Raw genomic sequence first — 72,089 nt, forward strand, 5'->3', positions numbered from 1 at the left:
CGATTGGGAATTTACGAGATCTAATCAAAGACTCGAATTGGAAGGGGATTTGTTTCATTTTTTAACGAGCTTGAGACATGAAAAGAACCATGCTCATGACACCTTGTTTCATTGTTTAATGAGATTTTCGTAGGAAAGGAACCATGCTTACAACACCTTATTTCATTGTTTAATGAGCTTATGATAGGAAAAGAACCATGCTCATGACACCTTGTTTCATTTTTTAACGAGCTTGACAAAAGGAAGGAATTATGCTCATGGCACCTTGTTTCATTTTTTAACGAGATTGATAGAAGAAAAGAACCATGCTCATAGGGACTTATTTCATTTTTTAACGAGGTTGACATAGTAAAATAACTATCCTCATAGGGACCTATTTCATTTTTTAATGAGGTTGACATTATAAAAGAACTATCCTCATGGGGACCTATTTCATTTTTTAACAAGGTTGACATAGTAAAAGAACTATCCTCATCACCTTGATTATGACCTATAAGAGGTCATAGCTTCCAAGAGGTTCTCATCAGATGGGAGAACAACACTATGGAAGGGATACATGTCAAGGGATATAATGGAAATATCAGGTTCCAATTCCCCCAGTACATGACGCACTATATCACTGACTAGATAATCAATAAACGCAGGCACAGAACAGGTGGCCACATAACTAACCTGTGGCGGGGGTGATGCCACTTGCATACAAGGACCATTTAGGGAATATGGTTGAGTTGGATTCAAATAAGGACCAATGAATGAAATTTGATCAATGGCCACAATTCTTCCTTCATGTGGGAAACATATGACACAAAATAGAGAAGAGAGAAGAGCTCCCATGACATAAACATAGTCATGGTCGAGGAGTAAATTAAAATCCAAAGGGCCTTTGTTATGAAACCAGCTCACAAAAAGATAGAAAAGAGAGATCCACGCCTTAGAATTCAGCCTCTTCGAGGGGGGCAACCTCCTTTACATTGCATAAATGAACAATTCTTGGATGATACAAATGAAAATACCTCCTTTCTATATATAGGAGTCTAAGTGGTCCCAATACAATCAAAGCCTACATAACAATAATATTGTAGGGCACAACAGTAACAATGGTGGGCTTCTATGTGGCATAATAGTAACAATATGGGCACTACATGGGTACATCAATATAATAAGTGGGTTATACTAATAACAATAAGGGGTTACACTAGTAGTATAGGGGCCTAACAGCCTTGGACAACCATCACATAGAGATAGAAAATTTTTCCTCCCAAAGTAATAGGCAATTTAGGAAGGATCCCTAATGGTTAACTAGTTCTTGTGTTAAAAGATAACAAATTCTAGGTAACTAGCACAAGATGCGGAGAACATAAAGTTTGCCAAGTAGTTGAAGACAAAATACTAACATATGCACCTTCATCTATGATTTTTCCTGGTACAGGTATATTACAAGCCTGTACCATTATCTAAAAATGCATGTGAGTAGGAAGGTGATATCCTGCCAATCGACTCCAGTCAAAGAAAGTGACTAAACTACTTGGAGAGGGTGCCATTAGAATGGAAGAACTGCCCTATTGTGTTATAGGAACGGGAGGATCACCTCCCTGTACCATGGGAATAATAGGATATCCCCCCTTTACCATGGGAACAGGAGGATTTCCCCCTAATTCTTTAGAATCTAAAGAAACCATAAGAACTTGAGCAGTTGAACTTCAATCTCTACATGATAAACAAGATCGATTGAAGGTGGAATTGAGTCGACCATTTTTTCAACCAATGGTTGGTCAGGAATGAACTCATGGGATTCACTTTCAGAGAGAGTGGGATTGACTAGGGATGGATTATGATTAATTACTTAATCAATTAGTGGAGGATCAGGGGAAAACTTCTGATAACTAGTTGGAAGACGAGGTTGAGAAGTGGTAAGGTTATTCAACACTTTAGAGGCTTCATCCATATGAGGATAAAGGTGAATAGGATGATTCCCTTCACATAACCTATAGGGAAATTTAACCTTTCCATTTTTCCAATGGACCTTATTATTACTAGTTGAAGTTTTATCACTAGCATGATCTCCAAAGGCTGATGAAAAAGGTTGATGTGAACATGTGGACCACACTTCTAAGAACTTGGGAATACCAGGACAATCTCTAAGAAGGTGGTCACCCTTACATAGCATGCAAGGGAATTTCACGTTCCAAGGTTGATTGGAAGGTTTCTCAACATCAACTACATCGGTAGCAATCGCTGTTGGGTTGCCCCCTTGCTTATTTTTATTCTTCCTAATCTTCATATTCTTCTTCTTCTTATCCACTTGGTTACTGACTTGTAAGTTTTCACCAGACGAAGAGGAAGAAGAGGAAGAAGGTTGAATAGGTGAAGAAGGCAAAGAGTCAACTTTAGGATCAATCGAAGGTTGATATTTTTCAGGTGGAAGAGAGCCTGGTTGGGAGAAATTTGGACATTCAAAACCATAGGGGTCGAAAATAACCAAACTAGAAAACCAATGGTAAATCCAAGGAGGGACAAAATTTCCCTATAAGGAGCACCAATATTTCCAAAAGAAGGAAAAGGACTAGGATTCCCATAAGTGGAGTTTCCTTGATTGATAGATTTAGGAACTGTTGCCATTAGTCTCAACCTAAGATTTAATAAGGAGTATTTCCACAAGAAAGATGTTTTTCCGCAGTCAATTAATTGATTTTAGAAATTAACAAAACAAAATAAAAAAGGGGTAAAACTAGGCAAAAGGGTTTACCAAGTATCCGTGAACTGCAGAATACCTCCTGGCGAACTAAGAAGTATAGGAAGGAAATCTCCTGAATGTTGTGTTCAGTGTATCACGTTTACAAGGCAGCTAACTTGGTTACCTATGGATGGATAGAAACCTACATGGGGATCCAAATATATACGTGATGGTATGTGGGAGTGTAGTCTGTATTAGTGTTGTCTAATGCATAATCGTTCGATGAGAGTGTTCCCATATACTTGCCATGCATGGAGTGCCTCTGATATACTCGAAAGTACTGGAGAACGGTCTTATACACTTTCATACGTGGAACGAGATTTCACTCCTGGGATACAATGCTAGAAAATAATGAAAACTCTTATGTTTAACGATGCCAAAACACATCTCTAGCCTATACCTCTAAATGTTTGTGTTAACTTCCAAATTCTCCTTAGGTTAATTGAGGTAAATTTTAAGTTTATCTTCAATTAAGTTTCAGTTTTAAGGCTCAAAACAATGTCACTTGAACTCCTATGATGCAACTATCATGAGAAAATGATTCTTTCCGTTTCGATGAAACCTAATCTAGTAAGGGATGATATTCAAACAATGATGCAACAATCAAGAGTGCAACAAGTAAAGATTTCCTAACTAGATCTTTCACTTTCACTTTCCAAATGCAATGCCAAAAAGCAAAAATGCTTTTCACTTTTCCCAAGATGAACTTATATGAATTATGCTTCTATTATTCTTTAAATGAATTAATGCAACTAATGAACCATTTAGTTTTCAATTATTTGAAAAATGTGATCTATTTCCAATAATTAATTCCAAAAAATAACTTTTCATGCAATTGATCGAATGTAATTTTAACGAAAAGTAAATTTTTCACAATGAAAACTAATTCAATGCAAAATTGATTCCTTTAATCAATGCAAAAGAGCAATCACTGTTTAATTAATATAACAATCAATAATTCTCAAGCACACAAGTAGTAAACAAATATCTCAATCGACTCAAAACTTGAAAAAACTCAATCAAATTCCTATTTTTCACCACTTCAAGCAAGAGACAATCTTTTGCATTCCACAAAGAAATCAAAAGCATACAGACAAAGATAGATTCAGATAAAGCATAGAAGAGACCTCAAAGACTAGGACACACTAGAGTTTTCAGTGAAGACCCTAAAATTCTCAAATTAAAAAACCAATTCTACTTTTCATACCAAAACCCGTGTTGGCATCACTACTTTTCATAGTAAAACTCGTGTTGGTCTTCATCACAGGTAAAAAGTGGAAGACAAGGTTTTCAACATGATTGTACATGGAAAAACACGCACTATCAACGTGACTGTCACTGATAAAACACACACTGAGCAAGGAAATTTTAGGAAAAACAAGAAAGACTCAGGAAGAAACTCTAGACCTGGTACCCTAAGACACCAAAAATTTAGAGTACAAACTGAAAATCAATCCAAATACAGGGTCTTTCGATGGTTGGCCAAACTTAACGAGAAGGAAAAAAATAGAGTATGAAAAAGTTGTAGACTTCCCTAGAGGAGTCGCCAATTTGTCAACCAGGCAATCCCTTCTACGGATAGAAGCAATCCCTCTAACCCAATGTGTGGGTCTAGTAACAAACATGATAAAAAAATAAAACTTACCTAACCTAGATCAGAATGACAAATGAGAAAGGGAGATGGCCTACCTCTCTCCTATGCGCTTGACCTTTGATAATGATCCCGATCCCTTAGCTCCCGGGCTCGCTCCTCACTATTCCTTTTGTCTGAATACTTGCAAGAAAGATGAAAAGACAACAACAAGAGAGATCATAACATATGCATTCCAATGTAAGTTATACAACAGATCAAGGAGTATTGTACTTGGCAAACTATCATAGACAAACTTATGGGAAGTAAAACATTCTTTGTATTAATGATTAAATAAAAGAGGTAAGCATACAATTAGTGCCTTGATGTTGAAGGCCTCCTTTAGGATAGTTCCAAGTCCAAGCCAAACTTAGCAAACTCTCCTTTCCTCTCTCACCAAAATGGTAGCATCTAAGCACAATTGAGCAGAAGAATGGCAACCAACAATGACCAACCCATTGAGGAAAGTGAATAACGAATTTATAGTGATTGAGAGGAGGTTAGAGATCCACCAAAGGGGGAATAAGGTCCTTATCCCAAACGTAATATCCCTAAAGATAGGATCAAAGGCTCTAAATGGGAGTACTCGACCATATCTTCATCCAACAATTACTAGCTCGTCGCTCTCGAGGCTTATAGTAAGAGAAGATTCTGCTCCATTTTTGGAGAAACCGCCTGAAAAGGATCAACACGGATTTTCCTATCAAAAGTCGCGCTACCATCGCTAGTCACTGGTTAGACAAAAGGTTACGAACAAAGATTTTCTTACTAAAAGTAGCGTTGTTCTTGAAAATTAGGTTTTTTCACAAGTTTTTCCAGAATTATGTCAACACATTAATCCTCCATATCTTCAGGGATGTGTTGAGCATATAATTCATGGTGAATGAGTTTACACAACTTTTTTCACTTTATGACATTTGTGACGGAAGTGGCGTAAAGGACGACACTTTGGGTACAAAGTTAGGAATGTGACAAAATAATGTGTAACACTAACCGGTTGTTAGCTATATGGTTCATTACGTCTTTGTTGCCATATATCACAGAAGACATCACCAAAGGAGGATTCGTGACTGAAGAGAAGGTAATTGCTCGTGCCCAGTATTTGGATCTCATCTATACCCAATCCGTCACACTCTATGATAAGATACAAAATGCTCCGCAACCTTCTGATAATGTTCCTCAAACTCGTGGTAAAGAATCACATGCTGCTGATGGCGTGATTGGTTTTTCCAACCAACAGTCGACGAGTATACCATCTATTTCAACTCTTGTTGCGACTACTCAAAGCCCTCCTTCCACTCATGCATCTTTTACTTCCGAGATCAACATCGTTCAATCATCCAAAGGAAAATCTTAGTAACCAGGAAGTAAGAATAAAGGAAAAGGTAAAAATAATAAAGATAACCTTCCATAAGATAAACAAAAAAAATAGTCTTCTGAAGAAAAGCGGAAACCTCATTACCCATGTTTGATTTATAACGAGGAGCATTGCACTTGTGATTTTCCACACCGGGTGAAGGTGAATCAATTCCTTAAATCACCCGCTACACCCGCTATGTTGAAAAACCCATTTTTGAATCAGGAGACCAATATGGTTTCCTGTGATCCCGCTTCCTCTAACTCAGTTTTAATGCTTTCCTCTGCTAAGCCCAAAAATGATTTTATGGTGGCTACCCAAAATAAATACTACGGTAATGTGAATCCTTCAAACGGTCATGCTACTGGTCAACCTACAAGTTCGACTGTATCTCCATCGGATCCTACTCCAAATGTCATACCCATTGAATTGATGATTAAGCCTCACAAAGGTGTTATCCATAAATCGAAATTCAACCCTCTCGCAAGAGCTACTCAAGATTATAACATAGTTGAGGATCTGGCTCAGGCTCCATCAACTATGTCGACTCTTGAGGTGTCGTGAAATTTCCCTGCCCAAGATAAGGCTTAGCTTTCAGCAATTGGATGCATTGATCCCTCAAATTCCAACCTAGTATTTTTTAACCATGATAACTATACACCTCAACTTCCGACTCAATTAGATTTCATGATCCAAGTTGTTGTTCATGGTAAGAATATCCATCTTTCCATTGTGGACGAGGGAGCATCAACCTATATTATGTCCATTTATCATTAGAACACTATTGTTTCTGCCTAATTAAGTCAATCAATTACCACTTTTAAGGATTTCTATGGAAGAGCCTATAAATCGTGTGGAATTTTGAATTCTATGTAGGTAGAATTTGGTGGAAAGGCCATATCAGTAGAAGTCAAAGTTATCTACAGATCGTTAGATTATAATCTTCTACTAGGTCGTTCGTGGGTATGCCATGGATGTGGTTATTTTGACATATTTTAGAATGATCTCTTTTCCTCACAAAGGCAATATAGTTATTGATCAACTCACTTTATTTTCCACTTATTCTTTAGTTACTAGGAGAATCCCTCTTGTGGGGGAAATCCCTAACCCATATCAGCATGTGAGAGTTGGATTATTTAAGGATTCCTCTCTCATGGGAACTTTTTTCTTCCTCCTCCTCCACTTCCTGACAAATCTACTTCAATTGCCTATATTAATATGATATCTTCTTGTACTACTCTAATTTATCCATGGGTACTTCCAGATGAATCTAATGTTGACAGTTTTGATGACCGTATGCCACTCAGCCTCATTGAGATCAACTATGAAGCCATCTATTCGGCTTGCGCGACTTATTTTGATCCTTCCTTTTCGATTAATTGGGTTGAACATTCCTTGGATTATGATAGATCCTCTATTCCTTTATATAATATGTTTTCTACTGATGAGATCATGATGCCAGATGATGCGCCATGGGACGACCATCATCATCATTTCTCCTTTCCAGATTCCTTCGAGGATAATATTAGTGAAATTTATCGACCCAATATCATTGAGTTGTCTACGAATTCCACATCCATCTACAATGTCGATTCCGAGAAGAACTTGTTGAATATTGAAGAGACTATCCCTCTTGACATTTCGATTAAACCTGACATTGTCAAAAATATACATATCAGTGTGTCTTGCTCTCCCGATGAGGTCAAGACTTATAAATCCCTATTCCAACATTTTATAGATGCTTTCTCCTAGTCTTATGAGGAAATTCCAGGTATCAATCTGAAAATTGTTGTGCATGAAATTAAGATGTGTCCTGATGCTAAACTAGTTCAACAGTTCCTCCGTTCGACCCATCCCAAGAAGGTTGTTGCTATTAAGGCCGAAGTTGAAAAACTTCTATGCACTGGTTTCATCTATCCCGTACCTTTAACTGATTGGGTGTTTAACATTGTTCCAGTCATGAAGAAATATGGAACAATATATGTGTGCATCGATTATCGGGACATCAATCATGCTTTTCTGAAGGACAATTATCCCACCCTGTTCATCGGCTAGATTTTTTATGATTGCATCAGTTGTGAGATATTTTCATTTATGGATGGATTCTTTGGTTGTAATCAAATCAACATTCTCATGTCGGAACAACATAACATCACGTTTATTTGTCCCTGGGGCACATTTGCATATCGAAAAATCCCTTTTAGACTAAATAATATTGGGTATACGTTTCAAAGGGAAATGAATTATGTCTTCCATGACATCAAACATATTGTGCAACCATATTTGGACGATTTTCCTACTCACTCAAAACATCAAATTGATCACCCGATGCATCTTAGGGCCATATTTTTACAATGTAGACATTATAACATTCGACTCAATCCACACAAGTGTGTATTTTGTGTAATTTTAGATTGACTTCTCAGTTTTTTTGTATCAAAACATGGAATTCATATTGACCCATTGAAATTCCAAGTGATCATTGATCTTTCTTCTCCTTCTTCCCTCCTTAAGCTTCAACAACTCCAAGGGAAGGGTAACTTTCTTCAGAGGTTCATTGCCAACTACATCAAACTAACCAAAGGATTTACTTTCTTTTTAAAGGCAAGGGTTCCCTTCCCTTGGGACGACGCTTCTTAAAATGTGTTTGATGCCTTAAAATATGTATTGATTCATGCATCTTTATTATATCCCCCAGATTACCAACGTGATTGTTTCCTATACCTCGGTGTTGTAGTTACTACCATTTCTATGATATTGATTTAGGAGGATGATGTGGGAATTGAACATCTTATTTACTACTTGAATCGAAATCTCAGTGATACTGAAGTCAAGCACACTCATGTCAAAAAGTTAGCTTTGGAAACTGTCCAAGTTGTCTAGATATTTCACCATTGCATACTGCTCCGCAAACTATGGTTGTTTCCAATTGAAACCCTATGACACACATATTATCATCACAATCGTTGGGGGGCAAGTACTCTAAGTGGATTTTCATCCTACAAGAGTTCAATTTGGAATTCATCAAATCCAAGTCGAAGAAATCCTTAGTTTTTTCTAAGCTAATTTGCAACCTTCCCACTGCTAAAAATGAAACAACATCTAGTGATCCTATTCTAGACGAGTCAATGTTTCTAATCTCGTCATCTAACCCATGTTATGGAGACATTATCTTATATCTCTAGACCTATACTTTCCAATCTGATACATCTCACTCCAACCAATGATAAGACTTTGTATTTCTCAAGACCTAATAATTTGTAATCGTGTAACTAAGTGGCTAAACTCCAACGAGATGACCTGTATACACGAGATCAAAAATATTATTTTGGATTATGTGATTTTCAATATTCCTATTTCCAACAAATAGTAAATTTTGACCTCTTAAATGACCACGAGCTAAAATTTTCCATACACAAAATCCCCATTCAAGAGAATGTTGAAAATCAAAGGCACCTATTTTTTGACAAAAGAAAAGTTGATATATTCTTAAAGGATTTAAATAGGGATTTAAACCCCTTCACTTATAAGGACAATATCAAAGACCACTATCATAAATTTACTACAACCATCTCTACTTCCATCAACAAGTTCTCTATTGTGGTGTCGAGTAAAAGGATTAATGGAAAAACCAACCCTTAATATGTTAATGATTGTAAAATTGCTAGAAAATCAATTAGGGATGCTTCTTATGAATCTTAAAAGCTCAATAAGACAAATACATACAAACATCTTATAAAAAGAAAGAAAAGGTACTATATAAATATAAAGTAAGAGAAATTGTTGTACCTATCTAAATCAATCCTTGGGAAGTTTTAGAGGAAAATTGTAATTTGTAAAACTAAAGAAAATAATATGTTTCCCTTGAATAACTGGAACTACTTCCTTAAAAATGTTTATAAATCCTATACGCCATGGACACCATTTTATTCTTGTAGAGGATAAAATCATTCCTCTAAAAAATGTTGATTTTGGGGTTAAATGGTTCACAACTAGGAAAGTTGATGATACTTAAGGCCACCGAGATGAAAATTTTAAAATAGGAGGGTCTATCCTCATCCCTCACATATACAAGCTCTTCAATTTGGTAATAAAGCTAAGGCTTCCTTAATCCTTAGATGTGAAGCCTCATTGTACTTATCTTTAAAAGTGAGGATAAAAACATGCCCTCCAATTATAGGACCATTAAGATTAACTCCATTTTACCTAAGTTGTATGGAATTATTTTGGAAAAGAAGATTAGACTATGACTAGAAACCATGATAAATAGTTAAAGGCCAAGTTGAGTTTAGGAGATATCATTCAACTACAAATTGCCTTGTTACTCTCAAGATCATTATAGAGGACTTGCATAATAATAAACCAATATAATTTGTTGTTTCATTAACTTTAGAAAATATTTCGACACCATTATCATGGCAAACCTTTGGAAGAGGTTGGAATAGATATAAGTTCCTCTTGAGTTGAGGGTTATTGGGACAAGGTTGTATGGAAATGTTGTCTCCAGTTTTAGGACCAATGAGGGTTGGATGGAAGAAATTAATTGTGATACTGAAGTAAAGCAAGGTTATCCCTTGTCCCATACTTCTTTTGACATATCCATTAATAAGTTAGAATAATGTTTGGAAAAATAGATTGTGTTTGCTCAATTATCACTGGTATAGTCATCACTCTCCTTCTTTATCTTGATGATATTGTTCTTTTGGTGGGTGGTATTTACATTCTTATCAAACAACTAAGAATACTATAATACTTCTATTCCAAGATGTGTATAACCGTTAATACAAACATTTTTTTTATGATAATTAAATATAGAAAGATCACATATGATACTTTCATATATGACAACAACAACTTGGAGGTTGTTTCTTCATACAAATATCTTGGAATCCATATCCATGAGAAGCTTAAATAGAATTATAAAATCGAGAAAAGGATAAATGGAATATGGAAAGCTTATTATGGACCTAAAAACAATTGTAAGTAGTATATCTTTGGATAGGATTTAAAAAAAATCCTCTTTGAGACTCTCATCACACCTATTATTTCATATGGATGTCATGCTTGGGGATATATTATCTCCAAATAGTTGTGGAGGAATATAGAATAGATCCAAAATTAGTTTATGACGTATAATCTCAAGAATGAAGGAAATACACCATATCCTATCCTTCACATTGAAGCAAGTCTCCCCCCACTAAAAGCATGACTATCACTAAGCATATTATGTATAAGAAGAAGTTAAAAAACATGTAAGATAAACAATTTGCTAAAATTGGTTCTAACTCCAGCCAAATACACCCTCAACTCAAGTGGGGATGGCATAAGGATGCCCAATCTTGGCTAGACCATTGGGGGATAAAGGAGCATATATTTTGTAGAATAATAAAAGTTTTAAAATATTATTACATAAAAATTTAAGGTGAAATTGTGGGGAGATAAAGATTTAGAGGGAAAATGAAAACTAAGATATTATAATGAGATGATTAACCCAAATCTTGAAACTCAAAAGTATCTCTAGAAAATAAACATTATTAAAATAATAACAAATTCTCACGGGCATTTGTTAATTTCCAACACACCGTGGGATGAAAGAATTTTTCATCATTGTGACACTAAGAGGGTTGAAGATGAAAAGTACTTTATCTTAGATTGTCAAACTTATACTCATATTAAATCTAGATTTCAAAATCTTTGTCACACTACCAACTTTCTTGACCTTTAACTCAACAAAACTATGAAGATCTTGGAACACTTCTCTTAATGCTTTTCAAGCGTCGAAATAAAATTCTAAAGAATCCATAGTAAACTCTTACCTTTTTATAGTCGGATAGATCAGATCAAGTCTTAATGGACACTAATCATCATCACCGTCATCATAATCATGTTGTTAGAAAGTAAAATTTACCTATGACTAATTATATACACATTTATGTGCTTTCACAAATGGAATCCAATTTTATATGTTACTGACTTAGATTTAAAGTTTTATGTTTAACTATTAACTTGTTTATAACCAAAAAGACCAATTACAAATTATGATCAATTAAATTAATAGTCGCTTCTTCTTTCTTTATTTTTTGGGGTGACCATGGTGGTATGTTATGTTTACTTCAAAAATCCCTTAGTTGAAAAAATCAAGCATAATTACTTTTTCCATAATCAATTAAATCACAACCAACGCTTTCGAAAAGTCTTTATGAGATAGGTAAGCACGACTCATCAATTTGACTTTAATGATTGGTCTAATAAAATTAATTAGGAACGATATAAAATTAATTAAAATCTATTTTTTTGCATTTTAATATACCAAGATTTATCATTGTGGCACTAAGAGGGTTGAAGATGAAATCACTTTCTCTTAGATTGTCCAGCATATACTCATATTAAATCTAAATTTCAAAATGTTTATCACACTACCAACCTTCTTGACCTTTAACTCAACAAAACTATGAAGATCTTGGCACACTTTTCTTAATGTTTTTCAAGCACAGAAATAAAATTCTAAAGTCATAATGGACATTAATGATTATCACTATTATCATAGTCATGTTGTTAGAAAGTCAAATTAACCTATCAATAAGTATATACACATTTATCTACTTTTACAAATGGAATTCATTTTTCTATGTTATTGACTTAGATTTAAAGTTTTAAGTTTAACTTTTAACTTTGTTTATAACCATAAATACTAATTACAAACTATGATCAATTAAATTAATTTCTTTTTGAGGTTACCATGGTGATAATTTATGTTTTCTTCAAAAATCCTTTCGTTGAATACATGTGTAGTTAAAAAAAATAAGCATAATTACTTTTTCCATAATTAATTAAATCATAGCTAACTTTTTCCAAAATTCTATGAGATAGAGAGACTCAATCATCAATTTTACATTGATGAGTGGTGTAATAAATTAATTAAAAGCTATTTTTTCATTTTAATATACCAAGCTCCATCTCTCATAAGGTTACGGGTGGTAGAACCACTAGTCCTTAATGTGGACATAGGTAAATAGGAAGGATTGAATCACAAACTTTATAATATTTGTCATAACATGATTTATCAAGTGAGCTTGTCTCTAACATGGACACATGTAAATAGGAGGGATTGAACCAAGGACCTTATAATATTTAACATAACATGCTTTACTAAGTGAGTTACCACTAGTCCCACTAGTGCATAATGTGGACATGAGTAAATAAGGGTGTTGAACGAAAAGCCTCATAATATTTACATAACATGCTTTACCAAGTGAGCTACACCCTTGAAGAATTGTAAAACATATTTAAGTTACCTCCATTTAGTGGGGTTGAACTAAGGACCCCATAAAATTTTACTCAAGGCTTTGCAAAACATGCTTTGCCAAGTAAGCTACACACCAAGGACTTAATTGTAAAAACACTTGACCTTCATGCAAGTTTTTTCAAATCTCTTTATGATACAAATAGATTTAACTCATCAATTTCACATTGGTATATGGAATTTCACTCATGAATAATTTAGTACTGTTTTCGTTAAACAAATGGGACTAGCCAAGATTTTGAAGAAGCCTTTAACATCAAAAAATGTATCAACAATACACCCCATCGCTATCTATTCAAATCCAATACAAATATAATTTAATAAAATTAATTAATATCTTCATCTCCTAAAAAAATATTAATTGTAAAGCACATTTAAATCTCCTCCATTAACAATTTTATGATAAAAAAATTATAAAAAAGAAAATCAATTACTAAAAATAACACATTAATCATGAACCACTATTTAAATTACCTATATATACCTACATTTTCTTAAGAAAATGAATCATATTAAAATATTATCTAATCAAGAAAACCAATCATATTAAAATATTATATTATTTCTATTAACTACCCATAATCAATTAAACCATGATTATTTTTTTCTAAATCTCTTTAGGATACATATAGATTTAACTTATCAATTTCACATTCATGTATAGAATTTCACATTGATGAAACTTCTTTTGGTTAGATAAACAAAACTAACAAATATTTTGAATAAATCATTAAGATCAAAATATGCATTAACAATACATCCCAAAACTCTCTATTCAAATCCCATCAAAATATAATTTAATAAAATTATTAATATCTTCATCTCAAAATATTAATTATAAAACACATCAAATTATCTTTATTAACAATTTTATAATTAAAAAACTATAAATGCACCATGATAAAAAAAAAAACCAATAAATAAAATATAACACTAATCGTTAAAACTAACAAATAACACATTTAAAAAAAACACAAAACTATTTAAATTATCTCTACTCACAACTCTTTATGGAAATGAAATATATTAAAATATTATTTGTTACTAGAAAATGACGCAAAGCATGAAAAGTGCATTATAAAGAAGTCAAATACACCAAACAAAATGAAAACAAAATCACAAGGTATGATAAATGCATTATAAGGAAGTCAAATACCCCCAACAAAATCACACCGAATTCATTCAATTTAGATATGCACAATTGCATATACATTTATCTATTTAAATATGGAATTTAATTTTTTATCTAGTTAATTTAAATCTAATTTGATATTTAATTTTTAATTTTATTTAATAATTAAAAATTAATTACAAGTTATAGTATTTTTTCGTGGTCAATTAAATATAATTAAAGTTTTTTAAATTATTTGTGATATAAATAAATTTTAGTAGAGTTTAGACTTCTGTGATCTATATCAAGTTTACAAAAAAAAATTTTGGCGAAGATCACATCATTAATATTATATTGACAAATGATGTTTCATGTAATCTTAACTGAATTTTTTTTGTAAAATAAATAAATTTTATTAATCAATATAATATTAATAAATTAATTTTATCATTTTAATATAATAATAAAAATTAAAATAAAATATGTTATAACTTCTTAACCAAACAAATAATTACACGCTTTCCCAAATAAAATAAAATTTTATAAACAAAAATAGTCCATTAAAAAGGATAATTCACATTTAAATTAAATCTAAAATACTATAAAAAAAAAAAGTCCATTAAAACAGATAGTTCACATTTAAATTAATTGTAAAGTACATTCAAATAAAAAATAAATAATACATTTAAATTACCTCCACTCTCACACCTAATAACTACCCAAAAAAAGGAATCACAGGAATTATTTGGTTGGAAATTAAAATACATTAATTGTAAAATAATTTCAAATTACCTCGACTCTCACACACGATATGCATAATTGAGAAAGTCCATTACCAAAAGCAAGAATCACATTGAATTATTAGGTTGAAAATTAAAACACTAGGTATTTACTTTTGAAAATGGAAAATAATTTTATATATTTAAATTGAAAGTTTTATATCTATGGTTTAACCTTATTTGATAATTAAAAGAATCAATAATAATAAATTTATAAATTAAATTATTGACTTAATTTTTATATTTAATTAATTAATTTAAAAATAAATATTTTAATAAAATCAATGAATTTTTTTATTTTATTTTATTTTAATATATTAAGTTTTATTTTTGATACGGATAAAATATATTAATCTTATTAAAATTTATCACTTAAATTTTTGTTTTACACATTAATATATATATATATATATATATATATATATATATATATTATTTAGATTTACTATAACATTATTATTATTAATCAAAATACATTTAAATTACTTCTTCTCAAAACTATTTAAATAAAAATATTAGTTACACTCTTTTTAAATTAAAGAAAGCTAAATATATCACAATAAGATAAATTCAATTACCCAAAAACATACATTAAATTAATTGTAAAGACATTTAACTTATCTCCATTTATGGCTTTTTTGGCAAAAGATTTATATTTAGATATTGTTGATTGCATTCTCTCCTAAAGCATGATAATTATATCATGATAAAATTTATTATTAAAAAACACAAATTAAATTATGTTGTTAGAATGCAAAATTTAAACAACTTGTAAGTCTATATAAAAGAACAAAATATATATATATATATATATATATATATATATATATATATATAATAATTATTTGAAATATATATATATATATATATAAAGAGATTATAATTATTTCTTTCCATAATAAAAATGAGTTACAATTATTTTTCCCAAATCAAATCTCTATATGGTGAAAGTAAATTTAATTGAATGAATGCTAGGATAAAATTAATTAAGAGCAATTTTCTCATTTTAATATAACAAGCTTCTGCTCACTTTTATCTAGAACAAGCTTCTACCTTTGGAGAAGTTATTAAGTGTAAGACACACTTAAGTTAATTCATTTATGTATTTTTCCTAAAAAGAATTATATTTGAATATTGTTGGTTGCACTTTCTCCTAAATGAAGTAAGACATGATAATTGCATTAAAATTGATTACCCAAAAAAAAAGATTAAATTTAAATATAGTCAATTGCATACACATGATCTATTTTTAGAAATGGAATTCATCTTTCTCTTAGTTGCACTATCTCCTAGAAGAGTAAGGCAGAATAATTACATCACTATAAAAAGAAGTTGATGATTAACCTAAAAGGAACTTATTAATTGTGGAACACCATTTAAGTTCCACTCAATACTTCCTAGGGGAAAAAATCATATTTGAAATATTGTTAGTTGCATTATCTTTGACATGAGCTAACGCATGATAGTGCATTGAAATGTCATTTACTAAAAAAACTTGTATTGAATTATGTTTTGGGGAAATAAAATTTAGATATAGTCAATTGCATACACATTATTGGAATTCTTTTTCTTTGGTTAACTACATTCTCTACTAAATGAAGTAAGACAAGAAAACTACAACATGATAAAAGGAAGTCTTACCCAAAAAGAGACTAAATTTAGATATAATCACTTGTATACACATTATCTATTTTTAGGAATGGAATTCATCTTTTTCCATTACCTACACTCTCTTGTAGATGAAACAAAGCATAATAACTTCATCATGACAAAATGAAGTCTATTACCAAAAAATGACTAAATTTAGATATAATTAATTGCATAGACATTATCTATTTTTAGAAATGGAATTCTTTTTTTTCTATTACGGGCACTAGATGAAGAAAGGCATGATAATTTCATCATGATAAAATGAAGTCAATTATCCAAAAAAAATTTAGACATAGTCAATTGCATACACATGATCTATTTTTAGAAATAGAATTCATCTTTTTCCCCTAGTTGCACTCTCTCCTAGAATAAGTAAGGCATGCTAACTACATCATAGTAAAAGGAAGTTGATTACCCTAAAAAGACTCATTAAGCATGAACATTATTTAAGTTCCACTAAACCACTTCTTAATTAAAAGAATCATATTAGAATATTGTTAGTAGCATTTTCTTTAACATGAGCTAAGGCACAATAGTGCATTATGAAGAAGTTAGTTACTAAAAAATTCATATAAAATTATGTTTTAGGAAAATAAAATTTAAATATTCTTAATTGTTTCTACGCTATCTAATTTTAAGAATTCACTTTTTTTTCTTTCACTACTCTCTCTTAGACAAAATAACACATGATAATTGATCAAGATAAAAAGAAATCAATTACCAAAAAAACAAATTAAATAACACATAACAATTAATCAAGATAAAAAGAAATTAATTAAAAAAAAATTAAATTTAAATATATTCAATTGCATACCATTATTTATTTTTAAGAATGGAATTTATCCTTTTTTGTTAGCTACACTCTTTCCTAGAATAAGTAAAGCATGATAATTTCATCACAATAAAAGGAAGTCGATTATCCAACTCATTAATTGTGAAACACCATTTAAGTCCACTCACGGCTTCTTAGGGTAAGGAATCGTATTGGAATATTGTTGGCGAAAGGTATGATAATACATCATAAAGAAATCCGTTACTAAAAAAATCATATTGAATTATAAATTTAAATATAGTTAATTGCATCAACATTATTTATTTTTAAGAATATAATTCATCTGTTGTTCTTAAATGAATGTATATGATAAAAAGATCTCGATGGCCTATTACAAAATATATATATATATATAATAAAGATCTCGATGACCTATTACTATATATATATTATAAAAATCTCGATGACCCATTAAAATATATATATATTATTTATTTTTAAGAATGAAATTTTTTTTATTTCTATTAAATGATAAAAGGGGAGTGCTATTAGAAGTTATATAGAGCTTATTCATTCACAATTATTCACATTATATTACATTATATCATATGTACAGATACGTGATTGACACAATATCAGAATAGCGAAGCAAAATGAGGATATATATATATATATATATAGATCTAGATGACCCATTAAAATATATATATATTATTTATTTTTAAGAATGAAATTCTTTTTTTTTTTTTTTCTATTAGATGATAAAGGGGAGTCTTATTAGAAGCTATATAGAGCCCATTCATTCACAATTATTCACATTATATTACATTATATCATATGTACAGATACGTGATTGACACAATGCCAGAATAGCGAAGCAAAATGACGAACAATATGCTATGGAGCAGCCAACATGCAGTTTGAGTCGATCCTGGGTGGAGAGGCGGTAAGCCGTCCATCCAACCACTCGGCCTACACAACCTTAGATATTCTCTCTTAAATGAAATAAGACATGATAATTGTGTCATGATAAAAGAAGTTGATTAGCCAAAAAAATGATTCATTAATTGTGAAACACCATTTGTGATACTTCAACATACTATTTTTTAGAGAAAAGAATCAGATTATAATATTGTTGGTTGCATTTTCTTTAACATGAGCTAAAGCTTTAACCCCAACAAAAAAAATATGGAAGAAAAAATAAAATTGGAATTTTTTTTAAATACAATCAATTATTGCATACACATTACCATTTTTAAAAATGGAATCTATTTTTCCTGTAATTAACTTAGATGTTAAGTTTAATATTTATTTTTAATTTTATTGGATGACTAAAGCTTTTAATTACAAACTATAATCAATTAAATTATATTATAGTTTTTTTTCCTTAAAATCAATTAAGTTATAGTTATGTTTTCCAAATTTTTTGTGGTATAAATTAATTTCATTTATTATTTGACTTTTTTTTAATGTGTGATTTAAAGATATTCACAAAAATTAGGTATCACTTCTAATTAATTCATTAACAAAACCTAACCCCAAAAAATAAAAGAAAATTGACCCATAACTTTCCATTAACAAAATATTTCAACTAGAAAAATTGAATTAACATTAAAACTATAAATGCAAATTCCCTTTCTTATTTTACCAAATTTATTTTCTTAAAAATTATAAATTTTAAAACACATAGTTATCTCACTCATAATATTTTACACCGGAATTATATTTAAATATTATTAGTCGTGCTTTTTCCAACCTGAAATGAAATTAAGGCATCATAACTCTGTCATAACAATACAAATATAATCGCATCGTGATAAGATGAAATTAATTAAAAAGAAAATTCGTTAATTGTAGAACATTATATTTAAATGTTATTAATTACACCCATTGTTATGATAATTGCATCATGATAAGAGAAAGTCAATAACCCAAAACAACTGCCAAAAATCTCATATTGTAAAACACATTAACTGTGATAATTGCATAACAAGCGATTCCATTATGTAATGTAATTTTATTTAATGTAATTTTTTTAAATTTAAGGTTTTAAATTTATTGTTTAATTCTGTTTAATAATTAAAGTTTTTAATTATAAATTATAATTAATTAAATTATTATTATATTTTAATTAGTTTAAATTTATTTTAATTTTGGATTTATTATATGTTGAGAGGGATTATTTTTTTTTTAATTTGATAAATTTAGAGTCAAGTTAAGAGGGATTTAGGTTAGTTTGATTACTAGCTTTTAAATAAGTTATATTAGAGAATAATACTATAGAAAAAAACATCTATTAAGAAAACCATAAGAAAAATCATGAATTAAGAATAACATCGAAAAAAAAATAGGTTGGAATTCGCAAATGTTAAATTTTTTATGTTTATATTTATGTTTATTTTGTTTTTTTTTAAATTTAATTTAATTTAATTTAGTTTCATTTTATTTTGACTAAATCAAAATATTAAACATTATAACATTGCTATCATAGTGAGTTGGCGAGCACCTCTCAAGACAATAAAATTAATTTTCTAATTTTAATATATCAAATATTATTTTTAAGAAATTATTAATTACAAAACACATTTAAATTATCCTCCTTTAATTTTTTTTAATTAAATATATTTGACTATTTTTAATTCCACTCTCTTTTGATCTAGTAAGGCATCATAAAGAAAAACTTAATTACAAACATAATTTCACATTTAAATTACCACCACTCATGGCTTTTTAGATGAATAAATCATATTTAAATATTGTGGGTCTTACTCTCACTTATTTAGGTAAGGAATGATAATTGCATAATAAGGACGTTTATTATTACAAAATTAAGTTTTTGAAAAGGCGTAGTTTAACTTATATAGACAAAATGACCTTTTTCACGATATTTTTTCTAGTTAATTTTAATCAAAATCCTAGAAATATTTTTTAAAAATTGAGCTTAAATTGTTCGATATGCATAATTTGAGTGCCTAATCTATTTATATATTCAAAATTGTATTTTAAAAAACAAAAAATTTTAAAATTATATTGCCAGAGTTTAGTAAATTCTAGTGAAAAAAGACTATTTTATATATAGATTAAACTATGCTTTTGGAATATATATATAATTTTTATTTTTTTTTATTTTTTATTTAGATTTAATATCTTATTTTAAATTTTAAAACTAATTTCACATAAATATTATAATTACAAATTATAATTATCCAAGAGATTTAGAACAGTCAGTGAAGGAGCGCACTCTTAAGGGGCTCCGCAAGCAAAGGTCATTGGTTCTAGTCTCATGCCATCCCCGAGTGGCTTAGACACCCCTGAGTCATGGCCTCTCAGCCACAAGATAAGAGTGAATTTTAGAATTCACCCACTTATCAACAAAAATTATAAATTATAATTAAATAATTTTTTTCCTCATATGAAATGACCATTGAAATATTGTGTGTACACAAATTGTATATATAATATCCATATTGTGTGTAACTTGTATATATAAAATCCACATGGCAAAGCTCATTGATGGTATAAGTGTGTAACATATAATATCCATATTGTGTGTAATTTGTATATATAAAATCCACATGGCAAACCTCATTGATTGTATAAGTGTGTAATAGGGAAAAAATGTAACATGAGCCATTGAGTTAGATGTTATTTTTTTCTAAATCTCTTTAAGATGTAATTAGAAATTTGATATTAGCTATTTTATCATTTTAGTATACCAAGTTTTATTTCGAAAGAGGTTATTAATTGTAAAACAAACTTAAGTGACTTTATTTTTTATTTTTTGGGGAAAAAAATCATATTTGAATATTTTTTAGATGAAAAAGAAAAAGTCAATTATCAAAAAAAAGTTTTATTAATTGTGAATGACCATTTCAATTTAATTTTTAGTGTGTGGTTTATTGATTTTTTTTGGGAAAAGAAAGTCATATTTGAATATTTTTTTAGCTGGAAAAGAATTCAATTACCAAAAAAAAAGTTTTATTAATTATGAATGACCATTTAAGTTATGATTATTATTATTTTTAATGTGTGGTTCACTGGTTTTTTTTGGGAAAAGAAAAGTCATATTTGAATATTTTTTAGATGAAAAAGAAGAAGTCAATTACCAAAAAAAGTTTTATTAATTATGAATGACCATTTAAGTTGTTATTATTATTATTAATTTTAATGTGTGGTCTCAGTAGCATTTGAAAATAATTGACCCCATGACCTTGTATTAACAAGATGCTTTAACTACAAGAACTCTACCAATTGAGCTAACCCTTGGAGCTAATAACCATTTAAATTATTTGAACTCATTCATCATTTAAATTAGTTTTGCTCATAACCTTTTAGAGAAAAAAATCATATTAGAATCATGTTAGTAGTATTCTTAGATAAGATAAAATAAGATATCATAACTACATCATGAATAAATCAATTAAAAAAATCATATTTGAATTATATTATTGGAAAATAAAATTGAGATATAAACACTTAAGTACATATTTCTCTATTCAAAAATTAAATTCAATTTTTCTTAAGTTATTAATTTACATTTAGTTTATTTTATTTAATGATTAAAACTTTTGATTATAAATCACGATTAATTAAATTATAATTATTTTTTTCCAAAAAATTCATGATATAAATAAATTAAATATTTTTATTTAATAAATTAATTTAATAATAATAATAATTTAATATAACTCATTAAAAAATATTTTCTCATTTTACCTGCAAACTTCTATATCAACAAATTAATAATTATAAAACAAATTAATAACTATAAACCTATTATCTCCTAAATCAACAAATTAATAATTATAAACCTATTATCTCCTATCACAATTTTTGACAAAGAAATCATATTTAAATATTAATCATACTCGCTTAAATAAACTCCAACTATTCTTCTAAATTTCTTAGCCGAAGGACTACTAATTAACATTTTAACTAAATCCCATGCAAATTAAATTTCTTAGCCAAATTACTCTTAATTAACATTTTAACTAAGTCCTATACAAATTATGTTCACATAAACATAGCATCGTTTAACAGATGTCATCATTTAAATTGACTGGTCTTTGAAGTGATAAACGTTGGGGTTGTTAGAGGTATTTGATAGAATATTACTCCTTTCAATCATATATTCCAAGGGCTTTGATTAGGTTCGGTTGACATTTCACTTCAAAATTGACTCAAAGGGAGAGTGAAGTAATTTGAAAGATTTAAAAGTTGAGTAAAATTAAAAGTTATTTATGCGCCTTTCTTCGTCTATTTAGACGTATTTATATATCTTATTTTCTTCTTTTCAATATTATCATAATGGACCTATCGTTATCAACTTTCCAAATCCTTTGACAGTGATTGGTTATGATTTAGTATAAGTTGAAATGATTACTGTGTGGATTATTTATATTCCAATTTTAAGAGTTATTATATAAATTATATAATATTTTATTATATCTATATATATATATATTTCATTTAAGAATCTTTATTATATCTATTTGTTTATATATTTTTTTAAAATTTTGTGAGTTTTATTTTTAAATTATCAAAATAGATAGTCAATTTCTAAAACAAATTTTATTGGCCAGAACAGGAAAGACACATGATACTAAAAGACTTTCTAAATCATAATGTAGTTAGCTATCATTACTGATCAAATGAATTGATTAGGGCGGGATACTCTAGTCCAAAGCTTGAAGGCGGAGGAGGTTTGAAGTCATAGTGAGGATGCTTCTCCATATGGGCTAATCTCACTTCTAAGTGATCCAGTTTCTCTTGTAATCACCATTGTTTCCTCTCCATGTTGTGCAAATGGTGAAGCATATGTTGCTAGTTGCATTGCAAATCATTCATGAAACCAATAATTGTGTTCCTATCATTATGTTGATCTATGTTGAGTTGCTCAAAAAGATGGTGATATGTCTCAACTAACTAGTAGGGTTGTAGTGTGAGGGAATTGATTCCTCGGAGCCAAGTGTATGGGTTGGATTGGGATCTACAACCTCACCCACTCCCAAATTACCCATAAAATGTCTGTCTCAATAACGCCTTTCTCCACTTCCTCTCACTTGTACTCTAAACAATACCTCAATTCACCCTGAAAATCAATCAACTAGCCTCTAATACATCTAAATGAAATACGAGCATAACCCAAACAAATATTTCTCGGACAAAAATAACGCCTAAACTTATTACCAACCAGATTTATAATTTAAAAATAAAAATATACTTAAATAATAAGTTAAATTTTGAATTACTTTAGTTAATATTCTCTTCTTAAAAATAAAATTATAATTAAATAATAAAGTGTACAAAATTGAATAAATATTATATTCTCACCACCTAATCTAATATTTATCATCTACATAAAAATTAGTTAAATTGGAAAAATTGAAAATATGAAAATTAAATCAAATGCTAAAAATAAAATAATAAAGTGTGGAAATTGAATAAACATTATATGGTTGTATAAATTCTCCACACCTAATCTAATATCTATCATCTAAATAAAAATTAGTTAAATTGAAAATATGAAAATTAAATTAAATTAAATGTTAGCTATGATAAACATTATATTTTATATTTGCTATATTGTTAGTTGGTAATTATATTTTATATTTATTAGATAATTAGATGATAAAGAGTTAGAAATTTGACAAAATCATTATCAGTTAAAAGTTTTGACCACATATATGATATTTATTATTTGAAATTAAGGCATCATTAAGTGACGAAGAATTGAAAACTAAAGACATAGTCTAATTTATAGTGGAAATGATTTTTTCGTTTTTAGTGGGAACAAGAATAGGGATAAAATTTGACCGGCAAATTTCTCGTCATGGAGTGATTTTCCCTTCAAATACAAGTAAGAAAATTGCAAAACCGTCAAGTTTTTTTGTTGAAACTGTGAATACTGGTGGGGAGGTGCCAAAACAGTCAAATTTGACGTGTGTGTTTGTTTTGAAATTCCAACCGGTGGGAATACAATTTCAATCAAGATTGTGATTAAAATATGTTTTTTAATGCATACATGTGTTCAACACCCTCAAAAGTCCTCAAGTACTAGAATTTTACATATTAAACTTAAACTCAAGCTTTTTTTGTTAAGATTAACCAAAATAAATCTAAAGATTAAACAACTTAAACTCAATTTTTTTTGGGTTAAAATTAACCAAAAAAATTCCTTGAAAAGAGTCATTTCATTTATTAATTAGACTTAGTGGCAAAATTAACAATTTGAATTAGTTTTTTGGATTAAAATTAACCAAAACAAATTCTATGAAAAGAGTCATTTCATCTATTAATTAGACTTAGTGGCAAAATTAACAACTTGAATTAGTTTTTGAAACTTTGAGACAAATGTAAGTAAGTGATAAGACCCACTTCATATATATACCCTCAAAATCTAGAGTATAATGAGAACTATAATATAAATAGCTAATTAATGATTAAAAAACAAACAAATCTAAATTTACGTAAAGTAATTCCACCTTACTTGATGTGAATCAGTTGAAAATTATGATATCTCTTAGAAAATTAAGTAGATAACAAATCATGTCAAAATATTAACTAATATATTTTTATTTTTAATATAGAAATTAAAACATCATTAAGTAATAAATAGTTGAAAATTGAACCAAATTAAGATTAAGAAAAAGTCTCAGGTTACTTCTAAAAATAAAGCATATTTATGTGTTGGAATAATTAAAAACAGGACAATATGAAGCTATGCGAACATGATATTTATTGCTTAAAAGCTAAACCATGCTTAAGTGATAAAGAATTGAAAATTGAATACATCTAAGATTAGGGAAAACCCTACCAATTTTGATGATTCATTAAATGCATGGAATTGTATTTAATATTCTATGCCATGATATCTATTTCTAAAAACTAAATCACAATAAAATGATAAGGGGTTCAAAATTGAATAGATACAATATTGAAGTTAATGTTTTGTTCAATATCTATTTTGTGAAAATTACAATAGAAAGGCATGATAAAGAGTTGAACGCTAAAAAGATGTGAAAGGGGTGAAAGTACAATTCCTTAACTTTATATCAACAACTTAAAAACAATAGCATAAAGAAGTGATATATAAAGTTGAAACAAGTTAATCATAATAGGTTGAAGTCTCAATGATCTTAACAATAGGTTGAAGTCTCAATGATCTTAACAATGTATTGATGTAGCATTTAGTGTTAGCATTCCATTGTCTTGATATTTGTTCTTGGTACACTAAAGCATAGCTAGGTGACAAAATGAAAAAATTGAATAGATCAATTTTATTTGAATTACAGACAAAGTTGTCCAAAAGGGTGAGATGAAATGGTGTATATTAGGATGCCATCATCAAATTCTATATTCAAATCTCTTAGATATGAAAAGTTGTATGCTAAGACATTGAAAATGAAGCATGCACTTCATTAATGTGATGTTAGAGTTTGCAATTCCCAAAATATCAAATGTAAGTGTTGAAAATGACCTAAAACATGAATTGGACTTAGATTTTATGGACTAGTATTCCACTTTGTGTAGTTTGTGATCAACTCATTACATTTACATATTTGAATTGACTATTCAAGTCACACATCCTGATGGCATTAATTGCTACGTAAATTGTATAAGTGCCAAATAATAAACTTACATATGTTGTTATTCTATTTTATATTGAAAAAATGTGAAATACTATGATTTTGATTAGTTTGCAACAAATGAAAATCACTTTGAATGACACAATGTAATATGATGCAACTTGGGTGATACTTCATCCATAATCATTATAAAAAATATTTGATGTTTCGCTTAACACTTCACTAATCATCAAGGAAACCAAACCTTGCTAAAATGACATGCTTGAGTGAAGACTTTACCCATCATCAAGATAATAAAGACATGTTTTGATTGAACACTCTAACAACTATTGGGATGAAAATGATGTGTTGTAGGGAACACTTTACCTATCATTAAGGAAACTACTTCACCCATCATCAAGATACCAATGACACATTTTAGGTGAACACTTAATCCATCATTATAAAAAGTACTTCACCTATCATTAAGGTGGACTTATATAAGATATTTTTCAAAGAATGTGTCTAAATGAACACTTTGTCCATGATCCACTAAACCAATTCTTACATTTTGGGTGAACCCATTGTTAATGAAATCAAACCTTGCCAAAATGACACATGTCATATAAACACTTCATGCATCATCATTATGGCTATAACACATTTAACATGAGCACTTCACCTATCATCAAACAAACCATTTCACCCATCACTAAGATGGTAATGACCTAGTGTAGTGAACAACTCACTCATCATCATGGAAAACACTTCAACCATCATTTTAAAGGTGATAACAACTTAGTTCGAGTGAACAATTCACCATCATTAAGAATCAAAGTTAACTAAATTCCCTAATAACATATTTTGGGTGAACACTTCACAATTAAAGAATCAAACCTTGCCCTTGAAAATTAAAATATGAGATGAAATGAATGTACTTAAGATGTACTCTTTTTTACTTATTAAAATATCAAATTATCAGAGTAAATCTCTAACCCCACGAACATAAGTAAAATGATTTTCTTAATAATAAATGATATGTTCACTTAAAAAAACTTAACAACTTATTCTTGAATATATTGGGTTCTTGGTAATAAGTAGTGTTCACGTTCAATATCACTAAATTTATATATGCTTTCTATATCCCTTTCACACGTGGCCAAAACACATAAAAGTGAGGTGAGGTGAGGTGAAAGACATGAAAGTGGAGTAAAACAATCTGATTAGGTGGATAAAGCATGCATCCTCAATGCATCCTCTTACCCCATGAGGGTGATGAAGTGTTCCCTACCTGAATCAATTGAAAATTCCTTGTGGAAAAGATCACAATGAGATAATGAAAGCCAACTTCCCTCTTATAAGCATGGTTCACGAATCCCAATACCCTACGCTTATGGGTTTTTATAAACCAACCGCCTCATGGTCATGGCTACCATAAACTTTGTGAATAAGGTAGTGATGTGTGGAATGTGTGAAACATCCTCACACTAGAGCGTATACATTTAAATAACCAAAATAAAGGTAAAAAAAAATTAAAATAAAGAAAGAACATGGAAGTACGGTCAGTGGTGGTGTGTGCAGTGCAAGTGTCGTGCAACAGGGATGTGACAGTCTCCAATAGTAGTATTTTATGTTACCAATGCCCATTATATCATGTTTATTTTAAATAATTGTTGGTCAAATATTGAAAAATAAAAATTGGAGTACCCAGATTTGATGGACAGATGGTGGCACAGGCGGTCAGAACTTTCTGCAATCTTTAGTACCATATAATAATACAGATATACATATTGTATATATTTTTTAAATATATATATAGTAAAGTAGTGTTGATCAGTTTACTCTTATAGCCACTTTGTATAGCTGTTTACTTGCTCCTATTTGGAATTTACTTCAACCTTCAGCCTTGCGCGGATGTGTTGGTCTGAGATGATGAGGATTTAGGGGCTTCAGACAGGGTGGGCGAGACCCCAGAATCACGCAGGCATAGTGTAACTTCGTTTGCAGCAGGTCTGTTGCCTCGAGAGGGAGATATTGGCTTCATGGGCATGGTGAATATCTGGTCAAAACATTAATATGCGTTTGGTACAGAAACTTGAGAGGTCAGGTTAGATCTCATTTTGGGTCATGTTGAAACAGTAATCAGTTTTTTCTTTGCACTGAAATTTCAATATCAGGCCTTCCTGGGTCTTTTTTCTTGGTGGGTTGTGATGGGTTTTGGCGCTCGCCAGAACCCATCTGAGTTTTGGCGTTGAAAGTGGTTATAATGTTACCAACGTTCAAAACAATCAAACTTATTAGATCATGAAACTCTTTGATGAGATCACTGTGGGTTTTAGAATAAGGCATCCCCGCAACTCCTGGCAAGAAATCTGGGCCTTATTTCATCATTTTCTTGGCATGGTCCATCATCGGGCTTGTTTGTGATATGGGTACCTTGGGGTTCCTTGGTTTTTTGAAGTTTAAGCCTGGCGTCTGTAAGTCCCAGACCCTCCACATAATGCTAATTTGATTTGCTTAGTATACCCAACTGTGTAAACATTTCTGAAGAAGCTTATGTTGTATGATTTGTAGTTTGAGAAATATACACATCTTGCATAGATTTCTGATAAGTCTCTCCATATATATGTAATTGTATGTAATGTGTATGTTTCAACGTTAGAGTGTGATATGATTTGTCTACTTCACACAACCTTGGAAGCATAATTTCAGTTCTTTGAGTTAGTTCATTGAACTGGGATATACAGTATGATTTCAATAGTTTATAGTGGGGATTTTTGGCAGCTGTGAACACTACATTCCAGACATTGGATTATGTATGCAAAGACTAGTACTCAATCAAACACTATTGAATGTATTAAAAGAGTTTGCTCAAAGTAGATATTGTGGTATTGAATGTATTAAGATTTTACTCGAAGTAGATATTGTGGTTTTTTCAGTTAGTCAATTTGGGCACCAATGGCCTCAGTCCTTCATTGTCCCAAAACACGGATTTAATATTTACACATGCAGCACTATCATATATATGTCCCTTTGTGTGTGTTGGTTCTCTCAAAGGAGTAAGAAATGTCGTTTTATATTAGAAGTCTTAAGAGCTTGTCCTCATAGAGATCCTTACGCAAATATTTAAGGTTCATTTTTCTTTGTTGGTTCTTAATAGAGAATGGTTTTATTCTGGATTGTTCACAACTGAAAGTTACTATAATTTTATTCTATATTGTTTACAACAATTGATTTATATTCATGATTACAGGCTATGGAAGTAGCTTCATTTATAGAGAAGCATAATGATACTGTAGATGGAGATGCCTTCAAAAGGATTTTGCGTTCCAACACTGCAACAGCTATGGAACTATCAACTGTCTCCTGTTACTCTAAGGTTGTGGGGAGTATCAATGACCAGGAAAATGTTGTTGCTGATATTGTTTCAAATGGTAAGCTAGAGAAATCATGCGTGAGAGATCTAAATGAGGTTTCAAGTTTCGGGAACTTTTCAATAAGGTACATGATCAATTTCTTCACATGCTTATATTCATAGACATTCTTTTCAGTTTTTATCACATAATTTTTATGATTTTACTATGACAGATGTACTTTGCAAATGAATTGCATGCAAACTAACATTTCAAACGAACTGATCACCTACTTGCAAAACTACGGCAACACATTGTCTTTCTTCTGCAATCCAAATGTTCTCACTCTAACTATATTGTCTATATAGCAATGGTTATCCTTATCAAAGTATAAGTGGTGTAGCTAGAATGGTTCTAAGATTCTTGGGGTTTAACAAGCCTAGTAACAATTTCAAAACCCATACCTGATACCTTGGAGCTACTATCCCTTGATATCCCAAATAGGTTATTGATCCCTTAATATGTTTACACTTAGCTTAACCATCTCGACCACAACAATATCAGTCAATTATGAAGTTATTTCTAATGGTATAGAACACCATTGTGCGATTCAAAAACTTGGCATAAAACCCGTTTCTCCATCTGTATATCTTAAAGAGTTAGATGTCATCGGAGTTAGATGAACCTTAGATTCTTACATGATTTTCCTGGAAAGAGTCACATAAAAGGGTGATCATAAATTTAATATAGATGAAGATATAGATGAGCTTGTTTCTGATAAGTTTTAACTTGATGACCTGCTAATTGGGCGTCAGTGATATGATTTTTTGCTATATAAATATAGTATCTAAAACTTCAAGGTGACCCTCTTGTATTGCAGAGATTATGTGTCTGCAGTTCGAGCTAAAGACATCACAAAGAATTGGCCTTTCGGCCACCGGTATCTGCAGAAATGCTTGGAAAATGGTAGACAACCATTTTTACCGCCATTCGAATCTCCAATTTCAGGAAAAGAAACTTCTCAGGAAAAGCTCAATGGCAAAGAAACTTTAGTCAACGGATGCGATACCCAGCAAACAAATGCTGGGTCAGAATGCTTGAACAAAGATAAAATTGAGGATCCAAATAATTCAGAAAATGGGTTAATTGCACATGAAGGGGTTGGCAAAAGGAGACAGAAGAATCGCCGAAAGAAGAAAAAGCTGGTTCCTAGGAAAGCAAGGCAACATCAATCTTTGTTGGGAACTGGCAAGGAATGTGTTGTACTCGAAGGCATAGAAGATCAACTGAAAGAAGAACCAAAGGAAGAGAAGGAATTTTCAAGAATCACAATGCAAAATGATGATAAACATCAAGAAACAGAAACAGAGCTAATAATTCCATGTGAGCATCAAGGCAAAGATTGTGTTCCTGATAGAGACACACTCTCCTTTATAGAATCACCAAATGCACAATGTGAAATCACTCAGGCCATGTTTGAACTAATGTACAAGGAAAAGGACAATAAATCAGAATTAGATGATATACAAATCAATGAAACAGGTGAGAAAAAAAGAAACAACATGGTTGCATGTGAAATTAAGTCTCGGGACGATAATAAGAAGGACCAAACTTTGGAGAAGAGCAAGGCAGATCCTGGGAAGAATGAAGAATTCGGGAATCCAGGATCTCTTCCAGAGGCCATGATACCAAAGGTTTGTCCTGTTTGTAGATCTTTCTCATCTACATCAAATATAGCCTTAAATGCCCATATAGATCACTGTCTTTCAGGTGAGTCAAATCCTAAAAAATCTGGAACAAAGTTTTCCAAGCCTAAAGTGAAGGTGAGAAAAAAACGATCAATCCTAGACATAATTGCTGCGGCACCTGTTTGCACGCTAGAGGACCTGGATTACAGTACTAGCAAAGAGCAGTCGACCGCTGATACACATCCATTGTCTTTGGATCAGCTCAATCTCAGAGACACCACCAAGCAGAAGCAACATCGATGCAAAGATCCCAACGTCCATGTATCTCGGAAGGGAAAGAAGCTGCGGATTCTGTCCAATTTGAAGGAAGACTGCCAACCAGATTCAAGGGAGGATCCCCAAAAGAAAAAACGCTCAAGTTTTGATGGAAAATATGAGGAAGTGAGTCCCAAGAAGATAAAAAGAGTGGCCTCCAATTCAAGTCCATGCCATAAAGGGGATGCAATCTCTTCCAAAAGATTGAAGATTAAGGTATATCATTTCAATACTAGCCTGTATAATTTGTTAGACAGCAAGTGACAACCTTCAGTAATAAGTGAGCTATTGTTACAGATTGAACAAAAATTTTGCTAGAGCCCCTTTCAAATAATTCCCTCTATTTTTTGTTCGGAATAATAATGTCAGTCCAACTATGCTATTTTGAAGAAACTGTTTGTTCTAAAGAAGTGAAAACGAATTTCATTGGTGAAAACCTTGCTAAATCTTGTATGAATGTAATATTCTGGTTGAAACGTATATTTTTTAACTTTCATTCTCAGATTTGCTCAGTTTTTTGAAATAGAAATGAATGCCTCTCTGTTCGTTATGGAAACTTGCATTTTCAAAAGCATTTTAGGTGCAGATGCTACACAAATGATTAAATTAGTCATAAGTTAACAAGAATAATGAAATCGTCTAAGGGTGATGATTATTCATTACTGCAATTAACATATCTCTGACAAGTAGAATGAAGTTAATATTACTCCTAAGCTGCCTGCTATCCTTTTTCATATCAAATCATAGATATTACTTTCCCTTGGTCAGAATCCTGCATGCTCAATTTATATAGAAACTTTGTTTCCTGCAATCATGTGGACTAAATTCATTTCCAATCATTTTGGTGGTATTTTATATTTTTGTTTATGGAACTCTAATTTAACTTATTTTTTTCAACAATTAGGTTCAAGCAACATCTGCAACTAAACGTTCTCTGAGTAAAGATACAGTCAAAGGCAAGTCTACAAGCACATTAGTAGAAGCTCTGCATGAGAATGGACCACTCAGATCTGGAAATGGAAGTTTACAGCCATGCTCCAGTGGGCGAGAAAGTACAAAAGCAGACACTTACCAGGAGAAACTAGTGAACTTCAAAGAAGATGGCGGGGATCAAGCATCTTCCGAAAACAACGATGGGGGGCCAACAGATGTACTGGAAACAGTGGCTAGGAATCAGCTAGAAGCAGAATTGCAAAGATCACCTGCAAAATTTACATCCCCTCCAGCTTCTGAGGCAGATGATATTCATATGGCAGTGTCAGGGAAAACTAATAATGCAAGATCAGAATTGGAGATATCAAAAAATAATTGCCCTCCTTTGGAGGTTAGTGATGGGTTTACTTGCAAAAGGAAGAGACATGTTTCTAAGTGTACGACGAAACATTCTCCCACATGTAATACCAATCCAGCTAGTTTCAAAGTGTGTCAAGAAGAGGAACATATATGTGATGAAGATAAAGTAGGACAGGACTGTGTGATGGTTAGTTCTGATGACAGTTTAGGGAATGCATTGGAACCTCAGATGCCAAAATCTAGTTCAGTGTCAAAGACACGGGAGCATGACCCTGGGCTGTCTTCGGATAGAATAGAATCATCAGTGAAGTGTCAGTTATCAGGCAGTGAGCTGAAAGAACAATCATCGTCAATCAACCTCTTGGAGAAGTCAGGCACATTAGTAAGGCCTAATACTTTATTTTCAGAAGCAGGAGGTCTTCAGTCCAAGGAAAGTACAACAAATAAGATGGGCAATTCAAATGCACAAGAGCAGCAAGCAAGGCCTTTCAGATGTGATATTAGTTCTGGCAAAATGGAGAATTTTGCTGCTGATATAATTCAAGATATGAAGAATGTCAAAGATGCCAGCACAGATGTTATTGCAAAGAAAGCAATGGCGTTGGATCTGGATGCACAATCAAAGACTGTATATGATGTTGAGCTGATAAACAACCATGATGACATCACGATTAAAGTAGATAGTGAAAATAAAGAGGTACAATATAAGTTACACTCTGTTGTATCTGCTTTCGATGAAGCTTCCAAAATAAATGCCAATTCAGGCAGGCAACTTCCAACACAGTCTTTGAAAGTTTCTGATGGTATGAATGTGCAGTTTGCAGGACCAGCAAGAGAAACACAAGCTCAGATCAGTTCCACTATGTCCTATTTTAACCAAATTTTGCAGTCATCACGAAATTGTGAGGTTGCCATGGATGGCAATCTTCAAAGTAGGAAATCTGGAAGCAGTCCGGCTCAGTTAGATTGTGATGTCCGTGAGTCATTAGGAGCTGTCAGTAGAACAACAATGCATACACTAGACATTTCAACTGACAGTCCAAGCAATGGAGTTGCGCATGTTCAATCATTACCTAGAGGAAATGACACGGGTTCTTCTTCTTTGAATGTCCCTGAGAACATTAAGATAACTGAGACTGGGCAGGAGAAGGTTGCAGCTCAAAGGAATTCAGGAACACAGTACTATGCCATGGCTGAAATATCAAAAGAGAAAGCACAATCCAGTTCTCTACAAAAGAAGACCTTGAGACAGAACTCTTCAACTCAAAATATGTCTGATTCCATAGGAAATTATTCTATGATTCTGAACCCTCCAAATAGGCAACTGAACTCAGTTGCCAGAGATCCCACTGCAACCAAAACAGTTCATCCAGAATCCAACATCCATGCATCAATGAATAACTATTTGTGTAGTAGACCTGTTGTGCAACCATCAAAATTACACCGGGGACTTGTAGTTTCACAAGGAAATATTCTTGTCAACTCTTTGGATAGTATGAGAGTCACTTCTGTATCAAACAATTCAGTTTCAGTTAACAGAATGGCAGCGGAGAGTGAACATTCACAGCTGAGGAACATGAAAGAAATTCCACAAGCTACTGCTCAAAAGTTTGTGAATTTCACAGGAGGTGTCTTTGGTCATTCAGCCTCTATGTCTTATTGCACCTCATCAATAGATCCTCCATTTACATCACAAAGAGATTCGCTTCAGGAAGCATCTATGCAATCAGAGATTTCCCAATTTGTCAATCATCCATGCCCATTTGGCAATAGCATGAGGTTTACATCAGTGACTGTACCCCAAGTTGTTTCGCCCGCTCTTTTTGCTGGGCAACTTGGTGAGGGAAAGACAGCAGAAGGGCTTTCATATGGTTGCATTACAGTTCAAGATCAGCCAAACCTTTGTAATTTCCGGAGCAATCCAAGTGCAGATAAACCAAACCCTTGTAATTTCCAGAGCAATCCGAGTGCAGTTCAGCAGCCAGCTCGTAACAGTTCTATCTGTCCACCACAGAAACAAAATGGCTCAAATCAGGCTTCTAACAACACTTTGTTTGGAATAGAAAATGGAAGCTATGGGGGAAACCTTGTTGTTGGTGTTCCACCTTGTGCATATACTGCTCAAAGTGATGCACAGGTTTTGTTAAGTTCCAATTCTAATGGTAGAGGCTGTACATCTGTGTCTCTTACAACCTCTCAACTATACCAGGGTGCATATAGGAGGCAGCATTCTGCTACCAATACATCTCATTCATCAGGGTTAATTACCACCCAAAAGCTCTCAGATACCTCAAACGTCAACACAATAGATTGTTGTGGTGAAACTGCTCTGTTTGGTAATCCTATCCTACGTTTAATGGGGAAAAATTTGATGGTGGCAAACAAAGATGGTGGGCAACCCAAGCAGCTAGACAAAGTTCCGACCAGCATGGAGGAATATCCAAATGCAAACTACCTCAGGCTTCTAGGATTCACATCTGAGGAAAACTTTTGGCAAGATGGGAACAGTTATCTTAATCAACCTCTAGAAAGTTCTATTACCTTTGATCAGAATAATCTCCACGCTTCCGAAGGTCTAAGAAGACGAGATTCAAGATCTTTAGGGGGTTACTGCTATCAACCTCCAACGGCTGCAGGGAATATTTCTGATGTTTGGCTAAGAAGATTATCAGTTTCACCTTGCCAATCATCAGCTGGTGCCAACTCGGTAAATATAGGTCCTGCTGGGAGTCAATTAGGTTTTACAAGCCCAACAATAAAATATACATTATCACACATTCCATCGACATCAATGGAAAAGGAAATGTCATACAGGCCTGTCGGTGCAAATTTTCAAGCAAAAAAGAAACCTCCGTCTTCTGCTGGTTCCCAATCTGTTCATGAAGTCATTATAATTGATGACTCTCCCGATGAGGGACCTGTAGCCCCCATACCGATTCTTGAACCTACATCTTTCAGTGGACGGTCTCCTCAATCTCAGGAGGGACATTCAACACCTAGGATTTCAAAAGCTAACTCTAAGTTCAGATCAGGAAATACAATGCTTCAAACTGCTCCTAGTTGCTTTTCAGCGCTAACAGAGTCCAGTGTGGCTTGTGGTTCTAATCTTCCAAATGCAGGGATGTACAGGCAGAATTGAATAAACTAGGAATAACCATTCCGGGATTTTACAAAATTCCATCACATTATAGCCAATTGTGCCAATCATGGGAGCGAGAAAGTATGTTATCAGCAAGGGTCACATTGCCTTTTCAGATATTGAAGAATATATGCTTTTGAGTTGATATTTGTAGGGTGAATTCCTCACTTGTAGGGGAATTACAATTTTGCAATCATGGAGAGTTTGAAGTTGAGGATGGTTCCAACTTAGTAATACTGAAGAATATAAGCTTTTGGGCTGATCATGGTAGCGGTGAATTCCTTATGGGTAGGGGAGTTTAGATTTTGCAGTCACAGAGAGTTCAAAATCGAGGGTAGTTCTGAAGACATGGCTTGAGAACCTTCGTGACATACCAGCACAAGGGTTGAGAGACCAGATGACTGTATTTTGGTTTCGCCTCACAGTTCATGTATTGTTGCAAAAGAAGGCAGACCACCCCAGGAGTAATTCAAGAAGTCTTCAAATAGCTGCTGTTCAAATTTCTCTAACTTTTTTAACATTTTTTTGGGTGCCAATATTGATTGATCAGTGTGGGTGCCTTTTCCACACTCCGGTTTTTAAGTCAAAGCAAGCATGTCTTGCAGGCAACTATAATCTCTTTTGTAGCTTCTGAGCCTGTGTTTAAGATATGGTTACGTATTTTCAGAATTCAGATACATGATTCTTTCACGTATTTTCAAAATTCAGATACATGATTGATTCTTTCATAACTGGGGAAAGGAAACATGTTTTCCTAGATAAAAATCAACATTATGAATTCACCATTCTATATCTAGCTATGAAAGCTTTGCATTGATGATAATTCAGTTAGTGGTTCACAATTTCATATGTTGCTATGAAAACTTGCGTTGATGATTGAATCAGTGATGCTATTTGCACGCCATACTTTCATTTCCCAGCTTCTCAAACCTCCTTATTTAGAACATGGGTTTCCTTCAACCAAATGAATTAGTCACTTCATTCAACGTTACAATAAGAGTTCTTCCCGGAAAATGGTGAAGCCACTTCATTCAACGTTCCAACAAATTGATGAACTCACTTAATTCAACGTTCCAATAAAACGGTGAACTCACTTCATTCAACGTTCCAATAAAATGGGAATGGGAATATTTTGTGAACTGTTGTCAAAAGTACATTATGAATATCCATGATCCATTTGAAGTGTTATTTTATTTGTAATGAGAATAGTTTTATTAATGTTATTTATAATATTTTAAATAATATATATATATATATATATATCTTCATTTTTATTGGTGGATGAAAATGTGAATTCTTATGAATGCAAGCAAGTATATTTATAATGTTTGAACTGTATTGTTTAGGTACGTTAATTGTTGGACTTGGTTGATGTTTGAACTGTATTGTTTAGGTACGTTAATTGTTGGACTTGTTTGTTTCAACCAGTAAAGATGTTAATGGTTGGACTTGTCTGTAAGTTATATAGTTTTAAGTAAAGATGTTAACCGTTTGAAGTAAAGATGTTAACCGTTTGGAGTTGTTTGTATATATATATATATATATATATATATATATATTCTTCTTTCTTGAATGATTTCTATTAGGATAAAAGAATTACATGAAATCCAAATAGTTTTCACATTGGTTATAAAAACAATATAGTTGGAATTGTTTGTAAGTGTAAATTGGTTGAAAAAAATTCAAATTTTTAAAGTTTTTTTTGAATGATTTCTATTATGATAAAAAATTACATGAAATACAAATAGTTTTCGATAGTTATAAAAACAATTTTGGGAAATAGAAGCTTCAACCAGCTGTACTCAATAATCCACTAATACATGTCTATTAATGTCTACTGAGATCTTGGTTATCAAATGCCAATTATATAAATGTTTTTGAGTATTTTTTTTTATTATTCAAAAGATATTTGATATATCTAAGAGCAAAGTATATTATATTTTCATTTATGTTATATTTTCATTTTCATAAATATTAATGTCTAATGAGATCTTGGCTATCAAATGTCATTGATATAAATGTTTTTGAGTATTTTTTTTAGTTATTCAAAAGATATTTGATGTATATAAGAGCAAAGTATATTATATTTTCATTTTCATAAGTTTAGTACTAGATAGTTTGATAGATCAATCTTGAACATATACAAAATTAAAAACATGTAAAATTATTCATATTTTAATTTATAAACTAGAAAATTGCAGATTGAATTGAGCAAAGTGAGCAAACTCATTTTTAGGTTAAGATTATTTATTGTTTTTATAGATGAAAAGTTAGTGAATACAAAAATATTATTAATAATATATATTGGAATAAAAAAGATCAGATATCTTTAAATATTTATTAATTTTCCTAATAAGTTTTCAATAAAAAAAACATTATTCTGAATGTATTTGAATCCATGAAAAAAAGCAGAATTCAAATATTTTAGGTTTGTGCAAAATTTGTTTTATTAAAAAAATTTAGATCCAAAAAAATCATACATTTAGATCCAAAAAAATCATAATATATATAGGTTTGAATAATAATATATATATCTTGATATATATAGATATAGATATATAGGTTTGAATAATAATATATATAGGTTTGAAAAATAATATATTTATAGGTTTGAATCATTTGTATTTATGCATATATTTTGAATTTATTTAAATAAGAAATAATTAAATTTAATATAAATAATTTCGTTGAAAACAAAAACGTGACATTAAAAAAATTAAAACCCAGATTTTCATCATTTTATACTTTTAAATGTTACACAGGTTTAATATAAAATAATTCTAAAATGTTTCACATGTTTACTATAATATAAAAGAATCTCTTAAAATAATATAAATTTAAAAATAAAAGATTAAAACTTTAACTTTTGCCTATTTATATAATAGTTATAAATAAAACAACATGACTAAAGTCAATATTTGCACAGATAAAAGAACCATCTGACAATGAAATACACACTTCAACATAAAAGGACACAGGCTAAGAGTACAAACTGAAGTGAAAGTTTACAATATTTGAGGCAATACTCTATTTGTTTTATACAGAGGCAGATACTACAAACTGGAGTAAAAGTTTTCAATATTCAAGGTAATACTCCCTTCTTTCCTCTAAGTCATCAAATATAATTGGGAGCATTGAATCCAAATTATCCAATAGTATAAACCACTTAACATAAGTGACCAAACGTTCCAACACAAAATCATGAAATATGACTGATTGCTTTGAATCCAATAGATACATTATTCTGATACTGTAAACCACTTAGAAGCTTCATGATAAACTTAAGAACGCCAACTCTCATTGTGGAGAAAATTACAGCTGTTAGTGTTCATGAAAAGACGTTGATTCTATTCTCTATTATTTTATAGATCACTCGATAATCTTCTAAACTTTCTGGTAAGTTTTATGTCAGATGAAGTTCAAAATACTAGCGCAGAAGCCAAGTTCCCCGAAGAGTTTATAGCAAATGACTGCACAGTGCATTTCTGACTGCACACTGCAATTCAATTCGAAAAGTTGTTGTTGAACAATATAAACTCAAAAATATGGCCACTGTTCCTGAATCTTCGAACTGAGAAAAACTATTACTGCTACTCTTCTGACATTGGCCTTTAGTGAACTCAAGTGTTCTACAGCCTCATACAAAGCCCTTTGCAGTATGAGTCAATTCGACTTAGAATTTATTCTTAGATCTGTTATGACTGCACATAGCAAAATTTTTTTCTGTTAAAGGATAGGAAAGCTTATCTCTATAGTGCTATTTTCAAAAAGTCTGCAAAATCTGTTCCAGCTCTTGATCAGGGATCTCACAGTACAAGTTTTCATATTTTTTTTAGAAATATTTATTTTTCTTTTACAGAACCATTAAATTTTTTTAGTGGATTTTCTTTTCTTAGAACTAAGCTGAGGGTGAGTAGGCAATAACTCCAAAAGCTGAGGGTAAGTAGGTAATAACTCCAATATTGGATGGAAGAACAATCTTTCGGTATAAGTAGGTAATAACTCCAATATGGATGGAAGAACAATCTCTCCGCATAAGTAGGTAATAACTCCAATATTGGATGGAAGAACAATCTTTCAGCATAAGTAGGTAATAACTCCAATATTAGATGGAAAAACAATCTTTCCGCATAATTATAACAAACAATTTCCCACATAAACTAAGCTGTTATAATGAGTTTTTTTTTTTACTGTAAGGCATGGACAAACTTATCTCCATAGTGATATTTTCAAAGAAGTCTGCAAAATCTGTTCCAGCTCTTGATCAGTGATCTCACAGTACAAGTTTTCATATTTTTCTAGAAATATTTTTTTTGCAGACGCATTAATTTTTTATAGTGGATTTTCTTTCCTTAGAACTAGGCTGATGGTAAGCGGGCAATAACTCTAATGTTGGATGAAGAACGAACGTTCTACATAATTATAAAAAAAACATTTCCAACAAACATAAACTAAGCTGTTACAATGAGAAGTTCATCATTATGTTAAGAAAATGCTGTTGCCCTCCTGAGAATTCTTACTTTGTTTAATAAGATATTGAAAAAAATTTAGTTTATGATTGGCTTGTTAATTTAGTTTATGATTGACTGGTTGCATGTTGTTTATGTTTGTAACTTGGGCCTTCACTCCCTTCCTCTGTAAATAACAGTTTGAGACCCTCTCTTGATTTCTTGAAATATTTTAGATGAACACTGCCATTGGATTGGCAAGATCGCGCTTACAACCATGAAAAATTTGACCAGAATAAATAGAAATAGTCTCTAACTCTGTGAAACATACAGAAAGCTATGTAACAGTCGAATTACTTCATCGCCATTGCAACTCAGCGAGCGAGAATTTCTTAAACATGTTACATGCGGATATGTCAGTTTGCTTCATTGTTAAAATAATATACTATTTTGAATCTAACTGATGACATAACTAGTATAATGATCTAATATCTAGGATTTTCCCTTATTGGTTTAGTGTATACAGGTCACAAGATTTGAATCACCTGGTAATTTCTATTGTTGCAGAGACAATACAAAATACAGTTTGCTCAGTCTGAATCAGACTGGTCACCCTTACTGATAAACACACATGGGGTTTTGATAATCAAATATGAGAAACCACAGAGAAGAGGTCCAGTGCTTAGTACATGGGATGCTGCTGTTAACTAGTAAACAGTGTACAGTGTTTAGAGAAATTGCTGAAGCCTGAACAGTGATTTTTCATGCATTTAATAATTAGCGTACTTGCTTTTAAGTTTCCTCGGCCTATAATATATGGACCAGTTGGGTACGATCACGTCCATGATTTGTGAAGAGACGTGCAAACATATCTTCCGCTGTCTTGTCTTGTCTAAATACTATATATAAAAAGTCGATTGAAAGTAGTTGTCTCGTCTAAATCCTATAAATATTTCGATCGAAATCTTTACAGATTCTAAAATTTTCTGACGAAGATATCAAATCATCATTGCCCAGAGATTGCATTGTCCAACGTTTACATTCTCATCTCGTCATTTCTAAGTATGATCGGTAACTTTAAATTGAATGAGGTATAATATACAAAGGTTTTAAGTTTAAATGGATTACTTTAAATAGTAAATATGCGTGCTTTTTTTCGAATATTAAAATTAGAATATTACCAAACAAATCAATTTACAGTCAGTCTACAGGACGGGGAAGGTTGGAATGGGCATGTTGTGTGAACTGTGGATGAAAAAGAAACATTCACCTAGGGTTTGAATGTAATTGCAGATCACTCTATATCTACTTTTAACATACCTAATATATGATGATATAGCCTATATACTTTTAAGACATTATAGTATACTTTTACGTATATTTTTAATATATGTAATACTTAATATATAAGTTGGTTTATTCATTTGAAAATAAATATTTATAACATTTTGAGTTTGGTTTTTAATTATTAAATTAGACTGGATTATTTTTAAAATAAAAGAAAATTTTGATTAAATAATAACGAATGATATTTGTAATTATAAATATATTTATTTGAAAAGAAAATTAAAGGTATTTGACTATATATTCCAAAAATAGAGTATGATGTTTTTATGTTCTTGATTTGGAAAAATTCTCAATGAGATTATATTATTTAATAGCAAAAAGTTATAAATATGTAAAGTAATGTTATGTATTATTTCTTTTTTTATTGTTGCAAAGCTACACGAGTTATGGAATCTATGATGTTTATTTCATCAATGTGAACTTGCTAAATATGTTTTTTTTGGGAAGATTTTTCCATTTTTATTATCTAGAATATTTATTTTCTTTATATGAATTTCATGGTTAAATGTAGCTTAAAAAGTGACAACACTAAGATGATTTATCTCCAAATATATTTTTGGTTTAATTATGCTAGCAACTTTAACTCAAGTATTATCCCTAATCTCAATCATTTTTTAATATTAGTACACTGATTTTAGGGAGGTTAGATGTTCAAGTGACATATAAAAGAATCTAGGAGTAACCATGCATATTTTTGAGGTTTGACTTGGCATCCATTAAACATGTATTCATGTAAGAATTTTCATATATATCAATTTTTATAGAAATAATTGAATCAAATTGCAAGCAACTTCCAATACATTAATTGCTATGAAAGCATGCACTCATCCATAAACCATTGAAAGCATGTACCTACCCATGAACCATTTGAGAAAGTTGTGTTTATTTCATCAACATATCATAATAGTTGCATAAAAATTGAAAAAAATAAATATGGTCTCACACATAAATGCTTGCCTTTTGAGTCTCTAAGTCTTTCACACCCTTAAAAATTTGATATACCTCTTTGTTTAAGTTTTTAATAATACTTTTTTGTTCAAACCTACAATTATCTCTCATAAGTGTAATGGAATATTTCCACATCAATATGTCTTCATCCTCTCCCTTAGGTTCCTTTTATAGTTTCAAATTGAGAAAAATCCCTAACCCTCAATCTCCAAAATAATTGATAGATAGGGTTTAGTCTTAACCCAATTAGATCAATGGATGAGATTAGATCTAAGTCACTTAAACAAATTAATATTTATCCATAGAAGTTTTTTCAATTACATAACATTAATCAATTAAATTAATTAATATGTTTTTCTTAAGTTTGACTTATAAATCATATTACTTGTTCCTCTTAAAAAACCACCTACCGAGAACCTCTTCTCCTCCATGCAAGACACTAGCCTATGTTGAAGACCTTTGGAAACTCATCAACACTCCCTCCTAACAAGAAAGGGATTCTCTACCACCCCCAAATTTTCCTTGTACAACAAAAACTCCCCCTTCACTAGGGGCTTGGTGAAAATATCTACTACTTTCTCATTTGTGGATATTTACTACAATCTCACAACACCTCTTTGGACCTTTTGTATGATGAAGCAATACCTAAACTCTATGTGCTTAGACCTGTCATGATAGTAGATTTGCTAGAAGCTTGATACAACTTTGATTGTCATAGTGAATCATTGTAGAGCCAATCTCAAGACCAAACAACCATGAGAGAATTTTGTGAAGCCATATGGCATCACAACTTGTTAGAATTGTAGCCATGTACTCAGTCTATGCTAAGCTAGGTGCCACTAGTGCTACTTCTTGTCAAACTATGAGATAATATTTGATCCCAAGCTAAAGCAACAACTTGAAGTACTCTTCCTGTCCACTGTAGTACCAACCAAATTCGAATCTATGTAGCATTACAACTGTACTCCATCATCTCTGAAATACCTCAGTTCATACTCCAGTGTACCTCAAAGATACCTGATCACATGTTTCATTACCACTCAATGAACTCTCCTCGGCTCCACCATGGAATGGTTGAGTGTGTTTACAACAGAGCAAATATCTAGTTTGGTATTGATCAGATACATTAAAGAACCAATCAATTAACTATACAATGTGGGATCTATCAACTCACTTTTCCAAGAATTACGCTTACTCAAGTTGGTAATCATATGTGTCAACATCAACATGCAATATTCCATCTTAAATCTCTTCAAGGTATCAATTGCACATACTTACCATGTCTAAGGAATTTATCTCTTGATTGTTAGCACACCTCTAATCACAAAAAGTATTGCATCAACCCTATGTCCTTCATCTTGAAATTTGAAGCAAGGTCCTCCTTACACATCACTATGAGGTTCTTAGATATGTTAGAAAGAGATCATCCACATCAAGAACCGAGATGAGCATATCACCATCAACAAGTACATAGTACAAGTTGGAATCTACCTCTCTTAGTGAAGCCTAAGCCAAGCAAGTATCCATCAATCCTTGAGTACCATGCTCAAGGTGCATGCTTGATGTTGTATAATTCCTTCTTTAACCTGAACACATAGGACTCCCTCCCATGCAACTCAAATTCCTGAGGTTGCTCAATATACACCTCTTCCTCAATTACCCCTTCGAGGAAGGTAGCCTTCACATCAATCTAATATGTCCTCCATTCCATCTTTAAAGCAATGGAAATGACCACCTTGATAGATGCATATCTAGTGTCAAGAAAAAAATTGTGACAACCCACCCCATATTTACCCACTTTAACCTACTCACCAGGGCAAACATGAGATGAGAGTTACTATGCATGATCTGATTTCCAAGATGCACTTATGGAAAATGGGGTCCACATGTCCAGAACTGACTACAAACACCTAGTGACACATGATCACACTGTTATCAACCTAACTTGACCCAACACTATTTCCTTTCAATTTCGTTTCCTTAAATTTAACACAACTTTCTATTTTTGGCAGTTTTTCAGGTCCTAAACTTCCAAGGCCATTTTGAGGACCTAAATGACATTTTTAGGGAAAGAAAAAAGATAGGAAAAGTGTCAAAATTTGTTTCACGAATTTTCTTCTTGGCCTCCTCATAGAGATCTTCGAAACGAGGTATTATGATAAGCAAACAAAGATTATACGCCAAAATTACAACCCCGGGAAGTTGGTGAACCAAATTATTCATTTATACAAACACTTTGTGACTATGGTACCTATAGGTCATGAATGCATAGTTTGTTCACTGTTTTCATTAGTTCATCAAATATTCATTAAGAAGGCTTGATGCACTCTCGCACTAGTTGTAATAAAACACATATTAGCACATGCATTCATACAAATCAACCATGAGCCATCAAACCATGAATTAAATCTAGATCAAAAGCACCTCATATAATAAGAAATATACCATGCATGTAACAAACATTCAACTAGAATGAGCCCATGAAAAACTAGTCATATAAACAATAGTAAATCAACACTTATGCTTATTGATTATCACTAAATAATAACACATATTAACATATGCATAATACCAACCAGGTCAGGGACTTCCATGTACCACCCAACCATAGATTGGGTTGAGCCAAATCTCTCTTTCAACAAATCACCCTCATGCCATATTCCAAGATTGAATGTAGGATTACAAGGGATAAACCAAAACATAACAAAATAGGGAATCCGGGGGTTAAATCACCCCCACCCTCAAGCCATAGTGATCTTGACTGAACCAGTCCAAAGATCATCAAAACCAACACAAGATTGGATGCCTCCAAATTTCTTCACCATACCCAAAGGAATTTTCCTGTCTCCACCCACCTGTTAAGGGATTCTTGCCGAAAACCATCTCCACCCCAACCCTTGGGATTTTCCTGAGACAACCTCAACCATGATCCAAAATCTACCAGCTTTCTAAAGCTTAACCAAATAGAGAACCCGTTACATCATGTCTATCCAGGAAATGGCATAGGCAAGGTCGTACACCACTGCCAATCCAAGAAAATCCCATGCCAATGACAACAAAATTACCAATAAACCAAATGCATGAACCATGCATTCATACCCCATCAAGATAATCACATTTGCAACCTATTATCTGCAAAATCCTCCCATTGGCTGATCTTTCTTTGTTTTTTTTTTTTTTTTTTTTTGCCCTTGCTTACTATTGTCCAATTCCTCTTGTGCTCCCTTACTTTTCCTTACGTGTTCCTTGCTTTCTTACTTGCGTCTTCCTTGTGTCCCAATGTTCTCTCTCTCTTGTTGTAGTTTCTCTCTCATATTTTCTTCCTAGTGAACAATGCTAGGATGTCCAAGAGTGTTTTATAATGTTCTCTCTCTCTCTCTCTCTCTCTCTCTCTCTTTTTTCTTAAATCTCCCTTGCATGCATATTCTTGTCTCTTCATCTCCCTTTTCTCTTATTTTCCTTTATTTCTCGAATTAATTGCCTTTTATTGCCCTTTGCATTTTGCCAATGCCAATTTCCATAGCCAATAAAGAATTAAACACAAGTGAATCCAAATGTAATGTTCCCCCCTCTTCATCTTAGAATACGTGTCCCGTGACCTTGATTTCATTTTTCCTTTTATGATGTCCTTTTATTTACATGAAAATTTAACCCAGGGTTGTTATAAAAAGTCTCCTCATAGTCTACTCCCTCCTTTTGAGAGAACCCTTTCACCATGAACCTTGCCTTATACTTCTCAACATTGCCATCTGATGCATGTTTAATCTTGTAGATCCAACAAGAAGTGACCATTATCTTCTCCTCCAGCCTCAATACAATATCCTAGATATCATTATTCATGATGGAGTTGTACTCCTCCATCATGTCATCCCTCCAAACCTACTTGGTCATTGCCCCCTCAAAAGTAGAAGGCTCAAATTCAATGATGTTGTTCATCAAGGCCATGTAGCTAGAAAATATCCCTAGTGGTTTACTCTCTCTGAAAGTGCTACTAGGAGCGTCCACATGCTCCTCATCATCCCTCAAAGTCTTCTTTGCTCATCTCCTCCTCCTCCCGGCAGAGATTGAAATATTGATCCTCCTCCTGATAAAAATATTGTGTTCTTGTTGTTGGTTTAGAACAAGTTCAAATTTAAGTTTCCTACAACTATTTTATCCCTAGAATTTACTTTAACTCAACAAATAATTTTTTTACTATAATATAAATTTTGATAACTATAAAATACAAATACTTTGGTACTTTTAACTTATAAAATTAGTAGTGGAAGTTTGTAGAGAATTAATCATAAAAAGCATCCACAAAAACCCAATTAAATTTCCTTAAATAATTTCTCCTTCATTAAATTACTCTTTCGGAAATTAGGGGCCCCCTTATTAGGGAAATTAACTATCAAAACTTTAGAAATTACAATAGAAATAAACCTAGAAATATTTAGAAAATTCCCCGCACCAAGAATATCCTTCTCCCCAACATGCCAAAACACCCTACTTAGTCTCCCACATGTGGTTGACCATTGTTCCTACTCTTCGGTAAATTTCTACATCTCTTTTCCTATGTCTACCTCTCAAACTTGTAATTAGTTTTCACAAGTATGTTGGAATCTCACCAAATGAATGTGTCTTCATCCTCTTCGTTAGGCTCCTTTTATGCTTTCAAATTGAGAAAAATCTCTAACCCTCAATCTCCAAAGTTATATTTGGCTATGATTAAATCATTACCCACCTAAATCAATGGTTGATATTAGATCTAAGTCATGTAAATAATTAATATTTATATTTAGAATTTTCTCAATTAGCTAACATTAATCAATTAAACTAATTCATTTTGTTTCCCTAAACTAGACGTAGGAAAGAAATTATATTAATTGTCCCTCTCAAACAACCACTTAAAGATCGCTTCTTCTCTTGCATGCAAGACACTCACCTGTGTAGAAGACCTTCCGAAGCTACAAAATCAATAGCTTTTTCCATGTATAGCTAGATTCATTGAAATGGGTTGAGGGTTTTGATGCATTTTGTTTACACTATGCTGCTATGTAACCAATTTTAACATTGTTTCCATTGTCCTCTGAACCATGAACCATGATGTAGGTGAAATTTGTCATGAGAGTAAACAAATTAGAGAGATCGAGTGCTAACCATAAAATGAAAGGACACATGTCAATTGGGGTTGTAATAATAAATGTGTGTTAAGTATAAGTGCCAATCAAGATTGTTATAAGAAAAGTGTGTTGAAAACATTATAATAAAAATAATTACCTCACACAAATTTGATTATTATTATTATATTTCTTTTGAAGTTTTTATGGAAAAATTTTGTTGTTTTCCATGGGTCTTTGTTTTGTTTTCAATAATTTTCACTTAGACCACTCAAACTTAGGATTACATCATGTTTCCCCCCTTGTATAACCAAATCCACTAAAGGAAATGTCATCTACAACATGTGTAACAACCCATGGTTGATTTTCCATGTAAATAAAATTAGGACCAAAGTCATGGGACACATATTCCAAACTGAATGGTGGGAAAACATTATAGTGGGCATCACTTGTGGTTTATTAATGATTATAGAAATCGGAAAAGGCATTGGCAAATGAAAAGAGATAATAAATGGCATTTAATTATGAAAATAAAGGAAAATAGGAGAAAATGAAGGTGAAGAGACACAAATATGCATGCAAGGTAAATTAGAGGGAAAATGAAGGAAAAATTAGACATCAATGATAAAAAGGCATCAAAGAAATAATTCACAACTTTTCGTTAGTTTTAGCTTTGCTCTCTTACACTCTAGCACACTTAGAGCATTCTTGAGGCACTCTAGCATTCACTTGGATTTGGAGAAAGAAAATAAATAAAGAAAAGGACAAGAAAATGAAAGCAAAGGAGAAAAAGAATAAGTGTGGATCAACATTACAAAAAGGGTACATTGCATGTAACAAGTTGCATGTGTGATTTCCTTGTTGTTCTTTGGATGCATGATACATGCATGTGGGTCTATGGTTATTTGTTGTCAGTGGCATGGGATTTTCCTGGATTGACAATATTTCTTGGATAACCATGATGTAGTGGGTTCCCCATTTGGATTTTCTAATTGGTTCTCAGGTTCCCTATGGCTGTGGGTTGGGATAGAATTTCGGGAGCCCTAGAACAAATTGGGTCCCTGGAGGTTGTGGATTTGGATGGTAGTTCTCTAGAGCCCTATAACAACTTCAGTCCCTAGAGGTTGTGGATTGAGATAGGAGTCCCTAGAGCCTTGGACAACTTGGAAAGAGACTGATCTGGTTTGGTTTTAGTGATTTCTGGACCAGTTAGGTGAAATAATTATGGTTGAGGGTTGAGGTGGTTTTGCCTCTACTATCCTTGGTTGGTTCTATTTTGATTTAACCCATATGATCCCACATTCAAACTTGGAATATGGCACAAGGGTCATTGGCTGAAAGAGAGATTTGGTTCAACACAACCTATGGTCAAGTGGTACGTGGAAGTACCTAACTTGGTTAGCATTTGCATACATTAATATGAGATATTTTATATTTTTTTTAATGGGCACGTCTACCAATTATTATGTTGATCTTATGGTTGAATTGTCGTGGTTTCTATTTTATTTATATGTTGGTTATACGCTTGGTTCTATGATGTGCTCGAGTTATGGATCTCGTTCATGATTTTATAAGTTACCAATGGTTAATGAATGCATGGGATAACAAGTATTGTTGCATCTAGCTTGAGAGGGCATTGAGCCTTCTTGGTGTTTCTTAGTTGAAGTTCAAAATTTTATGATCAGATATGCAATCATGACATGTAGCTTCTATGTTTACTATATGTTTGACGAAATGTCTATCATGCATTAAGCATGTCTTGGTCAAGATCTTACTTGAGTATTAAACATACCTCCATACACATATCCTTCACCATTAATGATTTCAATATCAAAAATCTATCCAAGCGGTATGAAATTTATTGTGAACCCCTTCTCTGATTATTACAAGTGTTTATTCCATTACTTGTATCCAGATCCAAAATTTTTGAGCTATCTAAGACTTCCTTGAAGATGGATGTGTCATTTTCTAGTGTACATATTTCACCCTTACTTTTCATGAGTGATTAAATTATATTAAAATATCCTCCCACAATCCATGGTTGATCTTTAATAATGGGGGAAGGGTTGCTTAGAGAGTGAAGGAATATCACCTTGTCTCTTCTCATGGATGGTCCATAGACATTGAATAGGTACTAGATCTCTACCAACCTTATAAGCTGCAATTTAATAGTTAGAATATGGGAGTAGCGAACATGTCAATTACCATTATCTATTCTAGGTTCCATATGGTTTCCAATCATCTAACTGACCCCTGAGAATCTGTGGCTACAAATTGATAATGACTCCATTTTCATACCAACACTCTTTCGATCTAATCAGTAGAGTACTTAGTTTCTTGTATCATCTTAGAATAAGGGGAATCCCCATTCTATCAGTTCCAAATAATCTTGTGCTTTCCTTTGTAGTTCATGCATATTATATTATAGGTTATCACTTTAATTGGGAACTAAGTTGAGTGGATTTATATACTTCTGAAATTAACTTGATTCTTCCTAAATTGATGAGAATTTCCCCTAGTTCTTATGATATTTGTTCATTGGATATTCTACCTTTTGGCTTTTCTTCGTTATGCAATTTAGGAGGATTCTTGAATGGTTAAGATTCTACCCCAAGTTGGGATCTAGATGACGATATACTTGGATTGTTTTTATGTGCTTGTAGTCATTCCTTTAAATAACCTTTACTGAGGATTTAAACCAGTTAATGATTTGAGATGGTGCTCAAATATTCTCCTTTCCATTCCTTAGTGATGCATTTGAGGTTTAGATTATCTAGATCCATGTTTTCTATGGTGTTAGGATTTGATTCATTTCCTTATTTTTTCATGCTGATCTCCCAAAGTATAGGTTCCATTGTTGTTTTTTGATTTCCTACCATTTCTTCCTCAACTTGGGGGATAACATCCACATTTTCTAAATCTTGCATGGGTAATCCACATTTGGGGTGAGCTTGGGGTTTATTGGATTTTGGGAATTATGAAGTTCCAGATTGTCTAAGGGATCAAAGTTATTGTTGGTTCTAGGTTTTTTGCGAGAGGATGGTGGTAGGGAGACCTTTTGGTTTCTTCTTCTCAATAGGGGCCTAGTGCAACCTTCATTATCTTTAAAAACCTCCAAATCTAGAGTATCAGCTAAGGTTCATAGTAGACAATCATGGAAAAAAATGGTCATATTGATGGCATCACCTACAAAAAAGGAGAATGTGTTCATAGTCCATGCTTCATTTCCTTTTCTCATATTGGTAATATTTGTGATATTCATATAAACACTTATTCAAGGATAAAAGATGCACCTTTCTTGTCTTGCTACTTCTAATATTTTGAAAAAAATCTCTGATGGCTTTTTTTATCTTAGCCAAAATGTCCTCCTTCCATAATTCTCTTGGCAGGGAGTAAAATTATATCCACACTACTACTACTAAAAAATATTCCTTTCTAGGCATGAACATTTATGTCCAATATCAAAGGCATAGGCCAACTAATTTGAAGAAGTAAGGGACTCCTTCAAAAACTTTAGCTTTGTCTTCTAAATTGGAAAAATTTATTATGAGGAAACCTTTTATCCCTAATTCAAGCTTTATTTTTCATTTTGGTTTCCATTTATGCTAGATCCACCATTAAAGCGCATTTTTCATTTGCCCATATTCCCAATAATTTTCCTATGAGGGCATGGTCTTTCATATACAAGATATAATCTCTGATGTAATTGGATTTGAATTTGAATCTAGGGCCCATTGTTGTTTTGGGAGAACAACTACTTGGAGAGAATTTATGTGGTTGAGGAGCAACATTATCAGTTTCATATTTGTGAGAGTTGTCAATTCCACTTGATTTATTGAGGGTCACTTTTCCTGAATCTTGACCCTAATGCCTCTAAAGGGCACTATCACCTAAGACAATGTGACTAGAGGAGGGAGAGACACTCCCTTATGTAGAGCATGCCATGTGTAGATGCTTCAGAATCCCCACTATTTTGCTACAAAAACCCTAGGTCTAGTTTGAGCTAGTTCAACCAAGATCATGTTTTCACATGCAAAGACTTGGCATCAAGCAAGTTTGTAAATGAAATAAATTTTATCAATCATAAAGATTTTATATTTATTTTTTAACTATAATAATAAATTTTATGTTATAAATCTACTCTAGGGGGTGCATCAGGTGCATTCAGTAGTCCAAATATTGTGAAATCATTCCCTTTAATATAAATATGTTATACTCTACAAGCCATAACTAAAACCCAAAATTATTTTACCTCAAAACTACTAAGACTAAATCTGTACACTCTCTAAAATTAACCTAGTAAAAGACAAAATTTGACTTTCATGAACTAAACTAATTTGGAGAGTCACCATCCCCATTTACCTCCTCCATTCCTTCAAATACAACATCATTAAATCCTGGATCAATTGATTTTTGTCATTCACCAAGTTCCTTGAATAGATATAACCATGTTGTCCTTGTGCCAAATATTATGTAGGGTCTCCACTTGACACCTAACACTTTGCAATTTGTCTCCTATCCTTTGAATCTACATTCATTGGTCAATCAAGATATTTGTGGTTGATTCTAACATATTTTCTAGGTGATTAAACCAAATTTGAAACTGCAATATGTCATCTCTAACTTATTAGAGGTCCTCTACTCCATGTTTCACCATTCTTACATAAAACATTTCCTCACAACAAAAGGGGTACACTTATAAATTCTAGCATGACACCATAAGCATCCAAACATCCACTTAAAATTACACAAACAACTTATTTGGAGAGGCACCTTGTATATTAGATTAGCAATTAAATTTGTAGATGAAGAATATATTTTCCATGACCCAAAGTACTTTTCATGGCTCTCACATGCACAAATATATATAATATCAACATTCAGAATTATCATTCCCTCGTTAGCTCGAAACTATGGTTATTAATGATAACCTGAAAATCCTCTTAAAATCTACTCTTAAGAGGTAGAAGACTTCTTCCATACTAGAATTGGTGCCCATCTCCCAAAATTTTCCTTGGAAATAAATATTAGTAGGAGGAGGATGATTAGAGAATGACACCCTCCATCCTCACGACGAAATACCTCTCCATACCTCATACTACTACCTCCCATAAAAATCAATAAAAAATTCACATCACCCCACTCCATCATTGCCTCATGTTGTCATATTTGGAATAGAAGGCACACCCCTATATGGATGAACATAGAGGATCACTATCTAAGCCACATACAATTGGAAAATTCACCATCAAAATACATGGTTGTCTTTCCCCTCATTCACACCACTAGTTTTAACCATCACCTTTTTTAGCATCCTCAACACGCTCTCACAAACCTTCATGCACGAAACCACACATGTGCTTGATATTCTAGGTCCCACATTTTTTCATCACATTAGGGAACAAGGAAAAAAGACTCCATTAACCTAGAGGCAATCCTTTTCCAACCCGGTTTCTTCATTTGATTGGAGATCAACCACTTGGATATTCTATTTTAAAACATGATACACATTAAACCATGTAAATTGATTCAATAAAAGTATAATTCTATGAATAAGTTTGTTTAATCTTACATCTATGGGGGCAAAGCCCTTCTTTAGATGATGGATTAACATGTGTGAGTCATGGACTACAATTAATCTTTGAGGTTGTTGTTTAATGCTAGAAGAAACCCTTGATACAAACCATATACTTCAACTTGATTGTTTGATACAAGACTTAAACCTTAGGAACATGAAATTTCTAGTTGTGCCTCTAGGAAAAAGATTGCCTCCCTACCTCCTACCACCCCTAAATTTTTATATCTATTTTAATTTTAATAGAAAAGGAGATTTAATTTTGTAAAAAAAAAATCTATAAAATAAGATGAAACAAATCTATTTTTTTTTGTTTCATTTTACCCCACACACACACATAAGAAGGAAATAAGTATTCAAAAGAATAATTAGATTAAAATTTAATCATTAAAAAATACAATTTTGCATATAGAATCTCATTATATAAATATATTTCAAAATTATATATATATAAATATATATATATATATATATATATATATATATATATATATATATAAATATATATATATATATATATATATATATATATATATATATATAATCAAATAACACAAAATAATTTATAATGATGATGATGAGTAATGTCCACTGAGACCAATGAGGTCTATCGAATCTTAAGAAAGAAAGAGATGAATTGATACTTTTTAATATTTTATTTCTATGATCAATGACAAGGGAAGGAAGTGTTCCTAGATCACTATAGTTTTGTTGGCCAAACAAGTCAAGAAGGTTAATAGTGTGGTAGAGGTTTTGGAAATGAGAATGGATGTGAGTAAGAGCTATGAAATCCAAGAGAAAGCTCTTTTCATCTCCAACCCTCTTAGTATCACACAATTGATAGATTCTTTCATCCCAAGGTGTTTTGGGAATATAGCAATTCCTAGTTTCACTTTGAAGCTCATGGGAATTAGTTCTTATCTTTGCAATGTTCATTTTCTTCTTAGAATTGGTCAAGACAAAGAGATAATTTTGGTTATAGAAAGAGTGGGGTCGATCACCTCCTTATAATAACTTAGCTTCCTTTTCCCTTCTAGCTCCTTATCATCCCATAATTTGTCATTAAATTTGGTAGATAGTATTTTTAATATTATATTTATTCTTCCATGATGGTTTCCTCCTTTAACCCCCAATAGTCAAGCCAAGATTGGGCATCCTTGTGCCAACCACACTTGAGCTGGAGGTGGGGGTTTTAGCTAGAGTTAGAAGCAATTTTGGGGACCCTCTTGTTTTCCATCTTGTAAAGCTTCTTCTCATAAAACATATAACAAAACATAGCCATGCTTTCATTGGGGGAAATGCTAGTTTCAGACAAAAGGATAGGATAGGGAGTATTACCTTTAATATTTAGGTTATAGGTTATAAAATGGTTTTGGATTGAAACTCGATATTCCTCCACAATTCTCTAGATATATTGCAACCTCAAACCTCACATCCATATAAAATAACATGGGTGACGAGAGTCTCAAAGAGGGAATTTTGTTTCTCCAAATCCAAAGACCAGTCATCTTGAAATTGTTTTGAAGCTAATAATAAGATTTAAAGTCACCACTAATCCTTTTTTTAATGCTATAACTCTAGTTGAGCTGATGATGAATGTCAATACCTAAAAATTATATGAAGAAACATTCTCCAAGTTATTGTTATCATAGATGAAGTTGTCATGGTTGATCCTTGTGGATTTAATTATAATGACTTTAGTCTTTGTCAGTATTAATAGTAATACCCATCTTGGAGCATAAATCATGGAGGATTTTAAGTTTTTTGTCGAGATAAATGTTACTTTTATCAAAACAAATAAGCCTTTGACAATTAAAATTCTTTTGCATGTGGTTAACTTGTGCATGTCAATATTTAGGGTTAGGGATAAGGGTCTGTGGTCAAAATTGGAGTCGTGGTCATTTAGGATGTCAAATTTTACCATACAATTGAGAACATGGGTGTTTGATATTACATAATCCACAACATTATTGCCCAGACCATGAATCAAGTATCGGGAACCACAAAGCTTGATAAGCTTGGTATCAAATAGTTCTTGGTTATGTCTTCAAATTTTCTTTTGAATCTGTTAGCTAAATCATAGTCCTCATCCAACCATAGGGGTTAGGGTCAGAGTTATTTCTTAGGAGAGTAGCTTGGTTAATAATGGTTCTAACATTGAAGTCCCCTAGCAAAAGGATATCACCTTCACTCCTTAGATTATGGATATCCTATTTTAAGGTGTTGAAGGGAAAATTATTATCCTAGTTGTGTTTCTTATAGGAGGTAGAGTTGATAGGGGAAAAATAACAAATTGTGAGTAAAATCTTATTGGCATTAGAATCAAAAAATTTGATCCACATGTATTAATTGAGGGGGTTGATATTATGAAGCCGAATGTGAGAAGAAATGTTATGTCTTATACAATAGTCTATACCACTGAAACATCTACAAGAGGATTTATTGTTCCAAGTTGACCAAAGAATGAAATCCATGTAGGGGGCCCTAGATTCATCATGCTCCTTGGTCTCAACTAAGAAAATAATATCAATATCACTTTGGATCCAACTTAACATAGGTCCTTTATGCCATGGAAAAACACAACAGTTATAAAAGAGGATCCAAAGTGTTCATGGTTCCTATTTATTACTTTTATTTTGGACCCTCTCTCTAATTATATCTTTTACATTTCTAATGATTTCCCATTTCCCTTCCTTTCTAGCCTCCTTTATCTTTTGGACCTCTTTCCTTAGTTAAGCTTGGTCTTTTTTGATAAGATATTCATTTATAAATATTCTTGATCCTTTTAGGCTTGGATATTTCTTGAGTATATCTAAGTTATGGTCATTACAACTAACAAGAATTAGTCTATGTTTATGCTCAAGTAATTTTCCCACCATTTTTGCTTCTATTAAATAAGTTGTTTGAATTTGTGACTTAGCTTTTAGTTGTTCTTTTACTTTTTCTAATGTGTCTCCGTCATTTTTCTCTTCTATACCAGCAATTATAAGGCTCGGGCTCTCTTGTGGCACTCATGGTCTAGTTCAATTAGTTTGTTCATTTCCTCTTTTATGGGTTTGATATCAAATTTATTCTTTATGTTTCTTAGGGTTGAATTATTATTTAGTTTTTCTCTTATGGTGCAATTTTCTTCAGAAGTTGATTGTAGCTGTTGTACAACATTGTAGATAATTCAAGCTTATGCTCCATAAGCATTGTGTATAATTCTTGTTTAAGGAACCCTTTTCTCTCTTCTTTTTACTTTTATATAGATTCAATGTAATTGTGCATTGTGTATAATTCTGGTTTAAGTTACCTTCCTCTCTCTTCTCGTAGCTTTTCTACATGTTCAATGTAAGCCTAAAAAATCTTTATGGTGATTTTGCTTGGCCTCCCTTTGCAAAAAAAAAATTTAGAAATATGAAAAAAATTACTTATAATTTTATAAGTACTATCTAATAGTACTTAAAAAAAAGAGACAAAAAAGAGAGACAGAAAAGGAAAAGGAACATATACACCTGGATATTTGAGCTGCAGAGATATATTCCACCGTGATATTCGCCAAATCTTACAATATATAATATCAGTACCATAAAGTATGTAATGTTTATATGGATGCAGGGGTATGATATGCCACATAGTATAGTTGAAACCACCACAAAGTAGAGACAAGACCACCGCATAAGTGTTTTATACGCGAGAGTATAAAGCTATATAATGTGAGACCACCATAGAGTATATGCGAGACCACTGTAGAGTATATTCGAGACCACCAGAGGTGTTTATATGCTAGACTTCACAACACCACAAATATCGAGTATATGCACCGCAGAGATCCCAAAAATCTGCACTGCAGAGATAAATTCCGTACCACAAAGAGATATATAAATGTTCATATGCCACCGAGAATGTGTATATGCCGCACTGCACAGAGATATATAGATGTTCATATGATGCTACACCATAGATTATAGACAAGACGTACCACTGCATAAGTTTTTACGTGCAAGAGTATAAAGCTATATAATACGACATGATTGCAGACCACCCTAGACTATATGCCAGACTCCTGCAAATCAAAATATAATATATGTGTTGTAGAGTATGTAATGTGTATATCCTATAGGGGTATGATATGCATCAGAATATGGTTGAAACCATTGCAGAGTATAGGGAAGACCATGCATAAGTGTTTAATATGCGAGAGCATAAAGCTATATAATGGCAGAACACTGTAGATCATCGTAGAGTATATGCGAGACCCCACAAAGGTGTTTATATGCGAGACTTCACAATACCGTAGAGATGGAGTGTATGAGGATAATTATGTTAATTTATTATTATTATTTTTAAAAATAATTTTATTATTTTTTATGTGTCCTATTTAAATAATAATAGTCACTAAAAATTATGTTGGGGGATTGGGAAGAAAAAATAAAATCTTCCTCTGACATAATAGATGTTGATAATAATTATTTAAATATATATTCCTCATAACATTATCCATTAAATAATTATTATTTATAACTATTTGAATCATTATTTATTATATTTAAATAATGGTAATTTGAATCATTTGATATGACTTGAATTTAATATTAACTTTTTTAAAAGATTGGTTTTTTTGTTTGGTTTATATTTAAATAATAATTATTTGATTCATTTGGAATGATTTGAATTTAATATTAAGTATTTTAAAAGATGGATATTTTTTTGGTTTTTTTGTTTTGTTTATATTTGAATAATAATTATTGATTCTTTTGAAATGATTTGAATTTAATATTAATTCTTTTAAAATATGGGTATTTTTTTGTTTGTTGGTTAATATGTTTGTCACTGATAAATATAATATATTATTTGAAAAATCACATTTTAAAGATATTTAAATTTGTATTATAGTAATTATTAATATTAAATTTTAAATATTTATTTTTTATTATTAACTTTTTTTTTTTAAATATAAATTAATTTATGAAAATAAACCTTTATAAACTCCTGAATATTGAAACTAATTAAAACACAATTTACATTACCATAAATTACAAACTTCAATTTAAAATACAGAGTTTACAAATTTTAATAAATATAAAAACACCAATCTCATTAACTAAATTCGATTAAAAACAATTTTTTTACATTACCGTAAATTGTGAATCCTTATTTATTATATTTAAATAATAATTATTGGAAATATTTGAAATGAGCTAAATTTAATATTAGCTTTTTTTTAATTAATATTTTAAATAACAAAAATTTATAGTTAGCTTTCTTGCCACTTAATTTCGTTATTGAACTTTGAAAAATATAAACTCAATGTCATATTTGAACGAAAACTACGTTGTAGATATTCCTGATTAGTTCAAGAATAGTTAAATTGGAATAAAAAATAATAAAAACATACATGTGGATGAACAAAGTGTTTTTCAAAATTGAACTTACCTAGAACACAACCATAAATATTACTTACCAACTTCCCTAACAAATTTTCATTTATTTAGACGAATATAAAGAGTATGTTACTTCTTAAACAACTAGGAAAAATATGTTGTAACTATTTGTAATGTGGTTAAAATAATGTGACTATTTATAACGTAGTTAAATTTTACCATGTAGTAAATGTTTTTATTAATATAATGAACACAAATTAATAAGTATTTTTTGTTTAACCAACAAACAAACAAATGAAGTGTACAACGAAAGTAAAGATTTGAACGTGATTAAGATATTTATAAATCATCAAAATGGAAAAGCAATAGAATAATACGAGTTTTTCTTATCTAAATGATACATTATAAAAAAATATATTATAAAAAGTTTTATATTATAACTTAAAAATAATTAAATATATAACTAAAAAAATAATTTTATTTATATAGAGAATTTGACCATTTTAAATTTAAAAAAAAAAAATAGATTTATGTCATTTTTTGAAAATATTTGCATTAATGTTATAATTATAATTTAATCCAGTTTCAATGAATGTGGCTCCATTAATGATCCCTTTGTAAATAAAAAATAAAAAGGGTTACAATTTTGAGACAACATTAGCACAATATCTACCTTATGGCCCATTGGTAATTCCAAATTTGACTTGTGCCTAGCTAAAGACTCTGCCCTCTGGGGGTGACTTTTTCCTTGTTTTACTAAACTTGAAACACATGTCTCTATGAAAATAAATGATGTGAGCCATTGGTCCATAAATGATGTACCATTGATCCGACACAAAATATCAGACCCAAGCCACTTTATTGTATTTGGATGTTATGATTACAAAATAAAACCTCAACAATTTCAGCCCATTAAACTAAGGAATATTAAAATTAAAAATAATTTTAAAAATAAATAATATTGTTTTATAATGTAGATCTTCTAAATTGTAATTTAATTTTTGGTCACCACTTGGATGTTATATTACAAAATAAGATCTCAGCCGATTAGATTAAAAAAAAAAATTAAAATTAATTTAAAAAATAAATAATATTTTTTATAATGTAAATCTTGTAAAATGCACGATAAGTTTTGGTCCATCAACAAATAATTCATGGTCAAAATGTTTATAGAATACGATATACATGCCAGCATGGTCAAAATTCATGGTCAAAATGTTTATAGAATACGATATACATGCCAGCCACAAGATAGTAATCATTTGAAATGGTTTGAATTTAATATTAATGTTTTTAACAGATTGATATTTTTTTTGTTAATATGTTTGTAACTAGTAAAAATAATATATTATCTTTAAAATCACAACTAAAAAATGGAAGTACCAAAGAGGTGGAGGAATTGCCTGGATTGCCAAGAACAAAAAAATTTCAAAAAACCTTGCACTAACAGTGTTTGAATCATGTTTTTCATAGTGGAAATCGATTCAACACCATCAAAAACCTCAGGGCCACCCAAAACTTTGAAGTTTGAAAGTTATAACATGGATTTACAAAAATCCCTATTGTATTTTATCAAAATTTTACAAGAATTTCCATGATTTTAGGGCAAACAAACAGTGTACAAAAATATCTAAACCTTTACATTACACCAACTTTTAATATTATTACATTTTAAATGTTTACTCTTAACTATCAGAAATATTTAAAACATAAATCACATTATGGAAACAAAACTTTATAAACAAATTAATAGCAACATTTAATTTTTTTTAAAAGTTAAAAATCAATTTGCATTACCATAAATAATAAACTTCAATTTAAAATACAAATATTGCAATTTTTTTAATAGTAATGACAATTTTTTTTTAATAGTAATGAACACATTTTATTAGGGATAATGGGTTTGCAACTATTCTACCATTAGTTGAACTATTTCATAAATGCCACATGGGCTAACATGTTTCCGGAGACTTAAATTCACATCGCTTGGAACATCCTGAATCATATCACTTGAACCAAGTTCATTTGACCAAATATTACCAATTTTAATAAATAAAAAATGTAAGCAATAATAAAGTACTAAAGTTTAAATAAGCTTTGATAATCTTAATTATCTACTAAAGGTCAAGATGGATAAATTCTCTTTTAATTTTTAAAAAAGATTTGATTTCTCTTAGTGTTTGATAGATCCAGATTTAAGATTGATCTAGACTAGTTTAATTATTAACTATAATTAAAAATATAATTATAATTATTAATTTTTTAACGTAATTTCATTGAGTCAAAATGTTAAACAAGACATTTCATTACTCTAATACACTAGAGAGCCACTCTGTGCAAAAACTCAATGCTCTATAAAAATTTAGAATAACCTAATACCCTAACACCTTTCTTTATTCAATTACATATTTTCAATATGAAAACAAACACAGTAACCCAAAAAGTCATTATCTATATATTATAGTACTATATATTTTGAAGTTTTTGGTGGAATTAAAAAAAATCAAATCTTGTTCTTTTGTTAGTTCAGTTTGTTTTTTATTAAACACATGGATTATACACCTTGAAAATTTAGTTATACATTAGGAAAGTTTAACCTTCAAATTTTTAATTCCAACAAATCCCAACAAATTCCTGGACAAATTAGACCAACAATTTTTGACAAATAGGATACTGCACACAACAACCATGGTGAAATAAACAATGGTGAAATATAATTAGTTGCCTGGAATCCAATCTCTGACCTTCTCCGATCATCTAAACCACTCAACTTGCCTTTTTGACATAACTCGCAGACATTACTTACAGGGAATAATGAAATGTAATTGGCTGCATTGTTACCAACCGTAAATCATGAAAACTAATTGGCTGATTACTGACATTAATCTGTAAACCACAGATGAGTATTCCTAATAAACTTTAACAACACGTTAAAAAATGTAAAAATTTTAGAGCTTTTCAGTATTAGTGAAAGACGTTGCCTTCTATGCTCATCTATTATTTTCTAGTTACAAGAAGATCTTCTCAACTTTCTAATTTGGTAGGTCAGATGATGTAATTCTGGCGCTGGGAAGCCAAAGTCATGAACTGTCTAATGCAAATGACTGCACAGTGAATTTCAATATGAAAAGTTGTTGTTCAACAGTATAAATGCAATTATTTAACATTCTGGAATCTTCGAGCTATGAAAAACTATTTACTTGATTTTTTTTTTATTTTTTTTAACATTGACCCTTCGTAAGGCCAAGTACTCTTCAACCGAAGTGCGGAGATCTGATACAAAGCGCTTTGTCCAGTCAATTCGACTGGACATTTTTCTTAAGTTCTGTTATGCATACCTAAAAGCGAAAATCTATTGAAGTCTGCACCTCCAATTTTCTTACGGAGTGTTTTTTATAATGGCAGGAAGAATCTTCTGTCAGAGTTAGGTATATACGAAAGCCCCGCTGTACAGTGCTTTTTCTAGAAAAGTCTGAAAAATATGTTCCAGCTGTTAACCAGAGATCCCACCGTACAAGTTTTCACATCTTTATCAGGAAACTCCTTTTTCCTTATGAAGAGTCGATATCAGATAAAACCCATTTTCTAATTCTTATCAGAAAACATTTTGATAATGACGACCAGAACTGGACAGTTATGGAGGTGATTTGGTCATTAGTGAAAATTGTCGCAATAAAATTTCGGCTGCTCTTTTAGCTGGGCAACTTGGTGACGGAAAACGGGAGATGGGAGCTTCTCATTTGTTCCGAAAACAATGAAAAATTTTGTGAGATTTTTATAAAATTTGGTAGAAATTTTGGGAAATTTGTCAGAATAATAATCAAGACTTTATTCGAAGGCCAAGTCTGTTCACACTGATCATATGCCGACTATGTGTTAAAGAATCCAGGGCAAAATATTTATGATATGATTCTTCTAAGAATGATAACAATTTGTGAAGCACTTTTACTTTTTCTTGTTAGCTTGATCTTCTTCTTTTTATTAGTGTATGTTCTTTTACTTCATCAAACTGCTACCAAAATACAAAAGACAAGAACACAAGATGTTGGCTCTCTGCAAAGGCAAAATCTCTATCTCTTAGAAAGGAAAACCCTTTATCAAATTTCTCTTATTGAAGCTTCTATTGAACAATGCCAAACCCTAGATCCTTGACAAAAATATCCTCCAAGCACAAGTCAAGCCCTTTGTTCTCCTTCTTCCGCCACTTCGTCCTCCTTCTTTCGGCACTTCATTCTTCTTCCGGCCACTGATGATAGTCTGTGTTATGCTAGTTCTAGAAGAGATACTTCTCCTTGGTCCTTAGTGGACTCTTTCACATATGAGGATAACCTTATCTCTTGCCCAACCGAGCTCTTTCTTGAGATATAGTTGCAGACTTGATATGACAGCAGTGCAGCCCTATTTCTTCGCACGTGTGAGAAGATTCCTTATGTGACCTCTTCCTTCTAAACTTTAGTGAGCTCCTTCTTCACTTGAGTTAGAGGCCTTATAGGCCTAGTTATCTAGCCCAAACAATGAGATATGGATAACTGCAGTAAAGTGCTACTATGACCGCTGAGAGACCCTCTATATCTTCACACGTGTGACTGTAGAAGGCCTTAGGACAGTCCTCTAAGGCTTGGTATATTTCCTTCTTCCTTCGCTTCACTAGAGGCTCCTTTCAATGCTTCTTTTCCACCCTTAACTCGTCTTCTTATCTCGCTGATTTCAAAGGTGATTTCACTTGTCATTGGAGGAGTGGACAACCTCTATATATAGAGAGGTATGTCCCTCCTTTCGGTTGACTTGAGGCCGACTTGACATTTAAACTTCAAATTGCTTCCTTTAATGATGTCGTTGCATGGAGGAGACTTGTGACTTTGCTTGGAGGAATATCTTTGACTCTAATACATATATATACATGGTGTAACATGCCCTTTATGGTCTTCAACATTTCTTTTGACTCTTTGACTTCCCTATAGTACTTAGACATGTGCTATACCTATCCAATGAGCAAGAAACTCATTGATATAAATAAAAAATATAATATTTCTTTTCTTTTATAAATACAAAGATCAAAATTAAATTTATGAAGACAGAACCTAGTTACACTTTCTTCAACACTCCCTCTTAATTAGGGAGGTAGTCATAAACCATTACAAGGTGTTTGGCTATTTTCAATCTTGAAGAATTCACATAAGAGAAACCGGATTGGCAATCCATTTGTACTAGCATCATAGTAACCAACATTGTTTCCATAGCAAGGCCTTGACTAAAAACTCTATCTCTTTTTATATCAGAGCACAATGTTGGCGAGATCAATGATTATAGACACCTTCATCATTGTCTCTCAAGGTACATACCCACCCGGGTGTTCACTGAGTATGACCTTCTAGGACTATTCTTATCTTGGGTTCCCAACCCTCAAAGAACATCATTCCTCTTGCCTACTCTTGTCTTGGATGCCCTACACATCCTCAAAGAGCATCAGATGCCAGATGATTACCCAATCCTCCATTCTTTCTTCCAAGTAGAAGACAAGAATGTTGTGTCTATCTCTCCCTCTCAACTAGGGAAGATATGCCCAAGCTCCCTCTGACCAGGAAATTGCCCAAGCTCCTTTGTAATTAGGAATTTGTTAGAACTCCCTCTTAGCCACATACTTGTTCATACATCAACAACTTCTTCTTCGTGGGTCCTTCAGCTGCTGGATCTCCTTCTTTCCTTGATGTCATGAAATTTTTGTTGAGCTTCTTCTTTGTAGGGCATCAACCATCGATCACTTTCCTTCTTAGTTTTTCATGTCATTTCTTCCTTCACGGAAAGTAGCTTTCTTGATACATGTCTAGATATTTTGTCATCTAGCTACTCCTTTGTCATCTTGTTTCATTTCTGGAATATTCACCATGTGAATGCTTTGTTGTGCTTGCTCTTTCAATACTTTGTTCTAGTAGCCCTTCATGACTTCAGCCCAATGTTACTTCAAACTTTAAATAATAATTTGCTTGATGGCTTTCCATCATGACATCTTGTTGACTTGAATCAATAACATGTATATTCATATCTCCAATGCCTTTCTAAGTGTCAAGGGTCCTTTAATCTTTTCTTCCTTTGTCAGAATTCTTGTGCCTTCTTTCAGGAGATATCTTCAAAGAGTTTGTCAATTAATGATTCCTAGTGACCATGGTTTTCTTTCATCTCTTATCTCTTTCTTCATTTGTTTCTTCATAAATTGTTTAGTCAACCACCTCATACTCCTTAAGAAGGTACTTCTTCATGTTGACCTTCACTTGATGTGTGGCTCATGCCTTCGAGTATGTTATTCATGAAAGAGATCTTTCTATTCTTGATCATGTTTTTAGAATTATTCCCCATGATTCAATGATGACATGACTTAAACATAGATGCATACATACCTCATCTTAGTTCTTCTTTTGATCATCTCAGCTTCCTTTGACAACTTCCTAGATTGAGATTACCTCAATCCCCTTAGCTTAGCTACATCTTTCCTTACTTGCATATCATCTTTTCTTGAATCCCCGTAAGTGGAATTCCTATCGAGACGTTTGCTTTTCCTGAAATTCGTGAACCTTATATTGAAGATTTTATTGGAGGATCTTAGTAGTCCTCATCCTACAAATTCTCCTTTTTGTTGATGATAGTGGCCTTCCAAGACAATTCTTGTAGATCATGATCATTCCTTTATGCCTTGATGAGGTCATCTAATGGCTTCATCCTTCCTACATGAATATCTCTATCTGAGCTATTTCTACATAATGCTCCTATATTCCTGAAGATGCCATTTTCATAAACCATGCATTCTATCCTACTGCTACATGTTCCTATGATACTCAAAACTATGAAAGAAGACTTTATGTAAAGAAGTTGACTTAGTCATAGTAGAGGTCTGGAGGGTCCTCCTTTTTCTTCTTCTTGTCTTCTTCTTTCACTTCTTGAGTCATGTGAGCTTCTTCTCTTTTTCTCTTGTTGTTGTCCTTCTTAAGCTTGGGACAATCCCTTTTGTAGTGTTCATATTCTTGATAGCCAAAGCATTGGACTCTGGACATATCTTTGCTGCTTGTTCTTCATGAACCAAATTTGCCGAATTTTCCCTTTCTCTTGGCCATAGTAGCGAATGCTTGCTCCTTTGATCTCAAATCATCTTTGGCTTTGAGTCTAGTCTCTTCAATTTTTTATAGAGACCAAAGTTCACATAGTGGGGTAGCTTCATTCTTAGCATATATGCTTGATGTTAAGTTGCCCTAATCCTCATGTAGAGCATTGAGTACCACAATTATCATTTCTTTGTTAGACATTACTTCTCCTAGTTCTTGAAGTTGATCTCTCATCTTAGAGATCTTCATGAAGTAGGGAGCTATTACTTCCTTTGATATCTTCATCTTGTACAATTCATTGCGTAGTGATATCACTTCTCCAGTTGTGCTAACCAAGAATAGCTCTATCAATTTATCATAGATTTCTTTTGATGTTTAAAATTTGGAAACATAAGGATTAAGAGAGTCCTTCATGGATTCTATTAGAATCCTTTGATCTCTTATTTCATCCTTATTTTACTTTTCTAAGGCTTGAGTTTGTTCCTTAGCAAGGATAGCGATATCCCCTTTTATGTGGTCTAGAAGTTCATTCTCTTTGAGAAGTAAATTACTCATCTTCTTCCTGCAAGGAAATTAGTAGTCCCAACCAATTTGTTTCTTTCCTTGAAAAAACACATCGAGATATGTTTAGAAGGTGACATTAAAATACTTACTTGATAGTGTTTGTGATGTAGTAGTCTTCCTTCCTTCTTGAAGATTTGATGACTTTCTTTCTTGGATCTTGATGACCTTCAAATTGCCTTCTTCAAAGAGACTTGCTTGATGATGAAGACTTCTTTAAGAATGAGGCTTGATTTGGAATGCTCTTCTTTTGAATATGTAACTTGATGTAGGTCCTTATTTGAATGAATCTTCTTGTAGGTGCCTTTATATGAAAGGTCTTTCTTCTTGCTTTGTAATCTTCCTTGATGGATAGTTGATGGTAGACCTCCTTGACCTTAATGTATTTGAGACTTTGATGCTTCAACCTTGTGAGTATTCTTGAGATGTATTTCCTTGATGTGTCACCTTATGAGTGTTATTGAAATACCCTTTCTTGATGTGTCACCTTAACTCTAATACCATGTTGAAGAATCTAGGGAAAAATAGTTATGATAGGATTCTTCTAGGAATGATAACAATGTGTGAATCACTTTTACTTTTTATTCTTAGCTTGATCTTCTTCTTGTTATTAATGTATGTTCTTTTACTTCATCAAACTGATACCAAAACACAAAAGACAAGAACACAAGATGTTGGCTCTCTGCCAAAGAAAAACCTCTCTCTCTTAGAGACGAAAACCCTTTCTCAAATTTCTCTTATTGAAGCTTCCATTGAACAATTCCAAACCCTATATCCTTGACAAGAATATCCTCCAAGCACAAGTCAAGCCCTTTGTTCTCCTTCTTTTGACACTTTTTCTTCTGGCACTTCGTCCTCCTTCAGGCACTTCGTTCTTCTTTCGGCAATTGATGATAGTCCTTGTTATCCTAGCTCTAGAAGAGATATTTCTCCTTGGTCCTTAGTGGACTCTTTCACATGTGAGGATAACCTTATCTCTTGCCCAACCGAGCTCTTTCTTGAGTTATAGTTGCAAAATTGATATGACAATAGTGCAACCCTATTACTTCGCACGTGTGAGATGATTCCTTATGTGATTGTCCTCTTCCTTCTTCGCTTTAGCGAGATCCTTCTTCGCTTGAGTGAGAGGCCTTATAGGCCTAGTTATCTAGCCCAAACAATGAGATATGGATGACTGCAGTAGAGGGTTGCTATGATAGCAGAGAGACCCTCTATATCTTTTCACGTGTGACTGTAGTAGGCCTTAGGACGGTCCTCTAAGGCTCAATAGATTTCCTTCTTCCTTCACTGTGGTAGAGGCTCCTTTTGATGCTTATTTTCCACCCTTAACTCATCTTCTTATCTTGCTAATTGCAGAGGTGATTTCACTTGTTGTTGGAGGAGTGGACAACCTCTATATATAGAGGTATGTCCCTCCTTTAGGCCAACTTGACATTTAAAATTCAAATTGATTCCTTTAATGATGTCGTTGCATGGAGGAGACTTGTGACTTTGCTTAGAGGAATATCTTTGACTCTAATACATATATACATGGTGTAACATGCCCTTAAGGGTCTTAAACATTTCTTTTGACTCTTTGAATTTCCTATAGCACTTAGACATGTGCTAGACCTATCCAATGAGCAATAAACTCATTGATATAACAAAAATAATATTTCTTTTATTTTATAAATACAAAGATCAAAATTACATTTATGAAGACCGAACCTAGTTACACTTTCTTCAACATGATGAATGGTTCGTCTTGACAAGAAATAATGATAGATGGAAAGATTCACTATTGAATCTCCAACTTGACTCATGTATAAATTGCAGTGTTTGGAATGGAATCATCAAGCTCTATATGTGAGTTTTATTCTCTGATATGGTATCAGAGCTAGAGTCCTGAGAGCTCAGTGGTGTGAAGGGCACATGGAGTCTACCCTGTTGTTGGCGTTGTTGGAGAGCATTGTTTAAGAAATGAAAGACAGCCCATTGTTCAGAGAGCATGATCTTTGAGGTAGATGTTGTTGTGGGAAAGTGGCATAGAAGCTTGTGTGATTGTTGTTCGAATCTATAAGCAGTTGGGAGGAGCAGACACAGTTGTGTAGTGGTGTTCGACGTCCCTATTATAAGTTGGAGAAAATAGATGTGTGGGTCAAGATTTGAAGTCTAAGCAATAAGGAGGTGAGTTTAACTTGATTGCAAGAGGAGAGTGTGAGCTGACTGTGGTGGCCACTGTGTGTGGAGAGCCCATTGTGCTAAAATAAGTGTGATAGCATGCCTCTCATTTTTTTTTATAGAGAGTGCTTGCTACTATATGTAAGTTGAGCCTAAGAGGGTGTTATTGCAATAGGAACGAGGTCTAGCAGTGTAGAGATCTCGGTTGTAGTCACTGTGAGATAGAGTCATTGCGTCTTTGACAAGACCATTGTCTATCTTGGTTTGGAGCTCAAAGGAGTCGTGCTTCCCTGGTTCGTTGTTGGACGTTGTGATGGGTGAGAAGGTTCAACTTGGTTCATTGATTGTGTTGGAAAATATTTGCGAGTGGGTCTAGTGTGGCCTTTGAGCTATTATTGTGGTGTGAGTGGCCACATTGGAATGCATCGTCTTAGTTACTCTTTGAGAAGTGCAAAAGGCGAAGAATCTATGGAAGCACAGATTTGGAGTGCCAATGTGATATCTGGTACTCAGAGTCCTATGACCAAGCCTGAAGTTTTTTGTTTGATGCGTTGTTGGAGTTGTGGAGTTGGGTCCAATATTAAAGATGAGCGTTGCCACTAGAAATTTTTGAGCCGCGTGAAATATTTGGGTAAGTTCCCAATTTCAACCTTGTGTTGATAGTGTAACAGAAAAAAGAGGTTGAGTTTGGTGTGAAGGGCCACATTGGTGTGTGAAATGGGGGAAAGAATTGACGAGATTTATTTTCAGGAAGATAGGGCCCTCGACAATCGTATTCAAGAGATCTACAGACAATTGGGCAAGGATCACTGTGTTGCAATCCTCCTTCTTTCCAGGGAAGGAGGGGTTGAGATATCAGTATCACGACAAAATATTGAAGAGGATCTTAAGCATTTAATGCAGAGGGTGTAAAAGAGTTCCATTATTGGCAGCTATAGCATGCGATGCAGTCGAGTATGCATTTATAGCGACCATGTTAAAGCGGCAGTATATTTTATTTAATGTGCATCTATCGCACGCGATGGCCTTGAGGTAAGTTACTTTAGAAAGATAACAAGGGGTTTTCGACTGTACTTATGGCCGTTGCATCTTTTTTGATTTTGAGGCAGATTCATGGGTCAACAAAGAAAAATTAAACAGTTTTAGAGAGAATTGAAATAGTTGAGGAGAAAGAATGAAAGTGTAGAAGCGGCAAAAGAATATGAAATGTTTATAGTCATTGAACCCATGCCCAATGAAGACGTTATTTAGCTTGAAGAATATGTTGAAATATGGCAACAATAATATTCCAATTTAATTTGTCCTTGAATTAAATTGTGAAGTAAAATCGAATTTAGTCTTAACAGCTACTTGGAAATATTTAATTAATTTATTTTAAATTAATTAGTTGGAGAAATTCAAGTAAGAAGTCTTTCTGAAGTCATGCAAGAGTTATCCCTTAAATTAAGGAGATAAGATTGAGTTATATTTGAGTTTTAATTAGTTAACTCAGTTTACTGAGTTAAGTCCAGTTAAATTAGTTCCAAACTGTTTGAGGAACTAATAGTGAGTTAATAGTCAGTTGATGCATTAATGCACTAAACTAGTGCTACTCCAGTTAACTGAAGATTCCCTCATCAGAAACTCATGCATGTCTATTCTAAGAAAGAATCGGTTGAGATTAATGTTCAAGGACAATGTATTATCAGTTGCGTGTGTTTTCTCATGGAGAAAACTCATGCATGCAGTCAAGGGTTCATCCTTGGCGATTGTGCAGCTTTGAAGGCTTGTTTTTCCACTTGGTAATAGGCTAATCATCCACAAGGAACATCGCAAGGAAATAGGAGCTTGGAGGGAAAAGAGGAAGGCTGGAGAGAATCCAAGATTGCCTGTGAGCATCTGTGAGGATTGTACTAAGAGCTGGCTAGCTGTGAGAGTTAAGTCTTTTTATAATTCCTATGTATTTCCACCACGTATGATAATACAATAGTGTGGGGTTTTTATCTGAGACTTTCCCCAAAGTATTTTCATGTGTATTGTACCATTGATTCTTCTTCTTCTAGTTATATTGTTCAGCTCGATCTTTAAGATTCCACAAATTGATAGTAGAAGTAGGTTATAGTATTCTGCTTTGATTTATATTGCATTATCGGGTTAACCTATCATAGATTTTCTACATGGTATCAGAGTTGTGAACAAATACTGAGAAGAGAATTCAAAGTTTGAAGTTCGGGGTTGCAGGTGAAAATTGAATTCATACCATACTTCAAGGTTGCCCAATGGAGTTCTATGGCTTGAGACTCGAGTATGCCTTGGAAGGTAGCTCGAATTACATAGCATGAAAAGATAGAATGGAGGTTGTATTAGAAGACAATGGCTTGAAGGAATTCATTGATCAAGAAATCCTAAAGCCAACTTCAACTAATGCACAAGAGTTGGCTGAGTGGAAGAAGTGTGTGGCGAAGGTGAGACAGATCATCCTTGAGGGAGTTCGAGACCATATTGTCTCAAGTCTCCATGGGAAGGATACTCCATTTTCAATGTGGAAGACATTGAAGGACCTCTACCAGAATAGTAGCGACCAGAGGAAATTTGCACTCAAGGATAAGCTTCGTAGAATCAAGATGGAAAATGGAAATACTATTTCCACATATTTGAACAAGCTCACCACCTATAGAGATGAGCTTGGCAGTGTCGGAATAACTACTGCCGATGATGATATGGTGAGCCTCGCTCTCCTTAGCCTTCCAAAGAGTTGGAATAGCTACCAAGAGTCTGTGAATGGAAGGGAGAAATTGGCGGATTGGGAATGACTATGATTGGATCTTATGCAGGAGTAGATCAAGAGGAGCACATGAGATGGTTCTTCATCTAAGAATGATGATGAAGAAAATCTGGCCTTAGTAAGTAAGGCAAGGAAAGGGAAGGGGAAGGCTTCCCATTTCAAATCGAATTTTTCTCATGGAGGGAAGAAGGGTGACATGTCTAAAGTAAGATGCCTTAATTGTCACAAGATGGGACATTATGCGACTAATTTCCCATTGAATAAGTCCAAGAAGGGATCCTCGGAAGGATTGGAAGGTGAGGCATTATCTTGTCAGTTTGAAATGGACTTTACCCTCATTGCATGCATGGTGTCATCGATGATGGGTTGTGTCTGGTATCTTGACAATGGAGCCTCATTCCACATGACTGGTGATAAAAATTTATTCAGTGCCTTGGAGGAGAAAGACCTCAAGATACGCATAGAGATGGGTGACGACAGAAGGTATAGTGTTTCAGGAGTGGGCACAGTTGCTTTTCAGAGGTAGCAAGGAGCTCCTCTCACCTTGACAAATGTGATGTATGTGTCTGGACTGAAGAAGAACTTGGTATCGGTCGCAATCTTGGAGGCCAAAGGATATGATGTTGTCTTCAGTAAAGGAAAGGCGTTCCTAAGACACATAGCCACATGTCAGACCAAGAGGATAGGGATTCAGGTGAAGAATCTCTATAAACTAGAGGTAGATGATTGTGCAGCATTAAGTACAAAAGCAGAATTGGTGCAAAGCCAATACATTGGCGAGTTGTGGCACATGCGGTTTGGCCATTTGCATCATGGGGCTTTGAAGATAATGTAGCAGATATTTACAGGACTTCCCAAAGGTAAACTTGAGCAAGTTGACACATGCAAAGGTTGTACCTTAGGAAAGTACACCAAGTCTTCCTTTCATGATCGATACAGTCGAGCAGAGGCTATCTTAGAGCGAGTTTATACTGATTTTTGTGGACCATTCTCGATGGCATCCACAACGAAGCAAAGGTATTATGTGATTTTCATT

General features: G+C 32.4%; 1 protein-coding gene across 5 annotated transcripts; it reads left to right on the forward strand.

Annotated features, from left to right (window-relative positions):
* Nucleotides 1-27,724: 27,724 nt before the first annotated feature.
* LOC149172225 (uncharacterized) lies at nt 27,725-36,364 on the forward strand. Of its 5 annotated transcripts, XM_089424271.1 has the most exons (5): nt 27,725-27,954; nt 29,157-29,404; nt 30,137-31,475; nt 32,164-33,249; nt 33,370-36,364. In XM_089424271.1, exons 1-5 carry the CDS (start codon nt 27,946-27,948, stop codon nt 35,689-35,691), a joined length of 5,004 nt encoding a protein of 1,667 aa, XP_089280397.1. In that variant the 5' UTR covers nt 27,725-27,945; the 3' UTR covers nt 35,692-36,364. The 5 variants fall into 5 exon arrangements, with proteins under 5 accessions (XP_089280397.1, XP_089280395.1, XP_089280394.1 ...); XM_089424269.1 differs by having other exon boundaries at nt 27,726-28,010; nt 32,164-36,364; XM_089424268.1 differs by having other exon boundaries at nt 27,726-28,005; nt 32,164-36,364.
* The last annotated feature ends 35,725 nt before the right edge of the window (nt 36,365-72,089 follow it).

This window comes from Pinus tabuliformis, chromosome 4_2, assembly GCF_031772625.1.
Source record: "Pinus tabuliformis cultivar Carrire ecotype Pingquan chromosome 4_2, CPIR1, whole genome shotgun sequence".
In the NCBI taxonomy this organism is placed as follows: Eukaryota; Viridiplantae; Streptophyta; class Pinopsida; order Pinales; family Pinaceae; genus Pinus; species Pinus tabuliformis.

Coding starts and splice junctions, on each gene's coding strand:
- LOC149172225 (XM_089424267.1), top strand. Junction 29,405..30,136: donor TTCGGGAACTTTTCAATAAG/GTACATGATCAA, acceptor CTTGTATTGCAG/AGATTATGTGTCTGCAGTTC. Junction 31,476..32,163: donor CCAAAAGATTGAAGATTAAG/GTATATCATTTC, acceptor TTCAACAATTAG/GTTCAAGCAACATCTGCAAC.